The 60948-nt window shown below is 48.4% G+C and overlaps 1 protein-coding gene and 1 non-coding gene across 2 annotated transcripts; both read left to right on the top strand.

Moving 5' to 3' along the window:
- The first annotated feature begins 10818 nt into the window (after window positions 1-10818).
- On the top strand, window positions 10819-10890 carry TRNAT-CGU (transfer RNA threonine (anticodon CGU)). Its single transcript has one exon. It is a non-coding gene; the product is annotated as a tRNA-Thr (tRNA).
- A 4493-nt stretch (window positions 10891-15383) lies between these two features.
- Window positions 15384-51000, top strand: LOC105071594 (uncharacterized). The gene is made up of 7 exons (XM_074341910.1): window positions 15384-15449; window positions 18782-19632; window positions 35025-35125; window positions 36301-38707; window positions 38811-38973; window positions 42912-45919; window positions 49989-51000. The coding sequence occupies exons 1-4, from the start codon at window positions 15384-15386 to the stop codon at window positions 36339-36341; spliced, it is 1059 nt and encodes a 352-aa protein (XP_074198011.1). The 3' UTR covers window positions 36342-38707; window positions 38811-38973; window positions 42912-45919; window positions 49989-51000.
- Window positions 51001-60948: the final 9948 nt, after the last annotated feature.

Here is a 60948-nt window from a genome sequence, read left to right as displayed (position 1 = left end):
GTGTGTGCTCTCTGCACAGGTGGTTCCCCTCCCGCCAGTTTTGGATAACATTTCCTCACCGTCTTTTTATTACAGACAACAACATTGTCCCTATGCCCCCTAGAGGTCACTGTTCCTCCAAAGGTGTTCCATTATTGGATCCGACCAACTCACCCTGGGCCCTCAAATGTAGGGCCTTTTAGTCATCTGGGCCCAGGACAAAGTCTGCCAAAGGGTCAAAAATATCTGGACGCAAAATCACTCAACCAACAGACTTACTCTACTGGCAACACTGTGTGTGGTAAGCTCTGTGCGGCCCTGAGGATTGGTCCCGAAAAGTCAGAAGAGGCTTCTGCCTCTTAGGGGAGGAGGGGAGACAGAGCTGACTTCTGGGTGATGAGAGGTACCAAGAGAAAAGTCCAGAGGGGATGGGAGCAGGGGGCAAGGGGACTGAGGCCAGCTGGACAGCTTCCCTGAGGAATTGCAGGATCTAGTAACTGCATGTTGGGGGAGTCTTGGTGAGAGCACAGCCCTTTCAGGGTACTGTGGATGGGAGAGTGGAGAAGTGGAGCTGGGGAGATGGGGCAGGTGAGGCAGTGAGGAGCCTGGTGGGTCAAGGGTGGGTCTCATCATCCACTGAGCCAATGTTTCATTAGTACCTAATAGATGCTCCATGTAGGGCGAGGTGCTGGGTTTGTGACAGCAAAACTCATGGCACAGAAGCATCTAGAAAGGGAGGGTCTCAAACCTGGCTGCATATTTGAATCACCTGGAGGAATTTTAAATCACATGGCTATAGGGCTCCCACCCAGCAATTTGGATTCAGGTGGTGGTAAGGTGGGACTGGACACTGGGCTTTTTTAATCAAAGTTCCCTAGGTGATTCCAGCGTGTAGCCAGGACTGAGAATCTCTGGTGCATAATCACTTCTGAAATCATCTGAGGAGTCAGGGGAGACTTTGGGCCTGAAGGAGGAAATGGAGAGGGCCAGGTGAGGGAGATTGGGGAGGACACAGATAGAGAGCACGTGCAAAAGCCTTAGAATTAGCAGTGCAGAGGGTGGGGGCAGGGACCGCGTGGCCACCGAAGGCTCTTAAGCCAGGAGAGGGCCTGGTTGCAGCTGAGTGTCAGAGAGCATCAGCGGGCTCAGACAGGGAGCTGGGAGAGGAGGTGAGAGACGAAGGCAGCCTGGACTCAGGTATGTGAGACGGGGAGTTGGAATCACAGGTTTGGGTGGACAGTTGGGCGAGGGAGCCAGGCTTCTCGTGGCCTTGCTGGGAGGGCCCACCCAGCCAGCCCAGCTCCAGAAGATGACAAAACTAAACCCAAAGGTGAAAAAAGCTATTCCTGCAGCCCCCCACTTTCAGACCTGGGACCTTCAAGGGAGCAGGTGTAGCACCACTAACTGTGGGGTTCAGAGACCCGTGGTCTGCCTGGGCCCTTGGTGAGGGGTGAGCCAGGTTCGGTCTGTCCATCTGCCTTTCTGCTTTCTGATCTTTGAGCCCAGGGAAGCAGGATTTGGCAACATTCCTTCTCCAAGTCCGGTCTCCCCATCCCTGGAGCCCAGGTGGGCTCTCCCTGAGCAGAGGGTCTGTGAAGAGGGCGTGGCAGGGGGGGCACTGCAGGAGCAGGAGCACAGAGGTACTCTTGAGCATTCTGCATTGATGAGGGCGGGAGCAGAGGCCTAGGAAGGATGTGAGTCAGCCTGGGTTGGCCAGGCCACACCTTCAAGTGGGTTGATGGGTCAACAGTGCCCAAAGCCCACTGGGGCAAGGCTGTGGGCTCCAGGGCCCAAGAAGTGCTTCCTGGAACTCACCAGGTGGCTGGCTTGGGGCCACAGAACTTCCCCTCCTTCTCCTGGGCTGGCCCTGACTTTCCCTCCAAGCTCTGACTTTGGCATTCAGTTCCAATTTGGGCTCCATGACACTGATGTGGCCTCTGGGTTAAAAAACAAAAAACAAAACAAAACAAAACAAAAAACAAAACTGGAGCTCCTGAAAGGCTCAAACCCGGAGGGCAAAGGCGCTGACGTCTGAGCCCACTTTTTACGTCCTGTTTCATGGCACTGAGCCCAGAGGAGCTGAGACACCCCTCTCTGCTTTGCAGCCCAACTGGCCCCCTCTGTCTCCACTCGGCCTTCCCAGCGTATCCGGTCCAGCAGGCAACCCTAGGCCCAAAGCTTGACTCTTCTGGTCTGTGGCAACCTCAGGCCAGACCCTCAGGGCTTTGGCAGGCAATCGTGGTGGTGGTGGTGGTAGTGTGTGTTGTGGGAGGGATGTTGTGAACATCAACTTGAGGCTGTCAAGGGTGGAAAGAGACTGGGAGAGGATCTAGTCTGACTTGTCCCACTAGAGAGCCCTCAAATGAGTCCTCATCACTCACCCACCTCATCGCTCTCTGCATCCTCCATAGGATCCAGCCCCAGGGCTGAGCACCATTGTCGACACTCAAAGTCACAGTCAGCAACTGACAAGTGTGGTCAGTTGTCTCCAGAGATGGCCATCGTAGACTTATTTCCTCCCTACGTGCAGGCCACGCCCCTACAGGGAGGTGGCATATACTTGCCACCCCCCTCCCCCCACCTTGAACTTGGGCTAGCCCTGTGACTACTTTGATCGATAAATGCATCACTTGTGGCAGAAGTGATGTTCTGGGACCTCTGAGTCCCAGCCTTAAGAGGCCTTAAGGACTCTTCTGCTTTCTTTCTCTCGAAATGCACCTTCTTGGAGGCCTACTGCCACGCAGGAAGCCCAAGCAGTCACACGGAGAACCGAGGTCCCAAGCCAACAGCCCCAACTAAGCTTCCAGCCAGTGCCAGCCCTGTGAGTGAGGCCACGTTGGGCCTTCCAGCCATCCCACACCTCAGCCAACACCAGATGAATTGGAACTGCCTGGTCAACCCACAGAACCATGCAAAAGTAACAAGCTCTTCTTTGAAACCTCTGCGTTTTGAGGTAGCTGGTCACACAGTGATAGATGCATGAAATAGCAGGTCTTCAGCAGTTTTGTCGCTATCAGGCTTTCCCTCAGAAGATCCACCTTTCCCCAGAGGAATCCTCCTAAACAGGACCCATCTTGGGGAATGACTTGGTCCGTCAGTGCTCTGACCTCAACCAGGTGGATCTCTTATGGTCCAGGAGCCCCACAGAGAATCCCAACCATCCACCATAGCAGGATCAAGTTCCGGGGAAGAGAGAGTCCCAAGGGCTTGGGGTGGCTTAGCAGTGGTGCTTGCTAAGGCTCCTGCCTTGTTTTGGGACTTCTGAGGAAGCCTGATTTTATTTAACCCTCCATCCACCTGCAAACCCACCCCGCCCCTTTAAATCACACAGCCACCTGTGAGCATTTTGTTACAAGGGAGTCTGCAAATGGCTGGAGGGGTCAGAAAAAGGTAACTGACTAAACACTGAGAAGGGGAAGAGAGAAAAAAACAGAAGGCACTAACCCTAAGTATGAAAAGCAGTCTTTTCTTAAAATTTATTTGTACTGAAGTACAGTCAGCTACAATGTGTCAACTTCCAGTATATGAAAAGCAATCTTAATGTAAATGTCTACACATGTGACCATACACACTCCAAAAAGTTTTCAAGTTGTGCTGATTTTTTTTCTATTAACAGTAGCCTTAATTTGTGCTGCCAAAGGGACTATGAAACTTGACCAAAGGGACAGTGTCAAGTTGCTACTGCACCTACGGAAAAAGGGTCAAGCAGCATTTCACGCCTGCTCACTTTAGCAGTGACTAATGAAGGTTGTTCAATTTTAATTAATGCAGGGCTGTGGCTAATAGCTAACGAACTCTCCCATTTTGTGGATGAGTTAATTGAGATTAAATGGCCTCTGAGGGGACACTAGGCACGGCCCCTGCCACACTGATCCAACATCACAAGTTTTAATTACTCCATGCAAACAACCACCAGCCCACAAACCTGGAACCAAAAAGTGTATTAGTTGTACGTAACCTCCTGTATCTAGGAACTATTATTGCTATGTAACAAACTACCTTCAAAACTGTACAAGAACCAAAATATACAAACAGCTCATACAGCTTAACACATTAAAAAAAAACACACAATGAAAAAATGGGCAGAAGACCTATATAGACATTTCTCAAAGAAGACATCCAGCTGGCCAACAGGCACATGAAAAGATGCTCAGTATTACTAATTATTAGAGAAATGCAAACCCAGACTACAATGAGGTATCACCTCTCACCATCGGAATGGCCATCATCAAAACGTTTCCAAAAATAAGTGCTGGAGAGGATGCAGAGAAAAGGGAACCTTCCTACACTATTGGTGGGAACGTAAATTGGTGCAGCCACTATGGAAAACAGTATGGAGATTCCTTAAAAACTAAAAATAGTTACCATATGATCCCGTAATCCCACTCCTGGGCATATATCCAGAGAAAACTCTTAATTTGAAAAGATACCTGCACCCAAATGTTCACAGCAGCACTATTTACAATAGCCAAGACACTGGAAGCAAACTAAATGTCCAACAGATGAATGGATAAAGATGTGGTATATATACACAATGGAATATTACTCGGCCATAAAAAGGAATTGAGTAATGCCATTTGCAGCAACATGGATGAACCTAGAGATTATCATAATAGGTGAAGTAATTCAGACAAAGAAAGACATATCATATGATTTCACTTATATGTGCAATCTAAAAAAAAAGATACAAATCTTATTTACAAACCAAAAACAGACTCACAGACATAGAAAACAAACCAAAGGGGAAAGGGTAGAGGAGGGATAAATCAGGAGTTTGGGATTAGCAGATACACACTACTATATATAAAACAGATAAACAACAAGGTCCTTCTGTATAGCCCAGGGAACTATACTCAATTTATTGTAATAACATATAAAGGAAAATAATCTGAAAAAACTGAATCATTATGTATAACTGAATCATTCTGCTGTACACCTGAAACCAACATTGTAAATCAACTACCCTTCAATAAAAAACAAAATTAAAAAAAAAACCTATAACAAGAACAATTAATTTCACCATTTTGCGGGTAGGCTGGCAGCTCCTCTGCTGGGTATGTCTGGATTCACACTTGCGTCTGTCCTCAGCTGCATGGTCAGCTGGGCCGGACAGTCCAAGGTGGTCACATGGACATGCCTGGCAGGTGGTACTGGCTTTTGGCTGGGAGACTCCTCACAACCTCTCATCTTCCAATAGCTGGACTGCCTTCCTTACGTGGTGGTCTCAGGACAGGGTTCTAAGATAGTGAAGGCAGAAGCTGCAAGTTCTCTTGAGACCTAAGCTTTAGAACTTATACATCATCACTTTCGCCACATTCTATTGGTCAAGGCAAGCCAGATGGCCAGCTCATGTCTGAAGAGGGGAAAAAGACTCTGGATGGATGAGAAAAGCAGCAAGGAATTTGTGACTGCGTTTAATCTGTCACATCTCTCCATTGAAAATTACAACCTCCCTCCTACCTCTAGAACTTCCTATCCTTCCCTGCTTTATTTTTCTCCATAGTACTTATCATCATCTGATATACTGTATGTTTTGCTTATTTAAGAAGAGAAACTCCATGAGGGCAGGGGTCTGTGCTTAGTTTACTGCTACAGCCCCAGCACCGAAAACAGTCTGGCACCTAGCAGATGCTCAGTGAGGATTTGCTGAAGGACTGAATGACTCGATACTCTTATTATTGCACCATATGGAGGTGGGTGTAGCTTGATTTTTGTCCTCTAGGAGCTCTGTGTTCTGGAACCAGCTCCCACCTTTTGGTCAAGTTTCAGAGCATCTTTCTCAATGCAAAAGCTCTATATGAAAAATGGTACATATGAGATTAGAGAACAGATCCTGGGTCCCTGTGGGTCTGTCCAGGGTTGGCTGTACCTCATAGCAGAGGAGTCTGAGAGCAAAGGATTCAAGTATTCTCTACTTTCTTAAAGTGGTTTTTTTGGAAGTTTCTTTTTGAGATACCTTATTTTTTGGAGCAGTTTGAGATCCATAGCAAAAGTGAGTGGAAAGAACAAAGTCACCATATTACTCCTCTGACCCTCGACACACAGCTTCTCCTACTGACAACATCCTGCACCAGTGGCACCTCTGTTACAATCCACGAAATGATCCACTTTTAAGGGGATGGGAAATGCTTATCCTGCCATGGTGAGAAAAATGAGGACACCGTGAAATACACAGATGTGAAAACATGAGTCTGACTCTCCTAACTGCATGATATGTATATCCATTACATCAAATTAATCGATTTATTTATTTTTAAGCTTTTTTCTATATGGGGGGGGTGGGAATTAGGTTTATTTATTTATTTTAAAAAATTTTTAATGGAGGTACTAGGAACTGAACCTCATGCATGCTAAGCACATATTCTACCACTGAGCTATACCCTCCCCCTCCAAATTCATTGATTTTAAAAATTTATATGTCAATGGAATAAAGCAAATGGTGTTGGAAAAACTGGACAGCAGCATGTAAATCAATGAAACTAGAACACTTCCTTATACCACACACAGAAGTAAACTCAAAATGGATCAAAGACTTAAACATAAGACAAGATACAATAAACTTCCTAAAAGAAAACATAGGCAAAACTTTATCTCACATACATCTCAGCAATGTTCTCCCAGGGCAGTCTACCCCAGCAATAGAAATAAAAGCAAGAATAAACGAAAGGGACCTAATTAAACTTACAAGCTTTTGCACAGGAGAGGAAACCATAAGCAAAACAAAATGACAACCTATGGAATGGGAGAAAATTTTTGCAAAAGGTGAAGCTGACAGGCTTGATCTCCAGACTATATAAGCAGCTCATATGACTTAATAAGAAAAAACAAACAACCCATTCCAAAAATAGGCAGAAGACCTAAACAAGCAATTCTCCAATGAAGACATACAAATGATCAATAGACACATGAAAAAATGCTCAATCACTAATTATCAGAGAAATGCATCAAAACTACAATGAGGTATCACCTCACACCAGTCAGAATGGCCATCATTCAAAAGTCCACAAACAATAAATGCTGGAGAGGCTGTGGAGAAAAGGGAACACTCCTACACTGCTGGTGGGAATGTAGTTTGGTGTAGCCACTGTGGAAAACAGTATGGAGATTCCTCAAAAGACTAGGAATAGATTTACCATATGATCCAGGAATCCCACTCCTGGGCATATATCCAGAAGGAACCCTACTTCAAAAAGACACCTGCACCCCAATGTTCATAGCAGCACTATTTACAATAGCCAAGACATGGAAACAGCCTAAATGTCCATTGACAGATGACTGGATAAAGATGTGGTATATTTATACAATGGAATACTATTCAGCCATAAAATGACAACATAACGCCATTTGCAGCAACATGGATGTCCCTGGAGAATGTCATTCTAAGTGAAGTAAGCCAGAAAGAGAAAGAAAAATACCATATGAGATCGCTCGTATGTGGAATCTAAAAAAGAAAAGAAAAAGGCAAATGAACATAAATATAAAACAGAAACAGACTCATAGACATAGAATACAAACTTGTGGTTGCCAGTGGGGAGGAGGGTGGGAAGGGACAGACTGGGAGTTCGAAATTTGTAAATACTGACAGGTATATATAGAATAGATAAACAAGAGTATACTGTATATCACAGGGAAATATATACAAGATCTTGTGGTAGCTCACAGTGAAAAAGAATGTGACAGTGAATATATGTATGTTCATGTATAACGGAAAAATTGTGCTCAACACTGGAAATTGACACAACATTGTAAACTGACTATAACTCAATAAAATAAAATTTAAAAAATTTGTGCCACTGGAAAAAAAATTGTCAATTAATTGTAAGTCTCCATCAATTGCAATCAGTTGTCATCTTGATTTCTAATTTGTTAAAATGTGAAAAAACCACGTATCTCAGAATAAACAAATCAGTGTGTTATATACACATGAGAATGCAGGCATTATGTTTCTCTCTGGTGGTAAGACTATGAATGCTCCTTGTTATGCTTTTAAAAACTTTCCTTTCTCTTTGACAAACGGTGCTGGAGAAACTGCATATCCACACAGAAAATAATGAAGTTGGATGCTTATCTTGTGCTATATACAAAAATTAAGTCAGGGAGGAGGGTATAGCTCAGCGGTAGAGTGTGTGCTTAGTGTGCACGAGGTCCTGGGTTCAATCCCCAGTACCTCTGTTAAAAAATAAATAAACCTAATTACCGCCTCCCCCCACCCCAGCAAATAAGTCAAAAGGGACTAAAGACCTAAACATGACGCCTGAACTGATATAACTCTTAGAAGAAAAAACAGGGGGAAAGCTTCAGGATGTTCGATTTGGCAATGATTTCTTGATAAGGACACCAAAAACACAGGCAACAAAGGCAAAAATAGACAACTGGGACTACATCAAACTTAAAACTTCTGCACAGTAAAGGAAACAACCAACAGAGTGAAAAATCAACCTAAGAAATGGGACAAAATATCTGTAAACCATATACGTGATAAGAGGTTAACATCGAGGGTATATAAAGAAATACAACTAAACAAACAAAACCCAAAAAAAACTAATAACCTGATTTTAAAATTAGCAAAAAGAACTTGAGTAGACACTTCCCTAAAGTAGATATACAAATGCCCAAGCATATGAAAATATGCCCAACATCACTAATCAGAGAAATGCAAATCCAACTACAATGAAATTACACACCTTCACACCTATCAGGATGACCACTACGAAAACAGGTATTGGCACTGATGTGGAGAAATCTGAACCCTTGTGCACGGTTGCTGGGACTGTAAAATGGTGTAGCCGCTAATGGAAAACAGTTTGGAGGTGCCTCAAAAAATTAAAAATAAAATTACCATACAATCCAGCATTCCCACTTCTGGGTGTATATCCAAAAGAACTGAACACAAGATATTTAGATATTTGCAACCCCGTGTTCATCGCAACAGCATTCACAATAGCCAAGAGGTGGAAGTAAACAAAATGTCTAATGACAGATGAATGGATAAAGAAACGTATAATGGAATATTGAGCCTTAAAAAAGGAAATCGTGTCATATGTCACAGATGACCCTTGAGGACTTTATGACCCTTGAGGACTTTGTGCTAAGTGAAATAAGCCAGTCACAAAAAGACAAACACTGTATGATTTCACTTATGTAAGGTACCCTGAGTAGTCAAACTCTTAAAAACAGAGAGCAGAATGATGGTTGTCAGGGGCTGCAGGGAGGAACAAAAGGGGAGTTGCTGCTCAGTGGGTATAGGGTTTCACTTTGTACAATGAAAAAGTTCCAGAGATCTGTTACACAACCATGTGTACATAGTTAACGCTCCTGTACATTTAAAAATGGTTGACAGTAAATTTTATAGCTTTCCTGAGTTTCCCCAAATCTCCACAATCTCTCTATATTTTTTAAGCTCTACAAATAAGCAAGGATGACTTTGGCAGTGGAGGTGACAGGGTGACAATGGCATGATTGGTCCGGTTTGCATCCCCTCCCCCGAGGCTGGTGTACAGGAGGGCTGGGCCCTGAGGTGGGGCTGGCAGGTGGCCATGCTGCCCTGCCCTGACTAGTGGGCTCCTCTTCCCACACCAACCCCACTAATCCCTAGGAGAACAGGCCCTGCGGCCACAGGCCAAACAAAGATAGAAGGACCTAATTTCCCCCAACCCCCGGGCTTTTTTTTTAATTTAAAGAAAACACAAAACCTACAGTATCATAATAAACATTCAAATTTCCACGCTCAGCTTTTTGTTTTTTTCATAGAATAGAAACAAAATATTTGCAATAAAGTCCCCTTTAATCCTATCTCCAGTCTCCCCCTCTCGATTTTTCTGATGTTTTTACTTTTACTTACTTTGTGTGTCTTTCCCTTTGCTTTAATAAGTGATATGTATTGTTCTCCATCTTAAAATCACAAGTGATTTTGGGCTCCTTCTATGCTGATAATCCTTTGAATCTGGATCATTCCTTTTAAGAATGATCTAGTGTCCCATGGTATAGACAGACTGTCAGACTCCTCCATTCGGGTCGCCTCCAGTTGGTCACTCTAGCACTGTCCCCAGGGACACCCCTGGGGGTATCTCCTTGTGCGTTCACATCAGCTCCTTCTGGGCAAGGCCATCTTGTCTAAACAGATGTTTACATGGAGTCTCCAGCACGAGGCTCGCTCCAGGGCCTGGAGGGCAAGCGGGTAGTGAGGGCAACTGGGGAAAGTTTTGCATACATAGACCCCTGCGGGGTCAGCGGGGGAAGCTCACCTCCCCTTGCCCCTGAAGCCTGGCCCCCATCCCTCTCGGCTCCTTGCATCTCTCTCTGAGGGCCAGTCCCGTCCATGCCTGCACCGCCCTTCTTGACCTCTCGGCTCCAGGTGGACTCGGCCCCAGCTCCCGCGCTGCCCCCCATATCCTGCACACTGGACTGAAATGACCCAGCCAAGGTCACACGGCGGCGAGCGGAGCGGCCCGACACGCCTCGCTCGCGTGCCGCGGTTTCCGCTCTGGCTGGGTAACAGGCGTCCGTCTTGGTTCCTCTCCCTCTGAGCTCTCCGCCCGCGGCTACCCCTTTCAAATCCCCTGAGGGCCTTTCCGCAGGCACCGTGCCCCTGGGGGCTCCGGAGACGGGGCGGGGCCGGGCTGGCGCGCACCGCGGGTTCGGGTCCTGCCGCAGGTAGGACGGGGGCTCCTGGACTTGGCCCTGTGCGGGCTCCAGCGGCTCCTCGAGCGGGGTCCGGGCGGCCGGGCCGGGAGCGCCGTGCGGCCGGGCCGGGGGCGGGGCCGGAGGCGGGGCACCGCCCCTCCCGCGCCTGCGCCGCCTCCCCTCCACTGAGAGCTTGCACTGCTCTCTCGGCTGTCAGGCGCGGTGGCCAAGTGGTAAGGCGTCGGTCTCGTAAACCGAAGATCGCGGGTTCGAACCCCGTCCGTGCCTGAGGCTTGAGGTTGGGGTCTGGTTGTAGGGGCCTTGGTGTCTCCGTGAGTACCGTCCCTTCCCTCTGAAATACGGTATCTTTTACTTTTCAGATTACGTTTAGGCGCTCTTAGGTCCCACCCCTCCCCCCTCTCCACCCCCTGGCTCCGCGGTGGCCAGCAAGCCGGGGCTCAGAGCATCACTAGGCTGACGAGCTCAGCCCCAGCTATGCGGCGCTTCGCTGGTCACCCCGCGTCTGCTCTCCCCCAGCTCCCCAGGTGAGACTGGTCTGGGATCCCTGTGTTACCGGTGAGGACACTGTGGCCCCTCTGGCATTGGTGTAGCCAGCGGTGGGTAGATTCGGGGGAGAGGTCTGTTCTCAGTGGTTTTGCGTGTCTTGAAGGTGGAAGAACTTTGCAGAAAGGGCATTTGAGCTGAAGCACTGGTTTTTGCTTGAAAGGTGAGTTTTGCACGCGGCACCTGCTGTCTGCCTTCTTGTCTAGGAAGCCAACTGAACCACATCGTTCAGCTGGCGTATGCCTTTTCCTTTCCCACCCCTTGTGAACTGGCCCTTTAAGTCTGGCATCTGCCTGTGTGATCATCTGAATCTGGCCCCTAGCCATTTATGACAGTCCCCAAGTCATATCTAGGATAAACAGCCCAATTTAATCTGACATGAAATTGAGTGCTTTCACTCCTGATATGCTCCAGTCTATTTGTCCCTTTCTTCCATTGTAACACTCAGGACTCAAAATACAACTCCAGATGTAGTCTCATTAATAGAACTTCACCTCCCGCATTCTACATCCCCTACTTCTGTTAATGTGACCAAAAAACACATTACCTTTCTGCAGGCCCCATTGCACGTTGACCATGTGGAGCGTCACGTGGATTGAATGTCAGCAGAGTCTTCTTTGGGGAAATGTCTAGAGTTATCAGAAGACAGGATGTGGGGCTCAGGCAGCCATGAAATATACTGATCTTTTCTCTTAAGATTCCAATAAATGGAAGACATGCCCTTGGCTTTTGAAGGGAACGCTGAGCTAGGGTATCAGTGTCATCATGGAATTGTCACTAAATGCAAACTGATTTTTCGGACATTCAGATTCCGGGCATTCAGGGGTAGGAAAGGGAAAGGTCCTGAATGACTGAGTATTGTCTTGAAGCTTGTCCCTCAATTTGGATTCCTGATGAGAAGGAACTCTAAGGCTGGACACTGGGTTTCCTGCTGTTGCTGGAGCAGAGAATTCCACCCAGCAGAGGGAGGTGGATGAGCCAAGCAAAAGTCAATAAAAGGGGGTCAAGGTACAGAGGAAATCAACATATAGCTGTTGGGGGAAACATGGGCCCTCAGAGGTGAAAAGCCAGAGGTGAGGGCCAGGATTGGGGGTCAGGTTTGGTCCCAGGTCAATGTTGGCGAGAGGACATGGAAGTGTAGGCAGTACAGATAGACTGGAGTGTATTAGGTACCAGGGTGAGAGTGGGAGCTGAGAAGTCTAGCAATTACCTGGAAGGCCCACAGGTATCTACACTCACCTCTGTGGGGCTGGAGGTACATCACAGGCTTGAAGGGGGAGGGCAGAGGCAGAAGGAGACACCTGTGTTGAGTTAGTTGCATGACCTGTATTAAATCACTTACATACCGCAGACTGCAACTTCCTTAGTTGCAAAATTCAAGTGTTGACAGGGGTGTTTCCCAAATGACTCGTGGCCTGAAATTCTGTTTCTACCTTAGAAGCAAGGGGGCCTCGAGCTGCCCCGCCTCTCTCTCTCATGGCTGCCAAGGTGGTGAATCATCATAGCCCCTTTCACAGTGGGGCCTGGTCATGGCCCCCTCATAATGACACTGTATGTCCCTGGCTCCCCCATCCAGAGTGACCATCAGTCCTCCCCGATGGGCAGGACCAGAGCTGCAAAGACCCTACCCCCTGCTAGTTTCCTCTTGCTCCGACTGCCCCACAGCAGCTCCCCCCAGAGTGTCGAACAAACTCGGGGCCTCTGGTACTGCAGTTGGAGAGCCACGTAGGCAGGCATGGCCATTTGTGGGCAGCAGAAACCTCCAGGATATTTTTAAAAATATAAACTACTTTAGGTCAGGCCGCTTCCTTCCTGTGAGAGAATATTATTTCACTTAAAAGCAGAATTTGGCAAGTATATAAATTTTGCCTCATGCTGTCAGTTTTAGTCCCATATTCCAGCCTGGAGATGTATATTTTTAAATCTTCTATTTCACAATAAAACACAGATTCAGAAACCACACAACTCAAGTGAATATCTTAATGAGTTATTAGAAGAACACCGCCCAGGTCAGAGAATTTTGCCAAACACCCAGAAACCACTTTCTCATGCCCCTTCCCAATCATAACCCCCCACGGCCAGGAGCAGCCATACCTCTGACTTTTAATCATTTCCTTGCATTTTTATTTGTCACATAATTGTGCATCTTTACATCTTTATACCCTAGAGTTTAACTTGGCCCATTTAAAAAATGTATATATCTTGTAAGCTTCCCCCCCCCCCCCATTCACTAGGATTCTCTTTCTTCCCTTTCATTGCCTTGCAGTGTGTCTGTTGAGGAACCTGGCCCACCTGACCTGTAAAGTTTCCTGTAGTCTAGACTTTACTGACTTCAGAGTCGTACAGTTCAAGTTTCTCTGTTCTCGGTAGTCCCTGCAAATTAACAGCTAGATCCAGACACTGGATCACAGTCAGCTTCCATCCCTTTGGCAAGACTTAGGTATCACCTCCTCTGAGACACCTGTGATTCCCCCAGGTAACTCAGCTTGTTGTCTGGGACCTCTCTGTGTGTCTCACACCTTAGCTGGGAGGCCCCTCAGAGCTGGGACAGCTTCTCATTTGTGTCTGTGTTTCTAGCATCTGGTACAGAGACAGAGCCCTGGCCCAAGAGAGGACCCTACCTGAAGTGCTGCGGAGGTCTTCTCGGAGGAGGTGACGTCGTGGCTGGGCTCTGGAGCACCAGAGCACCATAAGATCTTGGCTCTTTCTGCCCTCATTCAAAAATCCTTGACATTCAAATATCATGATCTAGGTTGCAGCTAAACAGGCAGGTACTTTTTTCTACCCCACCCTACCCAACCAACACCTTGCACATAAAATGGAATTTCAAATATAGAAACAAATATTCTCTGTCAATGGTTTATTAGCAAACACTAAAGGTCCAACCACATCCTTCAGGACAGAAGTTATCAGTTTGGAATGAGGGACTGATAAAAATGATAGCAACCATCCAGCCCTCTCCTTTTATAGCCAGAGACAGGCAAAGAGAAGGGCAGTGATTTGTTCCAACTCATCCAGAAAGCTCTACCTGTATCACATAGGTTAAGCTCTTCCGCAGGATGAGCACAAGTCTGTTTGGAAAAGTCATCTTCGACTAGAATCTGACATGTACCCAGGAGGTGGCCCAATTCTGCCAGTCTATGGGCCAGGCAGGTACTTCACTTGTCTAATTTTCACCCCTCATCAACAGAAAAAGCACATAGTGAACAAATTCACTAGGCTTGGCTCCAATCACTAGGCTGTGGAGACAGAGGAGGGACATAGACACTCCTTGTCAACCATTGGATTCTCCAGGAGACAGACCCCTAGTTCTTCTGAACCAACGGTGCTGCTACCATTTTCCAGGCATTTACCCTGCCCATTGAAGGCTTTCCGAGAACCCTGAGGGAGCAGGCTGGGACTCTGAGCCAGCAGGGCTCCCGTGTCCTGACTTTCTAGGAGCTGCCCGCCATCCTCTCAGCCTCATTCCCCGGGTCACATTCAGAGGGCACAGCAGAGTGTCAGACCATCTGCTTCTTCTTCATCCCACCACCCCCCTATCAGGCAGGAAAACTGAACACAGCTCAAGCACTGCCTTGGCATTGCTGAAACATAATTACACCAGAACAGAAGCAACACCTTTCTGGGGAATTTATCCCTCTGCTGCTTCCTGCAACCAAGGGTTGTATCTTGTCTCCTCAAGAGAAGAGAAACTGGGTGGGGGAGTGGGTATAGCTCAGTGGGAAGATGTGTGCCTAGCATGCATGATCATCCTGGGTTCAATCCCCAGTGCCTCCATTAAAATAAATACGTAAGTAAATAAACCCAACTCCCTCCCTCCCTAAAAAAGGAGAATAAATAAATAAGAGAAGAGAAGCTGGGAGAAATTGCAGAGAACTCATCCTAGAGAACTGATGAGAGTTTGCACAGGAGTGAGGAACTGAAATAAATGGTCTTGATCTCTTTTTGCTGTAAAGACTTTACCCCCAAGCCTGAGCTCTGGGGCTCTCCCTCATTCTAAGCCATCTGAGCCAAGAGAAACAAAATTGCCACCTGAGCAAAATCTGCTGAGAAAATCAGCCCTGTGAATTCCATAGTTACATACAAAGTACTTTAAGTTATCTGCCCCTCTTGTCTATGTTCACCAGAATCCCTGTGTCTTCTGTCCAAGTTCTTTCTGACTGATGGCAGGAAACTGAAAAGAACCAGCACAATCGTGACGGTGGAAGTGGCATCCGATGGGTGGGATGGTCCAGAGGAGGAAGTTGAATGGAAAGAGTTTGGTACATTTGGAGCGACCTCAGGTAAATCATTTCATTGCCCCCAGCCCAGTGTCTGTATCTGTAAAATCAGGTGTTCTCGTTCCTGAGAACTCCATAGCACTTTATGCCTTGCTAGATTGATGGCACGTGTTCATTATCAGCAGAGAATCAATACTGTAAGGTGGTGGTGATATTAAATACCTTGCATGGTCTGAGCATTGGCGGCCACAGTGAATGCAGGAGACTTTGGGGGTGAAATCCAAGGGTGTTGAAGGGAGTGCCTCTGTGTGGGTGGCTCAGCCCTAGGGGTTCCTGGGGAGGGTTTGGGGCAGTCAAGCCCATGCACTAATGGTAAAACCTGGCTCTCAGGGCAGTGTATGCAGGACTGAAAGGCATTCAGCGCACAGTTACTAAGAGTGCACTATGTGCACTGGGATGCAGTAATGTTTTATGAAAGAGACAAAATTCCTACCCCTGTGGAGCTTACATTCGGGGAGCTGGAGGCAAAGATCAGGAGCTGGGAAACAACATACTCAAATGAGTAAAAGCTGTGGCATATCTGAGGGGATGAGGACTATGGAAGGGAAAAAACTGGGCTGGCGATAAGAAGAGATGGGGAAGTGGGCTGCAGTTTAAAATAGGGTTGCCTGGGAAGGCCTAGAGAAGAATCTAGAATGAGGGGAACCAGAGAACAAGGTCAGTGTCTCCAGCTCTATGGGATTTTGTCCCCAAGGCAGATTGACCCCTCCCAGCCATGGGGATGGATATGTGGGGCAGGGAGGCCGGGACATAAGATTGTCCTTGTTACACCTCATCCCCACCCCCACCTCTGGGGCTCTGAGGTCAGCTTGCTAAGGAGCCTGACTCCTGCAGGTCACTGGTGGGTCGGGGGAAAAGGGCAGAAACCACAGGGCAGACATGGAGAGGTGGACTACATTGTGGGAAGGGCAGGCATGGGAGGATCACCCAGGAGACTGGGCCTTTCTGATATTTACTCGGAGTGGGCTGGTAGGAAGTGCACTAGACCAGGGTGGAGAGCGGCTGTTCTCAACTTGCACTTACTGGCCCAGTGAGACCGGCAAGTAATTTCACCTGTAAAACGTGGGCAATATTTATACCAATGACCTAGGGTCACTGTGAGAGGATAAGAAGAAGGTCTTAGCACAGGGTCTTGGCACCGAGAAATTTCTCAGTGAGAGCTACCGCTTTTATCATCATTGTCATCATGGCATGTTCTGTAAGGCAGGATTTGTCAAATTGCAGGAGGTAACCCATGAGTGAATCATGAAATAAATTTAACAGCTTGCAAGCAGCATTCTTTTTTTTCATGGAACAGAATAGGATTAACATTCAATATATTTGAACGTACAAGAATTTTTTTCCTCAAACATTTTATATACATATATAGATATATTTCCTACCACAGGGCATGACTGAAAGTTTGACACCGTTCTAAGGCAGTATTTCTCTAAAGGTGGTCGTAAGGAGCGTTTTCCTAATGAGTAATTCACAGGCCACTGTCACCATTTTTGCTGTATCAGAACACCATTTGTGCTATTATTTACTAAATACTAGCCTTTGATTTAGTTCATTTTAACTTCATCATAACAATGTTCATGAAATTTATATTTAAAAATGTATATTACATATTTTCACACTATTTAGAAAAATACTTTCATTTAAAAATTTTTGGGTTTTTTTTTTTTTTTTTTTTTTTTTTTTGGTGGGGAGGTAATTTTGTTTGTTTTTTAATAGAGGTACTGGGGATTGAACCCAGGACCTCGAGCATGCTAACCATGTGCTCTACCACTGAACTACACCCTCCTCCCAATATTACATATTTTTAACCTAAAACCGTCTCACATATGAGCCCCACACTTTGGGAACACGGGTGGTAAGGAGCATCTTTGTGAAAGCATTTTCTGAAAGCTGGGAGCCAGCAGAACTGTGAGATGAGAGTCCCAGCTCTCTCAGGGTCCCGTTCTGCCTGTGGAGGCAGGCTTCTCACTGCCCAGTTTTGTGAATTCGTGTGGTTGATGTTCCCACAGTGGTCACCCCAAGAAGCAAAGGACAGGCCCCAGCTGCTTGTGGACTGGCTTGGGACCTTTCCTGGGATATAACCCCCAGTGCAGGAGGCCAGGGCCCTGGTGTATCTGTCTTTTCTCTTGTGAGCTGTGTCCTGATGCTGCACCAAGTTTGCAGAATTTCCATTCTTGTCCAGCTTTGATTCCATTGATGGGATTAGGTGCCCCCCACGGCCATGTCCTTTGATGTGGTCAGAGGGTAGCAGGGAGATTTCAAGCTCAGGAGGCAAATCTTAATCTTCTGCGGTCTTCTCTGGGATCAGCGCTGGGGTAAACCCATTACATCCCTGCCCTTTCATCCCCCCAGGACATCGGCTCCTCCAGGCTCCTCAAGTCTCAGCGATCCAAAAGGTCTGTCAGATTTAGAAAGAGCAATAAAAGGGGAAGAGAAAGCAGAGCGCAAACCCCAGACCCCCTCCAGCACTGGCAGCATCACCAGCAATGTCAGGGCATCTTCCTTTTTCTTCCCTTCTAATCCTGGGCTCCCACAAAATGGGGATTATAGAGGCATGGAGCCAGCGGCCAGCTCTGCCCCAGCACTGGGCAGCTCTGCCCCAGCACTGGGCACCTCTGCCGGTGCCTGGCCGCAGTCTGCCCTCCATCCCTCCAGGAGCGGCTCTATCCTGGGAGCGCCTGCTCCTGCACATCTGTCTATCCTGCCTTGGGATCTTCATATGGGGACGTGGGGGAAGTTGGCAAATGGAGCAGATAAACCACTCAGCCCCCATCTCAGTGAGGTTTTAAGGCATGATTTGGATTGGTGACGCCATGAAAGAGAAGACAGCATAAGCCAACATCTGTGCCGGACCACAAGCAGGTATACCTCATTTAAATTAAATCTGACTCCAAGACTCCATCTGAAGAGAGGCAGGGGAACCCAATCTCAGTGATTATTTGGGTTTACCCATCACCCTCTCTTCCGTAGCCCCTGGAGTCCTGGCCATACTGAGGGTGGAAATCTTGGCAGAGGACTATGGTTGCTCCAGATTGGTCTCAGCTGAGGCACGCGGTTACTCCCCCATGTCCTGGCGCCTCTAGAGAGAGAACGGGGCAGCAGATCTCCACCAGAGGGGATTCCACTGACCTCTGACCCCTCTCCAATCTTGGGAAAGCTCTCCCTCGGCCTCGAAGCCTTTCTGTGCCATCCTTCCTCCAACCCCCCTAAAGGAACTTGGATTTTCAGAGGTGGTAAGCAGGCAACGGAAGCGGGAGTGGAAAACACAGAATTAACATATCAAAAAGCATGCTGCTGGATACTGCGCTTGGCGCTTAACATTTATTATCTCGTAGGTTTTGTCAACAAAGCGCCGAAAGCAGAGCCTGGCGGGCCTCAGGGTCGGTGTGGGTAGGTTGAGGCGGGCGGCAGGAGCGCTCCGCCGGGCCGGGGAAACGGCCCGGGAGCACAGCGGCCGGCAGGGGGCTCTCCGCGCCGGCCTTCGAGGGAGGAAGCGCTGGCAGCGGCTCGGACCGGTCAGAGGAGGAAAAGGGAAAATTACTGGAGCTCGGGGGCGGGAAGGGCTGCGTGACTGGGAGAAAGGCACTCGAGACTGTCGAGTCGGCAGTCCGCGGCCAGACTCGATCCCCAGGGCGGCTCGGACCGCCCGGGAGACGGGCGCCTCGGCCGCCCTCACCCCGCCCGCGTGTCCTTCCGCGGGTGCCGCAGGCTGGAGCGGGCTCCGCGGCCCGGGGCGGGGGCGGCGCCGCCGAGGGGCGGGCGGAGGGCGGGTTGGGGCGGGGCGCGTCCGCTCGGCCCCGGGAGGCGGTGCGGGCGGGCGCTGGTCGCGTCCGCCCGCCCGGAGCCGCGGGGCGCGCAGCCTTCCTGATGTGTCACCAGCACGTGGAGCCAGCTCGGGCCGCGCGGCGAGCAGGCGTTACTCCCCCAACTTTCGAGGGGTCTCGCCGCTCCGTTGTTCTTCCCGCGGCCCCGGGCTTTCGCTCCTTGGGGAGGGGGCGGCGACGGCCCCCAGGTCCAGCGAGGCCCCGACCCCCGGCCCGACGCGCCCGGAACGTCGGGGCGCGGGGTCAGGCTGGCGGCTGCTGTCCCCTACCCCCGGCGGCGGCGTGGGCTCGGCGGTGCGGGACAGCGCGGCCTGCAGTACGAGCGGCCCGGCCCGCCATACGCCCGGCGGATCTGAGCGCAGGTAACTCAGGCGGCGCGGAGCTGGGCCTCGCGGGATGGTGGCGAAGTTTCTCGGCGTGTTAACTCTTGCGCTCGGCCGGAGGTGGAGGATGAGGGGAGGGCTAGGTCCCCGCACATCCCCCACCCCGGCATCGTCCCTCCGCCTGCGCCCCGGCGGCCCGGGGGTGGCCTGGACGCCGCTGCGCGCAAGGCGTCATGTAACCCTTCGAGGGCTGGTCTCGGAGACCATAGGTCGAGGTCGGGCGAGCTGGGTGCCGCCTTTGGGGGACGCCAATTGGGAGAAACCCAGAACCTCGGCCGCGCAGAGCGTGTGGGAAGTGGGCGGCCGGATCCAGCCGGAGAGAGCCCGTCGAGGGGTGCAGCCCGAATCCGAGATGCGCGGGAGCTGAGGGCTGGGTCTTTGCGGGCGAGATGAGGGTGTCGGTTCAACTGGCCTACAAAGTCCCAGTCCTCGGCTCCCAGGACCGACTCCTCCTCGCCCCAGGCCGGCGCGAGCTCAGCGCCCAGGTTGGGCAGGGACCCCGGCCGGGCGGCACCTCGCGGGTCCGCACTGGAGATGGGCTGGCTAGGCGCGCTCGCCGCGGGCTCTGTGCGGAGGTTCAAGGGATCCCTGCGCTTGGCTGGAGCAATTGGAATGCGCTAGGTAATTCGAGTTAGTCCCTGCGTGCGGTTCGTGTCCTCCGAGTGGAGCCGGATCCCCGCCGCGGCCCACCTGGAGGGAGGGGAGAGAAGGCATCCCCCTCCCTAACCGACCGAGCTTCTGCGCCTACCAGGGCCCGCCCCGCTGCGCTTTCCGGAGCCGCAACCTTGAGCTTAGGGGTGGTGAGGACCGCCCGAGGTCTAGAGTTCCCCCTGGGAATACGGGACGGGAAGTGGAGGTTTTGCCCCGTCCCCGCGCCCCACCACCATTTCTTTAAAGATGGATCTTTGTGGGTGTGTTCCTAATGGCTAGTCTTTTGTTCCCTGACATATGCAACATAATGCCGACGCGACCCGAGTCTTGGAGTTTTATGGTGAGATTCCCTTCTTAAACCCTTTATTCAATAACTTTGCTTCTACTTTCCTCCCGCAAAAGAAAAACCCCACCACCCCTGAAACCTTGGGTTTGCCTGGTGTTGGAACTTTGTTTGTTTTTGTTTGTATTGTGTTTTGGCTGTCTTGGGGCTGGGGGCCTTGGGAAAACATTTGGGAACACACAGTGAAGTGACCTGAACCGTGAGAAGGGCCAGTTTGACAAAATAGGGCACTTCGGGCCCCCTTCTTCCTGCCTTTGGGAAAACTGGAGAAGTTTCTAGAAGGGGGGAGGGAGAGGGAGAAACCAGCCCAGCCAGGTTGGCCCACCTCTCTTGGAGTTGTGGAAGGCTTTTCCGACTTCTGTGGGCCAGTGTAGAGGAGACCTTTGCAGGGATCCTATCACACCTGTGGCCGTGTTCTCCTTGCGGTTAGGGGTCCCCAACAGAGGGGAGCCGAGTGTGAGTGTGCAGGGTCACTGAGGCAGGGTTGGGCCTGTGAGCCCAGGAGTGGGCTGGGCACAGCCCTGAACTGCAGTTGGCTGGCATTTTACCCGCGTGAGCTTTGTCCTGCGGGCTCTACCCAGTGGACCGTGCAGATGCCGGAATTGGGGGAGAAAAGAGTTTCATTGACTGTGCATCTGAATGTACAGATCTTGATGAATTCTCAGTTTGGAGGCAAAATCTGAGTGGACTGGTGGGAGCCTTAACTTGAGGCTGCCTTAATGAACGAAAATGCTCTGAACGAAAATGCTCTGTTAGGGGTACTGGATCAGGTTGGGAAAACAAAACTCTCCCTTTGAATGCATGCCTCTCCCGGTCTTGGGGATCAGTGTCTTAAAGTAAATGAAGTGGAAATCTCCAGAATATTGCGTGGTCATAAACACCCGTAGGACTGGTCTGGAGCAATGAGATGCTCAAAGCAGGCAGAGTTTAGCTTCTGGAGGAGACAGGCACAGGGATGAGGGGCATAAATCACTGGGAACAGGGTGTAAGGAGCCCGGCAGAGCTCCGGACCTCCCCTGGCCTGGCCCTGGTGGCCGGTGGTTTCCTCTCAGGCTGTGCCCCGTTCTCTGTGGCTGCCCAGGGGTTTAGGAGTTTTTAGGAAATGCCTTGGCACTTCTTTCTTTGGGGGGAAGTGAGTGATTAGGCTTTTCCTTCTTGGGATTTTTTTCCTTTGCAAGATGTAATTGAATCAGCTATGCTGGGGGCTGACCTGGCCTCCAGCAGCCGATTTGTGCTGTGATTTAAGTCGTGGTATTTAGGAATCGTGTTTTAGTTGAAAGCTTTTTGATTTCGCTGCCCCTTTTGAATTCTCATAGTTTCCTGAAGCACGTGCCGCCTCCTCCTCCACCTTTACCCCAGTCCATCCCTCTAAGCGGGGTACCTTGCAACTTCGTGGGGGAAGTGGCTTAAATGGCAGACTTGTTTGCCCTGGAGCCTTCTTCAGGAAGCAGCTAAATGCATGGTGGGAAGCTGGCGGGAGGCTAGGATTTTAGCCAGACCCCCAGGGAGACCCACGGAAGACTCCTAAAATCAGCTGGTGCTGCCTACTGGGAGGAAACTTACATTCCCTCAACTCTTAAGTAAATTGCAACCTGGTGAATAATTAACCTCGCCCATTTAGCTTTTTTTTTTTTTTAAAGAAAAATAATATCCCAACCTGTGAAAGATTAGAGATCAATTTTTGTCCAGCTGGAGGAAGACTGGATTGATGAAGGAGTATTGGGAGAAGCCGACCCTCTCACCTCCACCCCCAAGTCCTAGCAACTCTGGACATTCTGATCTTAGAAATCCCTCCAGGGTTTCTCTGGTGGCTGTTGAGGGGGGCGGTCTCTGAGCTGCCTCCCCAGGTTTCCTTCAATCCCTCTGCCCAAAGCCAGGGATTGTCTGAACCCTCAGGAACGGTCAGGACTCTGCCCTCCACTTTCTGTAGCGACAGCTTGGCTCTCATTTCCGCACTGAGTTGATTCTGCTGCCCCGCCGGTTTGCAGCTCTCTGCACGGGATGGTAAATATTTGGCCTGTCTGTCCTTTTACACAAAAGAACAGCGCTCCTAATCTGGCAAGTCCATAGAAGAATTGTCTCAGAAGCAAGGAGTCCTTTTGGGGTCTATGAAGGGTTTTTCTCAAAGCGGCCCAGTGTGAGGGCCATGAAGGCAGATGTTGGGTCCAGATGGACTCCAGTTTAACTACCATTTGCCAGCTAGGTGGCCTTTGGCAAGTAACGTCTCTGCCTGTTTCTTCCCTGGTGGACGAGGGTTCTGAGACCTCCCTTGTAATGCTGCAGTGAGACTTAAAAATGCAGGCCCAGGGCCTGGCACACATCAGTAGACCTGTAACTGCTGGTCATTGTCTCCTCGACCCTCTTATTTTGAATAAGCACATGGCCTTGGGCAAGTTTCTTAACCCACTGGGAACAGCAGCTTTGTAATCGTAAGGCAGGATGATGTTTGGGAACCTGGTCCCCTGTCCAAGTCTCAGGCCTCTCGGTTTTTACCATCCACCAACCACATGCCAGGGACCGGACCTGGCTGGGGTTACAACTGTGGGTAAGACCCTGGCCACTTCAATTTGTACACCAGCTCTGTACGCAATTGAGGGGTATTATGAGTCCTCTGGTTGTTGCCGAGGCTGTGACTCTGAGGGGAAAGGCTCCCCCAGGGTCTCACAGCTGCCTCTGGTGCCACAGGAGTGGGACGCCTGGGTGCAGTAGGGCCTCCCGGTTGGAACCAGCCATCATGAGCTGTGGAACAGGAGGTGGATGGGTCTGGATTAGCCACGTTCCTTAAAGGAACCCTGGGTGCGCAGAAGTGGCCACCTCGCACATCTGCTCAGCCATGCATCCAACCTGGAAGGACTTTCCAGACTCCATGGTTCAGGAAAGGCAGATTGCCACAGCTGCTCTTGGCCCACTCACAGACCCAGCAGGTCAGCCAAACACACTCCAGTGGGACCAGTCAAGCAGGGTACAAAATCGAAGGGCTGGGGGAGGGGGAAGGAAATCATATGATATTCCAAAAAGTGCTGCAGAGTAATCACCATGGGGAATAAAAATCAGTTTCTTCAGACTTCCTTATACTTTTTTTATGGCTTAGTGAGGTTTCTTTTTGAATTTCAAACTGGTGGTGGAGATGGACCCTAATCTCTTCATTGCTTTAAAGCCTGCAGCCTCCATAGCCCTCACTGGCCCTGGGCAGGGTTTACAGGTGACTTCTCACCCACTGCTCGGCTCTCTCCCGCCCCTCTCTGGCAAGGTCTGGGGAATTTTGAAATTGCCCTGTAGCCAGACCCCTGGTGTTTGCTGCCCAGGAGAACTGGGGAAGGAGGTGCTATGTGGAAAGAACCATCATCTGATTTTAATCTCAGCTCTGCCACTCTGGGCCTGACAGCCCCCTTCTCTGTCAAGTAGGGGACTGGCCCGAATACAGTGTACACCCCTTGTAGCCTCCACAGTCTTCTAAGGTCCTGAGCCAGGAGGCTCAGAGGCAGGCACCCAGTTGGAACATGGGGCTGTGGTCTGGAGGAGCAGGGGAAAGATTCAGAGGTGTGCAGCTGGGAAATTTGGATCAGTGCATGAAGCTTTCTGGTTCATTCTTATGAAATGTGCTTCCTCTCACTGGATTTCTGCCCTGGGGTGCATGGGGTTCAAGGGAAAAGCTGGCTTCTCCATCTTGGTGCCTGAAGCTTAAATTCTAGTCTTCCCATTCTCATTCTCCAGATCTGCTGGAAGGTAGACCTCCTCCCCACCTTCTGAAAACCAGTAAATTGCATTGCTGCTAATGTGTTCATCACATCACCCAGCTTTCCAGGAGGCTGAAGGCAGGCGTTGGGGAAAGGGTGTTAGCTTTGCAGGCTCTCCCGTGGACTAGCTGGGTGACTTTGGACCAGTGACATGCCTTGCCGAGACTCAGTTTCCCCACCTGTGGTGCTGCATGCCCACTCTGCAGTACGATGTGAGGATCACATGAAGATGCTTGTGTGAAACCCAGGGCGCGTGGTGGTGGTGGTGGGGAGTACATGGTAGAAAACTTTGGAAGAAAAGCAAGTCCTTGCTGTATATGAGGGTGGGGTTCCTGTTTCTTCAGGGAGATACACCTGGTACATTGAGAGAGGTAGGGGGGCAAAGTCACTGATTCTTCCAGGAGTGGGTTCATCTGATCACTTACTAGTGAGAGTCGGGATAACGTTCTCTTGAATCCCTTCCTCTGGAGCTTACTGCTGTGAGCTTAAGAACATGGGGGGAAAAAGTTTAAAAAAAAATGTGTCTTTGCTCTTGGAACTAATAGGGCGATGAAACAGATACTTGGAACCAGCACTTGCATATAAGCAAAATGTTGGTCTCCAGCTGCCTGGCTGGACCACTGTATATCTGGGAAAAGTTAACCAGACCACTTAGTCCCAGCTGGTTAGTGTGGAGGGTTCTCCCTCCCCCGGCCTGTGTCTCTCTTCCCCTGCCCCTGCCTCTCCTCCTCCTGTCTAGTGATACCAGGCATTTATTGTTGCCCAGGTCTGGGTGCACACGCTAACCTTGGCCAAATCGCTGAATGTAAAAACATCTGGCAAAATATCACATTTCGACAATGGGCCTTTTTTCTGTAGAGCCGGGGATAGAGGGGGCAGTGTCAGGATGTTGGAAAACCACTTAAGCATTGACAGTGGAAGGGGGCAGGGTCCAGGGTCCTGAATTTGAATGTCAGGCGTGGGGATAGAGCAGGGGGGCCACTCCCTAAAATAGAAGTAGGCCTCCGAACCACATCCCTCTTGTTTCCAGAACCCGAGTTGGGGAGGGGGCTGCAGCCAGCTTACCTTGGCACCCTCCCTTTGGTCCTTTGGTGGATTCTGTTGTAATTAGACAAGTTGTGACAAATACCCATTGCCCTTTGGGCCGGGGAGCAGTGAGCAGTCCTGCCTGGAAACCCAGCCCCATTCGCTTGGGAGCCATAATTAAGCAAAAGAACAGTTCACGGGCCCTTGATTCAATAAAGACCCTTTTATGATGTTGGTTTTTCCCAGAAAAATAATACCACTTTGCCCTGTTTATTGCATTTAGATGTGTAATCATATTAGGGCTAAGCAGCCCGGGGGACCCAAGTTACGTAGTTGGGGTTTTCACCAAAGGCTGTTTACCCGGTCTTTAGAGAAAAGCAGTGCCTTTACGGAAAAGGAAAAAAAAGACAAGGAACATTTTGGGGGATTTTCTCTCCGCATTTCAAAGACATTTTCTTCCGTCAGGGTGACAAGCGACCCAGGAAGAAAACCAGAAAGTGAAACTAACTCGACTGGCGGTGTCAGTGCCGGCCCTGGAGACCACAAAGGGGTGTGCCCAGCGCGGCCCCTCCCTTGTCGCTAACCGTATCTGTCAGTCACGCGTGGCACGTGCCCGGCGGAGGGCTGGAGGAAGTGCCAGAGAGGATGCGTGTGTCCAGGAGTCGTGGTGTCTTAGCACGTCTCCACTGCCATGGCAGGGCTGCAGGCGCCGGTGTTTGCAGGTGGCTGTCTGCCTCCCAGGCCCCTCCCTGTGAGGGTAGTCAGCCCTGACTAAATATAGTCCTGAAGGTCAAGGCGGCTTTTGGTTTGTTAGAAGCGTTTGCCTGGCCCCGCCCACGCACTGGCCCCGCCCACGCACTGGCCGCTCCACCTTCCATATATTTGCATACAGAGAGCACTCATCAGCAGTCCCCCTCTCCACTCAACCATCCCCTCTTACCTTCTTACCCAGACCTTGTGTCAGGCAGGCTCAGAACGGTTTCCCAATCGCCCAATCGCCGAGTAAAATCCCTCCTAGGAATCTGCCCGGTGCTGGGGTTAGGTAGGGATCACCAGGGTGTCCAGAATCTCTTTCTCAATTTGCAGTTTAGAAATCACAGGCGGTGAGGAAATTTCTGGGAGTCACTCGTAGGCGTGTTCTATTAAGAAATAGAAGGGTATAACATTTCAGAATGCTAAAACCGTGTTGCATTAAAAAGAGGGGAAATCCATTTAATTCCAGGATATCTAATGGGAGTTGTTGCTGAACTGTCTTTTCTGATATTATCCTTTAATGCATACAAACTGGTCTGTCTGTTTATGGATAATGCATATGAAAATACTCTTTCAGTGTCATGACTATCAAGGTTTGCAGTGTGTGTGTGTGTGTGTGTGTGTGTGTGTGTGTGTGTGTTTAACCTTATACTTTAGATATCCTGAATATTTTACACTTTCTGAAAGAAGTGCTCTTAAGTTTATATATAAATATATAAATATCCCCCCCAAGTAAGTATAATTAGAACATCTGAAACCAGATTATCCAATTACTACACTTTTCTAATTAGCTGTTAGGAATTTGCAATGAGATAGAATTCTTTTAGATTTCCAATGAAACTGGCCACAGGGAGGTCCCGAGGAAGTACACCAGGGTTAAAAATCATGGGTTTTCGGTTTTTACTACCACCCACTCACCTGCTACCTCCAAAACACCTAGTGTGCCTGCCCATCAGGCAGCAAAAGTGACCAGAAAAGAGTTTTATTTTCCTTGTCCTGAGTAAATGGGGTCGGAGAAATTGTTTATGTTAGCTTCTCTCTGCTCCTGGCAGTGGAGCAGGCACCTGAAGGTGGGGTTCCAATACTACTTTTCTACAGTAGCAGTGTTAGTTTTCAGCAATAATGTCAGTAGCTGTTCTTTGGAGAAAAAATTCTGGGGCTCTGCATTCACTCAGTTGGTGTTTTCTGTGTGCCTTGGGTGTGCTTTCTGTGAAGGTGGTGGGGGTTGGGGGTGTACAGGGGTGGGGACCTCCAACCAGGACCAGGGAGTGACGCCGGGACTCAGCATTTGCACTTTGTAGCAGCTCCCGGTGTCGGCCCACAAGCCTTTATCCAAAATTCTGAACTCCAGAAAACTCTGAAAACCAAAAGTTGTGTTTATAGCTAGTTTCGTGGGAAATCCTGACCTGAGCTGACTTGAGACTATTAGAGTGTATTTTTCTGAGGGAGTGTGGATCTTCATGGCTTTCGCTGCTGAGACGATAATATGTGTGAGTATGGGTGCTGCCCTGCTGCTCTGGTTACCGTGTTACCTTCCTACCACCTGAACAGTTCTCAAGCATGTGGGGCCTGAAGGTTTGGGGTGAGAGCTTGCAGCCCTGGCATAGGAGCAGCAGCTTCACAAAGACAGCAGGTGCCACGGCCTCGGAGCCCTTCCCTCCCCAGGCCTTGAGCTCCATGAAGGCTCAGCAGGTTTTGCTCACTGTCGGATCCTCCGTGCCCTGCTGGGTTCCTGGTGCAGACTACGTGCTGGGTGAATACTGGTCAGAAGCAGAGGGTCAGCCAGCTTTGTTCTTGAAGGCCGAGTAGTCCATATTTTAGGTGTTGAGGGCCATGGGGTCTCTGTTGCAACTCGTGCTCTTCTGTCGTAGCGTGAAGGCAGCCATGGATATGTGTAAATGAATGAATGCCCATGTTTTGATAAAACTGCATAAACAGGTGTCGGGCCAGGTCTGGCCTGTGGGCGCACAGTTGGCTGACCCCCATGAGAAGGGTAAATGCCTCCTTAATCATAGACCCTTCCCTACCCCGTTAGCCCTGCTGTTTGCGTGCATGGCTGCTGCTTTTCCTCCCCCAATGGAGCCTCATGTAAAGAGATAAAGGCACCCACCCTTGGAACTGGCCCCTCTGATGTTCTGGAAACGTGGCTGAAAGGAAGGCGCTTTGGACTGGCCTCCCTCGCAGGAGTGGGTGTTTGTGTGGACAAATGCGTTCAGGCTCCGGTCCAGCCTTGCCGAGGGGCACTCGCGCCTCCACCCACTGATGAGTTTTTTGGGGGCTGAGCCAACCCTGAGGCATGCTGGCCCTCAGCCTTGGGCCAGGCAGGGAGTTCGCAGGGCACAGGGAGTTTGCGGGGCATGGGGGGAGCTGAGGGTGTGAGAGTGAGTGTTTAGGAGCCGAGGTGTTCTTAGTAAAGATTTCTGGCACTTAGTACAGATTTCTGGCAGAGAGATGGGGGAACGTAAACCCAGGGGCTCTGATGCATGAGTCTCAGGCCTCTTGGCTGTGTTCATCCCAGCCCTGGAACAGCTAGCAGGGTGGATGGGGCCTGTGAGTCTGAGAAGGCTTTCCACTGCAGTGGGAGCTCAAACCCAGCCGAGCCCTCTGGCTCCCACTCCCATGGTGGGCTGGCCTGGACAGGATGGCTGGCTGGCTGGCTGGTTGGCTGGAGGGCAGCACCTTGCAGAGCCCATGCCCCTAAGCTGAGTGCTGGGAGCCACCAGCATCCCCCCGCCCGGCCCCTCCAGGCCCCCCAGCCAGCCCCTGCTGTAGGCTCTTGTCCCTAGCTGTACCCAGGTGCTTTGCTGTTGGCGGAGTGTGTGTGGGGCACCCCCAGAACATCCTAGAACTGCTGCCCTCTGCCCGACCACCTTCTTTCCTAGTCTGGGTGGGATTGGCACAGAATTTTCTTAACTTCATGTTTTATTTAAAAATTTTTTTCTTGTTTTAAAATTTGCATATATGTACTATTCATTGTTTCTAAGAACAGTTTAGAGCTTTAGCTTTTTTTAAACATTTTTTTATTGAGTTATAGTCATTTTACAATGTTATGTCAATTTCCAGTGTAGAGCACAATTTTTCAGTTATACATGAACATACATATATTCATTGTCACAATTTTTTTTCACTGTCAGCTACCACAAGATCTTGTATATATTTCCCTGTGATATACAGTGTAATCTTGTTTATCTATTCTGCATATGCCTGTCAGTATCTACAAATTTTGAAATCCTAGTCTGTCCCTTCCCAGCCCCCACCCCCTTGGCAACTACAAGTTTGTATTCTATGTCTATGAGTCTGTTTCTGTGTTGTATTTATGTTCATTCTTTTTTTTTTTTTTTAAGATTCCACATATAAATGATCTCATATGGTATTTTTCTTTCTCTTTCTGGCTTACTTCACTTAGAATGACATTCTCCAGGGACATCCATGTTGCTGCAAATGGCATTATGTTGTCGGGTTTTTATGGCTGAGTAGTATTCCATTGTATAAATATACCACATCTTTTTTATCCAGTCATCTGTTGATGGACATTTAGGTTGTTTCCATGTCTTGGCTACTGTAAATAGTGCTGTTATGAACATTGGGGGTGCATGTGTCTTTTTGAATTATATTTTTCTCCAGGTATATGCCCAGGAGTGGGGTTGAAGGATCATATGGTAAGTCTATTTTTAAAGAAACCTCCATACTGTCCTCCATAGTGGCTATACCAATTTACATTCCCACCAACAGAGTAGGAGGGTTCTTTTTTTCTCCACACCTTCTCTAGCATTTATTGTCTGTAGACTTTTTAATGATGGCCATTCTGGCTGGTGTGAGGTGATATCTTATTGTAGTTTTGATTTGCATTTCTTTAATAATTAGTGATGTTGAGCATCTTTTCATGTGCTTTTTGGCCATCTGTCTGTCTTTGGAGAGATGTCTGTTTAGGTCTTCTGCCCATTTTTTGATTGGGTTGCTTGTTTTTTTGATATTAATGTGTATGAGCTCATAGTTTTCTTTCTAACGCAAACTCCAAACAAGGGCTGGTATCTCTGGTTGGCCTTTCTTTTCCTTCCATCATGGTTTTGTGGGCTGCTGGCTATTTTAGGGACTCTGAGTTCAGAGCGGAGCCTCCTTGCTCTGCAGCTCCCGTGGAAGCCTTGATAGCTTTTCAGACCCCAGCATGAGATGGCAGTCCCTCGGTCATCACCGTGGGTTCCACAGAGGCCAGGCATGGAACGAGGGCTCAGGGAGACCCTAGGCATTGAACTGGGGGTGCTGGTGTGTTTGGTGACGGTTAGTTCTGTGTCAGAGTCAAGCCTAGGTGGGTCCCCGTCGCTGTCCTAGCACAGAATGGAGGGTCCTCCATTGTGCCTCTGCCTGGCGCAGCCCCCTGACCTCACTTCATCACTGAGCCCCGGGCCAGGCACTGCCTGTAGTACCATGGTGCTCAAGTGGCTCAGAACAGAGTTTCTCAAAGTTGGGCATCCCGAGAACCACACAAGGAGCCTGTTGGCAATGCAGACTCCAGGGCCCCTCAGCTGACCTCGGGCCCTGGAGTCAGCACCATTAATAAGTGTACGTGATTGTGAGGCTGGCGGTTCCAGGACTGTGCTGCCGGTGGGCTAACGGGGAAAGCAGCATGACGAGTGTGGAGTCGGGGAGCAGGGCGAACAAAGGGGCTCTGGCCCAGGGCAGGGCTGGGGTCAGGAAAGGTCACCCAGAAGAGGTGAGCTGAGTCTTGAAGAGCAAAGCAGGGCGTGGTAATGATCTTGAACCTTAATTGAGTGCTTGGTGCCAGGCTTGGTTCTAAGCCTTTTATGGGAATGGACCCATTTAATCCTTACAGCAACCCTATGAAATAGGTGGTTACCTTGCTCTTGGAGCGCAGAGAGGGCTCAAGGAACTTGCCCAACGTTCTTGGCTCGTAAGCAGTGAGCTGGGTCTCAACCTCCTGCTCCATTTCACCGCACTGGGGCCAGGGCGCCACGGGCAACAAGACCAGCTCATGCAGAGGCTGTGCAGACCGAGGGCTGGGGCTTCCTAGTAGATGAAGCAGGATGCCGCCATGTCTCACGGTTCAGGTGGCTTGAATCTAGTGTGTGGGGACAGCTTAGGTTTCGCTGGCAGAGAATTTGGCCGTGATCTTGGTTAGGGCAGAAAGTTCCAGTGAGGTGACAGCTGCTCTACCACAGCTCTGAGAGGGTGGAGGCTGTAGCCGGGCCGCGGGGATTCTGGGTCCACGTGCTCCCAGTATGAACGAGGCAGGACCCTGGGGTGTGGGGAGAAGGCGCAGCGTTAGTGCTCAGGGAGTAGTGAGGCCTGCGCCATGACACCCACCCCAGCTGCTCTTCTGAGCGGAAAGAATTCTCCACTCCCAGAGAGCCAGCACCTGCTCTTGGGGTCTGTAGGCAAGGGGGAAGCTGCTTGGAGAGGGGAAGACACTTTTGTTGGAAGCCAGCCAAGCTCTGTGTGCTGCTTTCCTTCAGTCCTCACATTGTCTTGCAAAGGAGGTTGCTTATTCCTATTTACTGACGTGACAGCTGAGGCCCAGAGAAGCAAAGTAACTTAGACACCATCACACAGCAAGTAGGCAGATAGTGGCGCTACGTTTGTCTTCCGTGGGATGCACGTTTTACCACAGTGGGGTCCCTGGAGTTCTGAGAGGCCACGTGTCCTGCACACCCAATGGGACCGGTGACCAGGCTCCCGAGGAGTGGGTGCAGTGCCAGGCTGGGTGGGGCAGGCTCCCAGCAGCCAGCAGGGCAGATTCCAGCTGAGCTGGGGCACTGGGTGGCATTCCGAGCCCCGCGTCTGTGGGAGTGGCCTGCTGGGACCTTCCTAGTCAGGGGTCCTCCCATAAAGGAGGCCCCTAAACCACCCACGCTCTGATTCCGGAGCCCGTTTCGTCCTCCTATAAGAGAAAAAAATCGGCCAGCAGCCCCGTTCCTTCTTCCTTGTCATGCACTTCTTGGCCATCCCCTCACCCCACCCCCAGTTTCTTCCAGCAGAGCGGTCAGCCCATTGACTTGAACCTGAGCACCGTCGGGACATGCTAGAGCCTGCATTCATCTTTGCACCCCGGGCTGCTTGTGGGCGGGGGTGGGGGGCCTCGCTGCTCCTGTGTCACGTCAGGCCTGCAACCGTCACCCGGCCTCTCAGGAGCTCAGTGTCTGCAAGATGGGCTCACGGCCCACGTGTGAGGACAAGGGCCAGCTGGCCCTCCCCCGGGTCTTCCTGCACCGCCCCGTTCCTGGGGCTGCCCTCGTCCACTTGGAATCCTGCCAGGGTTCTAGCCCACAGCTCTCTGCGGGCAGAAGGCCCTGGGTTCCCAGTTGGCTCTGGGTGGAGCACAGGCTGGTCTTGTCTGGGTGTGCCTCAGCGGCAGGGGGTGGGGGGCAGGCAGTGAAGACAGCTGCTGTCCAGGCTGAGCACTGGAGAGAATGGTGCTGCTGTGGAGAACCCCCCACCACCACAGAGCTTCCTGGGGTCTATGCGGGGTGGGCAGGGTCAGTGGGGGCCATCATCCCCACCTCTGCTTACCTGGGCCCTCTGGCCGATGACTTACCCACCTGGAGAGTGTTCAAGGACAGCAAGAAAAATGAGGGACTTTCAGGGGCAGCTGTGTTTTCTGACTCAGTCATAATGCCCCTAAAAATCCTTATTGTTCTTGCAGTGTGCATCTGGAGCGGCGCCGAGCCACCCCTCATCCACCCGGCCACTCCGGCATGGTTCTGGGCTGCCTGGTCACCTGGGGTTCTATTGGGGGGTGTCCCCTCCATCCTCCTGAAATGAGAGTGAAGGGGGACTTGCTGATTATTCAGAAATTTTGTTGATCAATGCATTGATTTGTATGTACTTCTGTAATTTTCTTTTTTGGTGGAAGACTGGGGAGGGCCAGGCTCTGAGACATTCCTGCGTGGATGGGAGCCCAGAAGACAGGACAGGGTCTCCCCGGTTTGTGTGCATGGAAGGTTCCCAAGAACGCAGCTGCACGTGTATGGCCCAGGGTAGGGTGGCTTCGGGGCCAGTTGTGTCCAGGGTGGCAGTGCTGGGCTGGCCGGGATGCCTTGCCTTTCCTGAGAAGCCGGACCTGCTTAGGGGTATTGGGTTTTAGAACAGGAGCCTTATTCCAGGCTCTGAGACCCGGTGAGCTGGTCATTTTGCAAACCCCTCCTGCAGTGGATTTGAGGTCGTTCCTCCGACTGTGACCCTAGAGCCTGGTTTCTCTCGGCCAGATGTTGTCTGCCCATCTCACCTCCTTAGCTCCTGGGTCTCCACCCTGCTCAGCTGGTGCCCCCTGTCCCCCCGGCTGAGCCAAGGTTATTCTGGGTGGAGGTGGGGCTCCTGGGGGCTTGTCAAGCAGCAGACATACCCCTCTTAATGCAAGAACACCATTCCACAAGAATGTCACCAGATCCCACAGCAACAGGATCTTCCCTCTGGCTGAGGATTGGGCAGGTGGCCTGTCGGTGGGTGGGTGGGTGGATGGATGGGGAGGTGAGCAAGCAGCAATCAGGACTCTGCACCTGTGTTCCACCCCGGGTCTCATCAGCCTCCTGGATCAGCAGGGGAAATTCACTCTCGAGGTATTTCTAAGATTCCCTCCCAGGTGCTGACTCAAAAGCTCTTATCATCCAAGATGATGGCCATTTGTGGGATCCTGACCACCACGATCCTCCTTCCTGGCTAATCCAAGCCCCCTGCTCCTGCGATCAGAGATGGTTTTAAGGTGCTGAGTTTGCTCTGGAGCCTCAGCGTTCTTCTGCCCAGGGGAAGGGACAGCTCCAAGGTAAAGTTACTACGCAATGGAGGCGGGGGAAGTGCTGTTTATCCCTTCTTGGTGAGAGGTGGGCAGGGCTCTTGTGAGATGAGATTCTCACAACCCACAGTGGACACAGGTGATGGAACACATTCTGTCCTCCCTCATAGCTGAGCATTTGCTAACTTCCAATCAGCTGTCCCTCCCAGAGGCCCCTGTGCCCTGCCCGTCATTCCCCAAGAACCACATTGTTCCCGAGTGTGTTCCTCATTCTTTACCCCAGACATTTGCCCAAAAAAAAAAAAAAAAAAAAAATCCATTTAAGAAAAAGATAGTGCATAGAAAGTAAAACTGATTACTATTTTTTCCCTCTTCATTTCAAAAACATTTCAAAAGCATTTCAAAAACACAGAAGGATGAAAAAGGCTTATAGATGTCCACACTTAGAGATAAAGTCTGCTAATGAAATAGAGCCTTCCAGCATTTTTTTCTCTTTGCATGAACACACCCTCACCCAGTTAGCAGGATTGGGGCTTCTAAAAGGGGTGAGGCTCGTAACCCATTTGAGTAATGGCCCTGGGCCCTCGGAAGCCAGAAGGTCTCTATTTTCTTTTTTGCCAAATGGGCTGGGCCTTGGGCTGAAGCTCGCCTCCAGCCAGGAAGCTAATTGGAGGGTGTCGCACTGGGTCTCTCTACAGCACTGGGTCTCTCTACACCGAGACTGATGAAGTTGCTGGGGAGGATGCTAGAAATGTGGGCTCTGTCCTGACTGATTTCTGAGCAGACTCCTGCACTGCTTCTTGACTCTGGTCACATGCAAGAATCCCTTAGTGTTAGAAAAAATTTCACTGCCTACCCTCACCCGAGACCAGTTGGATCTGAATTGCTGGGTGTTGGGAGGGACCCAGGCCTTGGCATCTTTGTTTTTCTTAGGTTCCTCAGGTGATTCTGTCAAGCTGCCAGAGGACGACCAGGCTCCATGCCCATAGGTTGGAGGTGGAAGAGATTTCCTCTAGCTCTGCTGTCAGAGTCTGACAGAGGACATGTGCAGCTGGCAGACTTTCCCTTCCATTATTTTCCCTTCTGCTCAGAGTCACCTTTGATCCTCATTTTACAGATGGAGGACCGAGGCTCAGGAGATCAGGAGACTTAACCAGAGGACACATAGCTCGGATGCAACAGAGCTAGGATTTAGATCTGCAGCTTCTGCCTCCCAAGGCCAGTGCTCTTTAAGTAAAATTGTTGTTTATAATTAGCATATGTAGTTATAACAAGATGTGGTCATCACAGTGTCCCAAGGTTGGGGGTGCCTCTGTCTCGTGGAGGAGGTATCTGCTCCCCAGGGAGGCTGGGTGATCGTCCCTGAGTCTTCCCAATGCTCAGTGTGTACGTGGCCAGCTTGGACCCACAGCCTGCCATGCTGCCAAGGATCCCAGCTCTGGGCAAAGCAGGGTTTAGCCCCGTTTTCAGAACAGGCAGGAGGCATGGCCCAGGTCCCACAGCGGGTGGTGCCCTGGGCTCCCTAGTCCCTGCTCCTCGCCTGGACGGAGGTGTCTGGGAAGCAGCACAGCCGGTGAGGGGCTTGCTTCTCCAGGCCCTGCTCTGAGCGGGGCGGCCCTCAGGGTCAGGACCCCTGCTGGGGGTTCTGCAGGCTCCTGAAAGCTGTCCTCGGCCCTCCCTCTCTCCTACGGAGCTGGACTCCCGGAGCCTCGCCGGAGGGCTGCCCGGGCAGGCGGCCAGCAGAGAACTAGCGGGCAGGCGCACTGTTGGATCCAGGAAGTGGTCACTGTTCCTGGGCCGGTCTGGGGGCTGGAGGGCCAGCCTGCCTCGGACGTAACAGCGGGGATGGGAGCTGCGAACACCACTCTCCCAGGGCCCGGTGGCTCTGGGCCCAGCCCACGGCCATCCTTTGGCAGGGAGGGCCCCAGCCTTGCCGTGCCTTCCCTTGCTGGGCCCTGGCTCTTTCTCAGCGGGCTCTCGCCCTGCTCCCCACCATCTCTCTGCAGCAGCGACATCCGTTTAAGCTGCATCCCAGAAGACAGGATGGCTGGGCAGGCAGATACAGCCAGCACCTTGGTGGGAAGTGGGGCAGGGACCCTCAGCTCAGGCTTCTTTTGCCCACATTCTAGGAGATCTGGGCTGGGAGGTGGCCCCGAGCTGCCAAGAGCAGACAGGCTGAGGCCAGAGCTTGGAGCTCCTGGAGGTGGCAGGAGTTTGTCCAGCAGCCTGATCAGCGACAGCCACTTCACGGGGGCCGTGGGTAATGCCCCCTCCCCTCCAAACCTGCAGCCTTATTTATTTAATGGATGTAGTGCTGCCCTGTAGGAGTAGGTCTACTTTTAGGCCTATTCTGAACAGATACAAAGCTGTGGCTCCCTTCCCTCCCATTCCAGGAGGACCCTTCACCAGAGAACTCAGGAAGTACCTGGCATGAGAATGTGCGAGCGCCACCGCACCGCCCAGGACGTGAGTGTGGGTCTCCAGGTGCTGGATGTTGTTCTGTCCGTCATCTCTACAAAGATGACCTTCCCTTCAGCTTCCTCTCTGGCCAGACCCTGTGGGGATGGTGGTTCTGGACTGAGAAGCTGCCCTCCTTGCCCCTGTGCCCTGTCTGGTCTGGCCCCCCGAGGCCCGGAGCCCAGGGAGGCATCCTTTCCCTCCTTGGGGTACATCCTACAAGTTAGGGTGCTGTCAGCTCCAAGGTGTTCCCACTGGGCCTGGGCCAGAGCCCCTCCCTCCCCCGCCAGCCTCCTCTGGGTGCAGACTGACGGCTCCACACAGGCAGGCAGGGCCTTCTGTTGGCCTTGGCTGGTGGGGAGGAGACTCACTCTCACCTTCTGTTTAGACTCTTGTATCTAATTAACATGCAGAGCCTATGACATTGCAGAACAGCAGCCTTGGGTCTTGAGTGAGCCTGGGGCCTGGCCACTGTAGTGCTGTCTGTCTGAAGGTAGGAGTGGGTGACAGCAGCACCCCCCCTGGTTATTTGTGGAGAGATATGATGACCATCTGTTGGCTCTCCCAATCAGCGTCCGCAGCCCCTTTCTTCTTTTTCTTTCAGGGGATCACCTCTTCTGTACCCCTGGGGTTCAGATAGGGCCAACTGCATCCCCTGGCTTTAGAGGCAGGCATGTGTCCCAAGCTGGACACTGCAACTCCCCCTTGGGACTTTTGCAGCAGCTGTGGGAGAAGAGGCATTCACTTTTCAGGGTGGGAGTTGCCAGGTTGATGGTGGCCATTCCTGTTCTCCAATGGAAGACAGAGCCAACAAAGAGGAGTCAAGAAGTGGAGAAAGTGTGCTGTCCAGACATCAGTAAGCCATGCCTGAAACTAACTGTACCTCTGGACTAACCTGATTCTATAAGCCAATATCCACCCCCCCCCCCAAAAAAAAACTATCCTGAGTTGGGTTTCTGTCATAGAAGGTGTCCGAATAAAGCAATGTTCCTGTTCGGTATCATTTAAAAAAATCAACTTTGAGGTACACTTTACGTGCAGTAAAATCCACCCATTCTGAGTATCCAACTCATAAGTTGTTTCAAACGTGTACACCCTTGTAACTACCACCACAGACAAGAGATAGAATATTTCTCATTCCCCTTTATGGTCAGTTCTGCAGCCCCATATGACCACAGACTTACCTTTGTTCTAGGGATTCATTTCGCATTTTCTGGAATTTCATGTAACTATTACATTAATGTAAACGCTTTTATGTCTGGCTTCCTTTACTCAGCATGTTTTTGAGATTCAGTCCTGTTGTTGCGTGCATTAATAGTTCATTCCTTTTTATTACTGAATGGAATCTTATTGTATGGACGTTCCACAGCTTGTCCATTTATCAGATGATGGACTTTGGGTTGTTTCCAGGTTTTGGCTGTCACAAAGCTGTCTTGTGTAGGAATATGTTTCGATTCTTGTGCCTAAACATCTCATTTTGCAGGTGAGGAAACTGAGGTTCAGAGAGGTGGAATGACTTGTCCCCGGTCCCATAGCCGATGGATCCTGTGGCTGGTGCAGGGACCATAGGTAACAGCAGTTACGTGGCTGGAGGAACAGGGCGTGGTGTTTGGGTGTCCCTTCGTAAAGAGCCCCTGGGACTGCGTGGGGAGGGACTGTTGGGATGAGCTGCAGCCGAGGGCCTCACCTTTTTTACCCCTGGACCAATATCGTGTGTTTCTCCTCTGTGGACTCCACAGTTTGAAAGATGATGTTTACTAAACAGTCTGCGTTTATTCCATGCAAGTGGCAGCCAGCATCCACTTCCCCAAATGTATTTCTCTAACACGTAAAGACATCTAGAACTGCCTGTCTGAGCTAACAGTCACTTCATATGAGCATGCTTGGAGGAAGACATGGAGTTGAAATCTCTCCAGCCAAAGCTAGAGACTTTTTTTTCTCTTTTTTTTTTTGCCTTGGGGCCAACAAATCATGCACCCATCCTAGAATTCTGGAAGATGTCAAGTTGGGAGTCCCCAGTTTAGTCCTGCCTCTCTCATCTCACAGATGCTTCAGCCAGGTCTCTTTCTTGGTCCTCTCTCTGTTCAGGTCAGGTCCCTGGAGGTCAAGGAGAGCCTTGTCCCAGTGCTCATATCGTGGGTCCATGTGGGTCATTTCCCTTGGGACTTACAGTCACCCCCTGGATCCAACTCTGCTGAACCCAGATGCACCTCTGGGCACCCCGGAGGTGTTCAAGTATCAGTGCTTAATCCCTTGCCAAAGGTTCTGTTTTCTAGGGACATGTGCAATCTGGCTCCTGGGTCTGTACTCCATGGCCTCAGTGAATGTCGAACAAGAGGAGAGGTACATTACAGGTCATGGCCGTGGGGTTGGGGACTGGATAGGGGACAAGGATGCTGCCAAATTCATCAGACTATTCCCCTTTCTCTCCCCATCTACTCACTAGGTCTGATCAGCCAAATCCTCTCTGACGTCAGAGACCCTGGCCTCCCCCACTAACCTCTGTCCAGGACGAAAGGATCCAGACTCCTTATCCTCCACTTGCTAGATGTGTGATGCTGGCAAGTTACTCAGCCTCTCTGAGCCAGCTTCCCATCTGTATGATGAGGGTAAGAATGGTCTCACCACCCAGGCTGGTTGGGATGACAGTTGGTTTTGTGCCTGGTACAGAGTGGGGGAGGGCATTGTTGAGGCTACCTGTCCAATTACAGACCTGCTGTTTTTTGGGAAACACCCCTCCTCCACTCTCAGTCCCTACTGGGCAAATTGGGCTTTTCCCCTATCCAACCCCATCCCCACACCTGCCACCAGACCCAGGCCAATCAGCACATCTCAGTATCGACCACAAGTATTGGCTCAGGCCTGGGCAAGAGACCTAAGCTGGACTGGTCCCTGTAACTGTGCCCTGAAGTTTCTGGAATAAGGAAAGTGGTACTTGCTCTTTTGCTGAGATCCTTAGCCTGGAGCTACCAGAGGCCATTTTTACTGTTTGGCCATTTGACAATGAAGTCAGTGCAGTGAAGTCTGAAGAAAGCAAAGCCAAGAGATGGAGCGGGACACAGACTCCTGAGGATGCCCTTACAGCTCCCGGATCCAGCCATGCCAGCAGCTAGTTAACCCCTGGGATTTTTAGAAATTAATACATAAAATTTTCTACAACTCAGTAATAAAAAACCAAACAATCAAAAAATGGGCAGAAGACCTAAACAGACATTTGTCCAAAGAAGACATCCAGATGGCCAACAGGCACATGAAAAGATGCTCAATATCACTAATTATGCAAAACTACAATGAGGTATCACTTCACACCAGTCAGAATGGCCATCATTTAAAAGCCCACAAATAATAAATGCTGGAGAGGCTGTGGAGAAAGGGGAGCCCTTCTACATGTTGGTGGGAAGATAATTTGGTGCAACTGCTGTGGAAAACAGTACAGAGTTTCCTTAAAAAACTAAAAACAGAGTTACCATATGATCCAGCAAACCCATTCCTGGTCACACATGCACTCTAGTGTTCACGGCAACACTGTTTACAATCGCCAAGACATGGAAACAATCTAAATGTCCATCAATAGATGAGTGGATAAAGAAGATGTGGGGGGGGGGGGTGTGTGTGTGTAAAAAATATTACTCAGCCATAAAAAGGAATGAAATAATGCCATTTGCAGCTACGTGGATGGACCTAGAGATTACCATATTAAGTGAAGTCAGGCAGACAAAGACAAATATCATATGATATCACTTATATGTGGAATCTAAAAAGAAAATGATACATATCTTATTTACAAACCAAAAATAAGACTCATAGACACAGAAAACAAACTATGGTTACCAAAAGGGAAAGGGTTGGGGAGGGATAAATTAGGAGTTTGGAATTCACAAGTGCACACTACTATATATATATATATAAAATAAACAACAAGGTCCTACTGTAGAGCCCAGGGAACTATATTCAATTTCTCGTAATAACATATAATGGAAAATAATCTGAACATGTATGTATGTATATGTATAACTAAATCACTATGCTGTACACCTGAAACTTAACACAATGTTGTAAATCAACTATATTTTAACTAAAATAATTTTTTTCCTTGTTATTTGTTTAAGTCAGTTCAAGTTGAGTTTCTGTTACTTAAAACTGAAATGATCTTGACTAATATCACAGCTTCCCTACAAATGATCCCTGCTGTTATTGTAATTGATGTTATTATTATAAACACATTCCCAGGAGGATGCAGCCTTGGGGATGTGTAGTTCAGGTTCCCCCAGGGACCACTGCTACTCTCCACACATTATATATCCTGCATAGCAGCTCCTTCAGGGCAGGGATTCATTTTTGCTGCCGACATATCCCAGGTGCCTGGTGTCTGCTGCAGGTTAGGTGATTCATGGACATCCACTGAATGAACAAATGAAGTTGGCCCATTGCTGTCTCATCCCCAGGCCCAATTCACATGTTGCCCTCTCTGCTTGTCCTTGGCTGACATCTGAGCCCCCTGGGGTGTCTGCCAGGAGTCTGTCTTGGCAAACTGATCTCCTGTTTTCACAGTTTCACTTTCTAGGGCCTCATTCATCCCTTATCTGTTCATATATCCAGTTTAGAAAATCTTTAAAGTGTCCATTATGGACAACTATTTTAAACCACTCACAAAAATTAACTCAAAATGGATCAAAGACTTAAATGTAAGCCCGGAAACCATAAAACTCTTAAAAGAAATCAAAGCAAGAAAGCTCCTTGGCACGGGGTCTTGGCAATGATTTTTTGGATATAACACCTAAAGCACAAGCAACAAGAAAAAAAATAAACCAGTGGGATGACAGCAAACTAAAAATCTGCACAGCAAAAGAAACAACAAAATGAAAAGATAATCTATGGGAAAAATATTTGCAAACCATACATTTCATAAGGGGTTAACATTCCAAAATATATAAAGAACTCCTACAATTCAGCAAAATATTAATGATAAGAAAACAGGTAAAGGACCTGAATAAATGTTTTCCAAAGAAGATAACACGTGTGGCCAACAGGTACGTGAAAACATGCTCAACATCACTAATCATCAGGGAGCTGAAGATAAAAAACCACAATGAGACATCACCTCACACCTGTTAGAATGACTATCGTCAGAAAGATGAGAGATAACAAATGCTGGTGAAGATGTGGAGAAAGGGGAACCCTTGTGCACTGCTGGTGTGATTGTAAATTGGTGCAGCCACTGTGGAAAACAGTATGGAGAATTCTCAAAAAATTAAAGCTAGAACTACTGTATCACCCAGCAATTCCACTTCTGGGAATACATCTGAAGGAAATGAAAACCCTGTGTCAAAGAGATCTCTACCTCCATGTTCATAACAGCCCTATTTATAATAGCTAAGACATGTGAAAAACCTAGGTGTCCATTGACAGATGAATTGATAAAGATGTGGTGCGCGCACACGTACATAATACAATGGAATATTATTCAGCCATGAAAAGGAGGAAATATATTTGTGACAACATGGGTAGACCTTGAGGGCAATATGCTAGGTGAAATACGTCAAAAAGAAAGATGCTCACTTATATGTGGAATCTAAAACAAAAAAACAAAAACCAACCTCAAAAAAAGATCAGATTTGTGGTTATCAGAGATGTGGAGCCAAGGAAAGGGGGATTGAATGCAGTCACTCAAAATGTACAAACTTCCAGTTATAAGACAAGTAAGAACTAGAGATGTAATATACAACATAATGACTGTAGCTAACACTGCTGTATGGTATATTTGAAAGTTGTTAAGAAAGTAGATCCTTAACACAATACTGTAAAACAGCTATACTACCCCCCCCCCCAAAAGTAGATACTTAGAGTCACAAGGAAGAATGTTTCTCTTTATCGTACCAACATAAAATGACAGATACCGACCAAACTTATTGTGGTTATCACTCCACAGTACGTGTAAGTCAAGTCATTATGTTGTACACCCTAGACTCATGCAGTGCTGTATGTCAGTTGTATCTCAAGGAAACTGGGTGTGGCAGGGGAAGCGTCCCTCCTTCCAGGTACCAGGGAGAGATGCAAAAATGAATAATGGTGGGGAGGGTATATAGCTCAAGTGGTAAGAGCACATGTTTAGCATGCATGGAGTTCTGGGTTCAACCCCCAGCTCCTCCTCTAAAAATATATAAACCGAACCCCCCTCCCAAAAAAAAAAAGCCTGCATGAAATTTTTTTAAAAAAATGAGTAATGCCTGCCTTCAGGGAGCTTCTGTTCCAGTGGGGATGCATGCTGACAGTTTTGGTACAAGTTGGTTATTTGAGGTATTTGGGTAATTTCCTGGTGCTCTGCAGACCGGATAATGAAACCACTCCAAAGTGGTTTTAAACTAAGTTGGAACTAACTGGTTTAGTTATTTAGTTACAGTCAAAGAAAAGTTGGCACCTTCCCTCCCATCTCCTCTGCCAGTTCACACCCTACCTGGGTCAGCCCTCAGTTTCTTACATTGTTCCTGTTACTGACATTCACATCCTCTTCTGCCCCACAATCAAGTCTTTATTGCTTTGTCCACAGGTTGACTCAAAAGATGAAAAGCCGTGGAACTGCATTTACAGGACTATAATTGTTATTTACCCTTTACTGTGAGCATCTCCTTTTGGCTGAAGCTAATTGGATTGGGGTTTGTGTTTGGTCCTGTTTCATTGAATTGGATGAGATGTATCAGGCCCCTGGGACGGAGCTCCCCCGACCGCTTTTGTGGGCCTGTGACCCACACAGTCACGCAGGGCCTGTATGCAGAAGGGCCCTGTGCTTGGTGGATGCTTGGCTGTTGCTGTCTTGAAATTCAAAACAGTTTTTGAATAAGTGTCCCATAATTATGTGGCCAGCCCTGAGCTCACTGCCTTGCTGATAGAGGCCTGAGTGATCTGAGAAACTCTCGTTGGGCAGCTTTCCCTGGGAGGAAAGGCGGAGTCCTTAGGCAGGTCCTGAGGTAGCCACAAAAAATTAAAGTGATAGGCCATGGACCTGAATGTTGGCTTGTGAATGTTCCCCCTGCTGTGATGTCAGGCTGGGCTTCTCCAAGTTTCCATCCTACAAAGGGGCTGAAAGATTGGTGAACCTTGGTCTCTGCAAAGGAGGTAGGATTATTCTGATGAGAGCGTCAGTGCTGAATGACCTGCCCAAGGTCCCACTGCTTATAAATGGCAGGTCCTAGATTCAAGTCCATGGTCCTGATTCCCAGACCCCAACCCTCTCTGTTCCACCACACTGCCTCCAGACCAATGCCACGTGTGATGCAGCAGACCTGGGTTTGCATTTTAGATCTGTTCCCAGTTTGCTGTGTGTCCTTTCATGAGGGACTTACCCTTTCTGAACTACTTACCCCAGCATCTGAGAGTAGATAAACTTTAAACGTCCCTTTCCAACAGAATCACTATGAAACTAAAGAAAATAGTTAAATTTTATCTATAGATAGATTCCAGCTAACAAAAGCAGAAGGAATGAAATAGGACACCATTTTGCAGTCCCTAACAAATTAGTTGCATGAATGATGGCTAACATCACAAAAGAGAATCAGATACCATGTACCTCCTGATACATCTCAACACCACCAATGACAAAGTCTTGCCAATAAAAAAAAAAATCAAACTTGAATCTGATCAAATCTCTGCTTCCAACTAACAATTTACAGGACAGAGAATAGAAGAACACGTCCAACTACACCACAGGGCGGCGATCAGGAAAGTCCAGATGGAGCAAAATGTCACAAGACAACTAGTTTCTTCCAATGAATAAAAACAAAACACTAAGCTCAAAGAGACTCAAAAGACATACCGACCAACTGTAAGATGGAAACCTTATTTGGATCAAAATTTAAACAAATTGTAAAAGGGCAATCATGTGACAATTGGAAATTTGTACACTGGCTGTTCGATAATATTAGGAATTACTAATTTGGGGGGTGCAATCATGGTTTAGTTAGTTTCTTTGTAAGGAAGGGTCCTCTGAGAGAGACACACTGACATGTTTATTGATGCAATGATGTCAAGCCTGAGCTCTGCTTCAAAGTAACAGGAGGATGAGGGACGGGAGTGGGGAGGCAGGTCTGGATGAGGCAGGGTGGGCCATGGGTTGATGACGGTCACAGCGGAGTGACAGGGATGTGGGGGGTTGTTATATTATCATCTCTGGTTTTGTGTAGAATTTTCAGTTTTTAAAAAGTCCCTCAAGCCCATGGGAGGGGTCAGTGGTGGCCTGGGCTGAGGGTGAGGGATCAGGGGAAGGATGGCCATGCCTTCTCAGAGCAGGGCAGAGGGCTGATTAAGGGACATCAGGACCTGACCCTCCCTGCTCCCCTCCCATGGCCAGTCTGAGTCCCGGAATATCGCAGTCACTCGTGCGCAGGCTCAGATCTAAAGGGTGGCTTTCTTGGTGTTCAGATGAGCTCACAGAGCCGGACACTGTCATTGTAGAACTCTGGCCCTAGCCCACAGTCCCAGCTCTGTCCTCCCCTGGGGACACTAGCTTCATATTCCAGGTGCACTGTTGGCCACATCAGGCCACCTGGCTCCCAGCACGGGCAGGAGAAGGTGCAGCAGATGAGGGGAGCTGTGGGGTTTTCCCAGATGTACTTTCTGTGATGGTGTTGGTACTGGTGGTGTGGCCAGGCCAAGACCTGAGGACCAGAGGCTCTCAGGCCCACCACCCAGGAGCGCTCCCCCATGGAAGTTAGTACCTACCACCTTGCTGCCCAGTTTGCTGTGTGACCTGGACGAGACGCTTTCCCTCCCTGTGCCTTTGGGTTCCCCATCCAACAGGAGGCTGCTCAGTGTTTCTCAGTGGGCTGATTTTGACCTTCGGAATGGACAATTCTTCCTAGTTAGCCTTTCTGGGCCCCTGGCCCTTAAATGCCCACAGCTGTCCCTGTGCCTAAGGCAATCAGAAAATGTCCCACATGTTTCCAACCAACCCCAGGTTGCAAACTACTGTGGGTCTCTAAGGACCTTGCCAAGACTGTAGTTCTGTGCACCTGTGTTTCTGGAGAATTGAGGACAAATTGAGGAAGGGAAGGGCAGAAACTGTTAACATGGTTCGTAGTCTTGCAGGGAGATGATACTTGGGTGGGTCTTGAAATACAACTAGGAGTTTGCAAGTTGAGGAAGTCCCAGAGGCTGGGTGAAGGGAGCTGAGAACATTCTAGGTGAAAGGGTCAGCCTTTGCTCAGCACAGAGGGATGAGGGGGCAGGGGGCGTTTGGAGAAGTGCAGAAGTTCCTGGTGGCCCCAGCATTGGCCGATGCTGGAAAACCATCCAACGGAGATGGGACATCAACTTGTGGACAACAGGGAACCAGCAAGGATTTTCAAATGGGGCGGAAGCAGGTTTTTCCACCCTGGTCCCTCTGTACAGAGAAACAACGAGACGCCTATGTAACAATCAAGAGAATGCTCCTCGCTTCCGAGGAAGAACTCATGGGTCAAAGCTGCAGAGAATGCAATTCCACAGCTGGGATTGCTTGTCCTGGTGGCACCCAGGTGGCAGAGAGATTTGGAGCCAACAAGCTCAAGCTTCTCAGATCATGTAAGAGGCGAGGGGGCTGGGGGTAAATGTGTATACGTGAGTACGTTGAGTGTGCAAGTGAGCCTGAGCCTGAGTGTGGACGGGTGTGAGGGTGAACGAGTGCTCACCTAACAAGGTCATGGCGGGCGCACGCGGAGCAAATGCTGACCTGGCCCTTGTCCTCACGGAGCATATGATCTAGTGGAGCCAGTGGAGGAGAGAGAAATAAACAAGACAGCAAAACCGCATTCCAGCAATTAGACTGTGACCCGGGGCCCCCAGCCTGCCCCAGCCACAGGGCGGACACAGGACCCCAGGGCAGCTGATCAGAATCTCCTCCTCTCTGACTCTTGGGCAGAGTGACACAGAGGGCAGAGTGACACAGAGGGCAGGCCTCCTGCCCCACATTCTGGCTCTGAGTCCATGCCTGCCCCCAGTCCACTTGGCCCTCTGGAGCTGTCTCGGTTCTTAGCCCTGTTTCCCAGCCTTCCCGTCGATTTCTGAAGCACATGTGGGTGTGTCTCTCTGTGTGTGGGTTTGGTTTTGGCTTTGACATGAGCACAGCCAGAGCCAGAATGCTGGGAGAAGAGATGAGGTCTCAGGGAAGGCCCCCTCCAGCAACACTCACAGAAAGGGCGCCCCCACTAGGCACACCACACACGGGTACCCCAGGGTGTTCACCCAGGGGCCCGCCAGCGGCCCAGCCCTGGCCAGCCTCACGGGGAGGAAATGCCAGCCGCGTTCCTTTAAGCCTCTTTCCGCCTCCCCGGGGACTGTCCGCCGCCCCGGTGCTTCCTCTGAGGCCATGTCAGTGGTGCAGGCCTGGGCCGCCCCGGGGCGGGCCTCCAGTGGGGGCCTGTGACTCAGGGCTCAGTCAGGCCGAGGCAGGATGTCAGCCCATTCACAGGGCCGCGAGGAATCTCACTCTTCTATTTATAGGCAGCACAAGGGCTGGCCCAGCCTGGAGGGAGGAAGTGGCCGCTGCAGGCGAGTCAGGGGAATGGGAGCAGCCATCCCAGAACCAGGGTGAAGCCAGGCCTTGCCGCCCACTCCGCCTGCCCGGAGGTTTCCAGACTGGGACTCAACTGGACCATCTCTCCAGAATCATCAGCGCTGGGAAATAAGCCAAATAGCCCACATGACCCAAAAACTGAGCAGCAGGAGGCTGTGGACACTGGCCGGGGGAAGCTTGGCTTGTCACGGGCCTGGAAGGGTGGGCAGAGGTCGGGTGAAGGCGGTGCCCGGGGGCCTGGCGTCCCAAAGTTTGGACCCAGAGAACTCACCCTCCTCTTCCCAACTTGCTTCCTCTGCCAAAGACCCCTGTTTCTACCTATCATCTTGCTCCACGGTCAGGATGGCTCCTTGTTCTTAGGAAGCTAGGATTTGATACCCTCCTACGTGCTGAGCCCTGTCACACATACTCCCTTGTTCAGTCTCACAAAGCCTTGGGGCGTAGGTCTCAATAAGCCCATTTAACAGAAGACAAAACTGACGGTCGGTGGGGTGGAGGTACTTGCCTGGCTTTGTGCGAGTGCACACGTGTACTGAGTGTACAAAATGTGTCAAATGGGAGCGACGGTGCCTGGTCATGGGGTGCCGAGAGGCATGAGGGAGCTCGCACGGGCTGCTGCTATTTGCTGCCCCCTCTTTACAGAGTACCCTCCACATGGTTCCTTTACTGTCCTCAGCAGAGCTTGTATCTCTGAGCCTGTCCTTCTGGTGGGAACCAGTTTCTGGAACAGGAGATCCTTCCAACTGAGCTTACGGGGGCTGCTTCAGAGGAAACCGGACATGGGCCGCAGTGGGTACTGCAAATCTGCCCTCTCCCTGGGAGAACACGCTAGGAGCCGTCACCCCTTCCTTTGTATTCTCTGGGCCCCCTGCCCCATCCTGGGTTGCTGGCTGTCCTCAGTGACCGCACGCACGCTGTACTCTGAGGATGCTTGAAGCAGCTGTGAGGGCTTTGTTGAAGGCCTCAGACCCTTGTCACAAAGCCAGGCAGGATGGGAGGAAGGGAGGGGTTGGGTAGAGGGTATTGGGGTCAACAGGAGGTGGATTCTCCCTGCTTTGACCCCAAGGGGGGCCCTCCTGGCCATGCTTCTATCCTGTACCTCCTCAACCAGAGTTCTCACCCTTCCTTTCACCCCATGTTCATCTCCTCAGCTGATCGGTGACCTCAGGGCCTTTCTGTGTCTTGCAAACTTTGCAGCCTCTGACAGTCTCTTCTTCCAAGCAGGACAATGAGTGCCCATAGATGGGGGGAGCAAGGATGGGGGCGGTGTGGGGAGGGTTGGTTCTGAGTCGTGGAAAGAAGGGTCCCCAGGGGTGAAGATCTAGGGGAAGAAAAGGAGGTTAACCTTCTAGAATGTGGAAGACGCTCTGGCTGCTTGAAGGGCTGAGGCTGGAGTCCAGGATTTGGGGGGAAGTGAGGGAGGTTGGATGGGTGGGCAGATTTCTAGGGCCTGGGGTCAGGCTAAGCTTTCTTCTGAACACAAAACTGAAGGCTGTCAAGGATTCCAGGCAAGATGCCATTTAGAAAGCTCCCTCTGGCCATGGGGGTTGAAGGGGTTGAAGCAGACAGGCTGGTGGCGGCAGGGGGGCCAGTGAGACACCAGCACAGCCTTCCTGGTGAGAGATGGGATTGGAGGAACTTGGGAGGGGAGGAGGGGGGAGCTGGGAGAGAGCCACCACTGGCCTCGACTCCCTCCCCAAGGCCCCCCAGCACTGACGAGGGTTGGGGTTACCTGAGTGCAGAGGAGAGGAGCCCCTGATGAGCCCCAGAGACCCCGTCAGCTGCGCCAGCTGGATGGGTACAGAGATGACATCATTTTCATGTACTTAACACAAGGTAAACAGGGGTGGAAAAACCCAAGTACTCATTATCTAAGTCGGTAGCCGGCTGCTAGCTCCTTAACAACCCGTTTCCTGGGATTCAGCCTTTCTCCTGCAGAACGAAGCTGGAGCCAGAGGCTTCCCCTCCCCGGGTGCAAGGAGTGTGACCTGGCCCCTGGGCCTGGGGCCCCTTCCTTTGAGTCATTTCCTACGTGTTCATGGAGCCCGGTTTGCTGGGGGCCCGGCCCCAGGCTAGCCATTTGAGCGCTGTGAGAGTCAGAGTGCACATGGGTGAGGGGTTGAGTCTAGCGACCAGCTGGGCCTGAGAGCCCAGGAGTAGAGGGTGGAGGTGGGGAGACTGACAGGGAGCTGTCACAAGCATAAGCTGGATGAATCTGAAGGCACCTTGGAGATCATCCATGCCGACCCTGAGGCTACTGATGGGCAAACTGAGGCCAAGAGTCAAGTAACACAGCTAGAATTAGAAACTGGGAGGGAAGTAGGGGCGGGACCGAAACCCAGGTGTTCTGATGTGAGCGGTTCTTTCTGATAAATTCACTGAGAAACTGGCTGACTCAAGAAAGGAAAGGAACAAAGATTCAAAGAAAGGGGGAAAAAAAAAAGCAAGCAATGCAGGCGGTCTCCTCCTACCCGCCCCCACCCAGGCACACGCTCATGTAGGTTCTCCAGGGGGTCAAAGACAGAAAAAGGCCTTCCTGTTGGCTGGGTTCCAAGTGCTTCCCCTTCGTCCCCAGAATCCACCCCACGGCCCAGGTCTGGGGCAGGAGGGAAGCTTCCTCCTTGTGGAGACAGACCGCAGCGGCCAGGCAGCCTCAGGGGAACCGCCCCTCCCACCCTCGATGGGAAGCCCCAGTGAGCAGAGAGCCTTTCAAAGAGCCCAGCAAGTCTCTTCTGGCCACTCACACTCCGGGGGCTACGGGCCCTTGCAAAGCAACCCCCACCGGCCCCCGCCAAAAAAAATAAAATCTCGTAGATTTTGTTCTCTGCCTTAAACAGCAGCAACCACAAGCAGCAGTACCCCCTTTTCTCTGATGTCAGTTGAATGAAACATCTGGAGAAGAGCTGGAGAACCAGCCCTGCCACTTTAGACAGATCCTCAGCTCCCTTTGGACCTCAGTTTCCCCATTTGTATTGACCCCAAGTGTTGCCAAGGTTCACTACCCTGTGAGTTTGAATGACCACTTAATATGAATGCCCAAAGCCTGCTAACTCTTACCCCAAATTCTATTCCCAACAGTGCTAATCCCTCAAGTCTTTTTGAGAGCCCCCAAGAAGACGACCAGCCTGCCCTCTTGGGTGATGTGGTTGGCTTAATAATGCCACACACACACCCCGACCCCCGGCAAAAGTCCATGTCCTAATCTCAAGAACTTGGGAGTTACTTATCACAGCAAAAGAGAATTTGCAGATGTGATTCAATTAAGGATCCTGAGATGGGAGATTATCTTGTATTATTCAAGTGGGAAAGTCAGAGTCTAAGAAGATGATGCAATGACAGAAGCAGAGGAGAGAAGGCAGAGGTCAGGATGATTTAGGGAAGGGGCCATAAGCCAAGGCATGCGAACAGACTCTAGAAGCTGGAAATGGCAAGCAAATGGATTCTCTCCTAGAGCCTCCGGAAGGAACACAGCCAATCTAAGTGTCCATTGATGGATGCATGGATAAAGAATTGTGGCTTCTACATATAATGGAATATTAATCAGCCATAAAAAAGAAGGAAATCCTGCCATCTGTGACAACAAGGATGGACTTTGAGGGCATTATTCTAACTGAGATAAGTCAGAGAAAGACAAACATTCTATGATCTCATTTATATTTGGAATCTAAAATTTAAAAAAAACCCAAATAAACAAAAAACGAAACTCAGAAAAAGAGATCAGATTTGTAGTTCAGAGGTGAGGGGTGGGGAATTGGATGAAGATGGTCAACAGGTACCAACTTCCAGTTACGATAAGTAAGTACTGGGGGTGTAATATACAAAGTGATGACTGTAGTTACCACTGCTGTATGGTCTGTTTGAAAGTGAAGAGAGTAAATTTTGAGTTCTCATCACAAGGAAAAAAACCATTTTTCTTTTCTGGTTTTTTTTTTTTTGTCTATATGAGATGATGACTATTAACCAAATTTACTGTGATTATTGTAATCATTTCACAATATATGCAAGTCAAGTCATTATGTTGTGTTGTACACCTTAAGCCTACACAGTGGTGTATGTTAATTATATCTCAATAAAACTGGAAGGAAATAGAGCAAGGCATAAATATTCATCCTGTTTGGATAAATGGGGGAAAAAGAAGCAAATAAAAATGATCTCTAATTCTATTACATAGACATTATAATCTACTACTCTACTGCTGAACTTTTGGTGTTTATCTGATATCTGGATCAGATCCATTATCATTACTGGAATATTATTCATTTATTTAACACCACCACAATCATGTCCTACATACTACTCCAACACAGGCTTTTTTCTTGCTCAGCAAAAGGGCGATGAACTGCTTTCTGTCTCCACAGATACACATCTATGTCATTATTTTTCCTGGTTATGTGGTATTTGCCAATGTGAATGTGCTATATTGTTATTAAGTCTATTGTTGGACAATTATACTGTTGCTAGTTTTTCAAAAATATAAACAATGCTGCCTTGTAAATCCTTCTTGGCCCACTTACTCAGCTATCTTGAGAGGATAAATTCCTAGAGGTGAAGTTGCTGGGTCAGAGGGTGTACACATACTGAAGGCTTCTTGTACATATTTGTGGTCTGCTCTTAATTCCAGACCCATTTTTTTCATGCTTTGGATTGGTCACCCACTTCAGCATTAGCTCAAGGACAAAGAAATTTAGGTAGAGAATCTGCTACTTGTAATTCTCTGGGCTACTTCTTTCTATTAATATGTATGACTGAAAAAACAAAATGACTGTAGTTCACATTTTCACAGCATCAAGCATTTCTCACCCTAATAGTCCAGTGCGATTGGCTCTTTTTGGGAGTCCTGGGAATTGGGTTCAATGCTGTTTTTTCCCCCCTCCAGAGACAAGTTCCTAGATTAAGCTGAAGATAGTGTAATTTCTCTGAACCTCAGTTTACACATCTGTAAAGTGGAGCTACTAACCATACTTTGCAGGATTTTCTCCTGTGGGTGAAAGGAATTCAGCTTGTTGTCTGACTCACAGGGAAGCCTCAGCACTTTAGTGTGGCCCCACCCCTCGGGGCCAGGTGGTGTGTGATCGGGACTCCTGGCCTGCGTGTTGGCACTGGACACTTGGTTTTTCCTGGACCCTGATCCCAGAAATGCTTACCCACATTCCCAGTCACCCAAGACTAATCGTCTCCCTCAAGAACAACCCCCGGATTTGCCTCACCTGAAAAAGTCCTTGAGCTCTCAGAAGGACAAGCAAACAAGAGAACAGAACATTAGAGAAAATTGCCTGTCTAAAATAGACAATTTTCATTTCATTCTTCCTTCTGTGTTCTACTTTCTCTCTCTCCTTGCTGGCCCTTTTTCTACATCAGCCAGGCATGAGGGTGATATTATTCTTATAACTTCTTGAGATGGATTACATAATAATCTAGTCTGGAGACTTAAAAAGAAACGCGACCGCTTGGTAAATAGACTGAAGTCTTTGCAATGGTTTGAAGCGCCAAAGCCAAGGTCAGTCCCTGCCTCCCAACCCTCTGTGGCCGAACCTGTTGAGAGCTGCACAGCCCAACTTCCCAGGTGATCAGGATCATCTGGGATGCTTATGAAAATGCAGATTCCTGGGCTCCAGGCCAAACCTGAATCACATTCTCCAGGGGAGAGACTTGTATGTTTACAAATGTACATTGTACATTTACCAAGTGGCTACGGGTAGTTCTTAACATCAGAAAAATATGTCAACACTGTTACAGATGGAAAAAACTTCAGTAATTTTCAACCTTGGTTGCCAGTTATGGTCTCCTGGGGACCTTTAAAAGCCCAACTTTCAGTTAAATCAGAATCTTGATCTCCTTGACCCATGTGCCAGGGCCAGTGGGAAGACCCATGACTACATGTGGACCAAGAACCCAGGGTTCTAGCACTGGCTCTGGCACTAACTCATTGAGTAGCACCTCTAGACCCCAACTTCCACACATGCAAAATGAGGGACATGGACTAGCCCACTGGGAACATGCTTTCTGTCATGTGTGTCAGTCTGATTGATTGGAAGTGGCTGCCTGGGTTTCAATATTGAGAAGGATTCCGTGGTGGGAATGGGGCTAAATAGGAGAGAGTGCCTTAGTTGATTAGTGATGTCTGCCGTGGGTGCAGATGAGACGGTATTGGCTTGGGTAGCAAGGGTTTGCTATCTCTGGACTAGATCATCTTTAAGGTCCCCTCTGAGCCTCAATGACATAATATTAATGATAATGGCAACAGATTTATTGTGATGAATAACAGATAATCTATGCAAATAATGTGTTGCAACATATAAAGTGCTGTACAGATGTTAGTTATTATAATAATAATTATTTTAGTTCTAGAATGCCATTTCTTTGATGCTTTTTAAGGCAGAGCCATGAGCAGCAAGTGGCCTGCCTGAGTTGGGGTGAGATTGACCAAATGTGCTACTGGGAATCACATGGGATTATAGGAATGGATAATTGAAATTATTAGGGGTTTCAAAGCTAGAACCCTTTTTTTTCCCAGCCTAACTAGGGACTGAAATGGTAGAGGTGATAAATGGGGTTTTGGATTCCAGAGAACATCTCTGCCCCAACAAGGGCCTATTGGACATGTAGTTTTTCTACTCTCAGGCAGGATTATAATTAAGGACACCATCCACCCCATCCATCCATCCATCCATCCACCCGTCCATCCATCCACCCATCTCTCCATCCATCACTCTATTCATCCACCTGTGTATCCATCCAATTATGTATCTAGGTTTATTAAGCAATTACAATGTACTAGGCATATTCTAGGTTCTGGGATACAGTTGGGGACTGCTATGTTGTACAGCTCCAGGGGGCAGCATGCATGTAGACATTCACATAGGTATCACATATAGATATTTGCATAGCTCCTCTGGACACAGAGGTGAACAAGACAGGCTAGGTCTTTGCTGGTACAGATCTTTCGTTCTAGAAAGGGGACAGATGATAAACAAGCAAACAAAATGCATGAACAAGATCATTTCACATAGTGATAAGTTCTAAGAAGAAACCAAAACAGGGTAATGGGCCAGGCAGTGGCAGGTTGGGGGCAGGGTGCCTAATTTGAACAGGGTGGCCAGGAAAGGTGATATTTGAATAAAGGCCTGAATGACAAGAACCAGCTTGCCATGAAAAATTCTAAGCCAAGAGCATATCAGGCAGAGGGAACAGCAGGTGTAAAGGTCCTGAGGCAGGAATAAGCCCAGGAACCAAAAGAATGACAGTATGGCTACAGCCTGCTGTGTGAAGGGGAGAGTGGTAAGAGATGAATGCCTTTTGGGGTAAAGCAGCTGGGTAAATGGTTAATGCATTTACTGAGATGGAGAAACAGATGATGGGAAGTGAATCAAAAGATCTATTTTGGCCATATTACCCTAGAGGTGCATATTAGCCATTTGAGTGAAGATACTGGGTAGGCAATTTGATTGAGAACTCAGAGGTCAGGGTGGAGACATGAATTCAGGATTTGTGGTAGACATGGGATGGGGATTGCTTGTCTAAAATCCATATCCTTTTTCACGATAACTACCCTGATTTATGTTCTGGTAGCCATGCCTCCCATGTGCTTAGGGGGAGTAACTCTGCCCCTGTACTAGGAGTGGTACACAAAGCTTAAGTCTAAGCAACAATACATCCCATCCTCTGGCCGTGTAGCTGGTCTGGGGTGGGCATGGGACCCTATTTGAGGCAATGAAACTGAAGAAGACAACTGTTAGGGTTTTCTGGCTCTTTCAACAGCACTGTGGAAGAACCCTCCTCTCTCTCCCTGAACAGGAAGAATCTAGAAGTCTTTGGCAGCCATCCTGCAACAGAGAGAGGGGACCAGGGTGACGGTAAGATGGACACATTGGAAAGCAGAGCAGAGGACATGAGTTTTTTTAAAAAGTTAAAGTTCTTACATTTAGTGGCTGAAGCCTAACCTCTGCCTCAGAGTTTTGTGAGAAAAGAAATCCACCCCATCATCTACACCAGATTGGGCTGAACACAACCTGATGACTAACGGCCACAACACTAGAGGCCATGTCCTTGGAAGAGAGTGTAGATGAACCGGGTCATGGGTGGACCCAAGGAAGGCTACTGAAAGTCCTCCAGAGAGTGGGGGGGCTGACCCCTGAAGCAGCAGTTCTGGAAGTTTCCCTGTGTTGAGTCTGGATCTCTCCTACAGGAGAGGAAGTGAACGTAGTGGAAAAAAACACAGTGCCAGGGAAGCTGGATTTGAACAGCCTCCGCCACTGGCCAGCTGTGTGAGTTCTGGCGAGATGTTAAGAGTTCTCACTTAACCTCTCAGAGCCTCGGTTCTCTCTCTGTGAAAACAAGGTCATCATACCCACATCAGAGGGTGGTGTGATGGTTACTGGTGGGAGGCATGTGCCGGGCTCTGCACGTGAAGCTTTCTGCTCTCCCCTTTGCTTTCTCCTTGGTGGTATAAGCTGCTCTCTCTCAAAGCATCATGAGGAAATAATAAAGCTGAGTCGCTTTATTATAAAATTGAAAAATGTAAGGGCCCCCTCAAATGACTCTGTGTCCCGAGAAGCTGTTGATCGCCAGACACATTGGTTCCTTCTCTCTGTGCACCTATCACATCTTCCCCGGAAAACAGATGCTCTACTTAGGGGAGAAAGGAGCGTCAGCTCAGGTCTGGTGGCTGTTCTGTGATGACTCACGTGGGACAGGAAGGAAAGGCTGTTTCTAACAGGGGACACCCTGCTGGGACGATGGCCCATCCTGAGAGGTCCCTGGGGTGTGGTCCCAAAGATGGGAAACACACAGAGCTTTTCTGGAACTGGAATGTAACTACTGGAGGCTGAGCCAGTCCCAGGAATCTAGGACGCTGCTTATGGAGGGGTTAACCTCCCAGCCTGTCACCCTGCATCCTATCTCCTGGGAAAACATTTCTCAGCTGGGTCCAAGTTCCATCTCTGCTACATCATAGCTCTGTGATCTGGGCATGTTATTTTATGCCCCGTACCTCTGTTCTTTCATCTATAAAACATAACACTGGGAGAGTCATGTTCATTCTGGGTGTGCTCATCTATTGCTGGCAGGAATGCAAAATGGTGTCCCTACTCCAGGAGGGAATCTGGGAGTATCTAGTAAAATTACACAGACATTTACCCTTGGACGCAGCAATCCCACTTCTAGGCACCTATCCCCAAACCACAACAGCAAAAGTACAAAAGATACATGCACAAAGCTACTGCAGCGTGATGTGTGGTAGTAAAAGGCTGGAAACAACAAAATGTCCATCAGTTGGGGACCAGTTGAATAAACTGTGGTCCATCCATGCAATGGAGTTCGAAGCGGCTACTAAAAGGAGTGAGGGCTATTCTGAGACACTGCTTTGGGGTGAGCTTCCAGATAACAATATTAAGTGAAAAAAGTAAGGTGGAGAAAAGTGTGTTTAGTACACAGCCATTTATTTAAGAAAGGAGGGAGAACACATGCCTACATGTGCACACATACAGAGTTTTTCAAATCGGGACAATAACCAAAATATTTTTTGAATGGTTATCCATAAGGAGAGATGGAAGGGAAAAGAAAGAATCTAGATTTTTCTGAAAGTGGTTCATAATACCACTTTACTTTTGTGTATGTATGAAGTCTTCCATGACACAATATATATTTTGTCAGCATTTGTTCCTTTGACTTCACACTGACCAATGGACCCCACGGCACGGCAAAGCGCCAGCACCAACCTAAGGCCTTACCCTGGACTTTCATGCGAGGGGCAGAAGCCTTTTCTTGGTTCAATGACTGAATGTTTGGCATCTATTTGTTCTGCAGCTTAGCCTACCCTGACTAATACATAATCTACCATTGATCTTCGAGGGTCTGGTTTTGCCTTTCCCTCCTGGCTTGAATTCACCTCACAGAGGACCAATCCTTCTTTCACAATATGTTCTCAAGGGATGGAAGCCATGGGCCTGGACCCTGCCTTCTCCTTGGCCCCAGGCCCACAAAGGAGTTAGAAATATATTGGCAACACTACATTTTTTCCTGTTCACCTGTTTGATAAGCTAGGGACATTTGCTTTGGCAGAGTGGTTTCGATTCTTCTTTCAAATATAGAGTTCTGATGTTTAAGTCTTACAGTGACACCAACATTGTAAGCAGATAAAAGAAAACTCTGGTTAAAACTGAGTAGTGAGTAGTTCAGAGCCCTAAGGTATCAGCTCCCTTTGCAGCAGAGCCTACCAGTTGTCCACATCATCATCATTACCCCCTTCCTTCTTTGTTCATAGAAACTATTTTTAGCTGAGCATACTGCTGCCTAGAAAAAGACTGTTCAAAGTCTCCCTTGCAGCTATATATAGTCATGTGACTACACCCTGGCCAGTCAGAAATAAATGGAAATGTTGTATTTGACTTCTGATCTTATTAAGATGAAGGGGGAATTTCCTCCCCTATCCCCTACCTCCATTCCATTACCTGGAACAGATGCAATGGCTGGAGCTCGAGCAGCCATTTTTGACTAAGAGGGCAAGGGCCACATCCCAGAAACGGCACAGCAGAGAACTGCAGGGAGCCTATATCCCTGATAACCTGTGATACTACCACTACCACACCAGCTCTGGGCTAGCTACTTCTGAACTTCATAAAAGAAGTAAAAATATGGGAGAATAAACTTTTATCTTATTTAAGCCATTGTTATTTTATGATTAAAAAAAATAGTCTCTTCAACAGTGGTACTGGGAAAACTGGACAGCTAATGTAAAAGAATAAAATTAAAACATTCTCTAATACCATATACAAAAATAAATTCAAAATGGATTAAAGACCTAAATGTAAGACAGGATACTATAAAACTCCTGGAGGAAAACATAGGCAGAACACTCTGTGACATAAATCACAGCAATATTTTTTTTTCAGTCTGTCTCCTAGAGTAGTGGAAATAAAAGCAAAAATAAACAAATGGGACCTAATTAAACTTAAAAGCTTTTGCACAGCAAAGGAAACCATAAACAAAATGAAAAGACAACTTCCGGAATGGAAGAAAATATTTGCAAACGATGTGACCAACAAAGGCTTAATTTCCAAAATATACAAACAGCTCATACAGCTTAATATCAAAAAAATTTAAGAAGACCAATCAAAAAATGGGAAGAAGACCTAAACAGACATTTCTCCAAAGAAGACATACAGATGGTCATTAGGGACATGAAAAGATGGTCAACATGGCTAATTATTAGAGAAATGCAAATCAAAACTACAATGATGTATCATCTCACACCAGTCAGAATGGCCATCATCAAAAAGTCTACAGATAATAAATGCTGGAGAGGGTGTGGAGAAAAAGGAACCCTCCTACACTGTTGGTGGGAATGTAAATTGGTGCAGCCACTATGGAGGACACTATGGCGGTTTCTTTAAAAACTAAAAATAGATTTACCATATAATCCAGCAATCCCATTCCTGGGCACATATCCAGAGAAAACTATAATTCGAAAAGACACATGCACCCCAATGTTGGTAGCAGCACTATTTTCAATAGCCAAGACATGAAAACAACCTAAATGTCCATTGACAGATGAATGGATAAAGAAGAAGATGTGGTATATATATATATACACACACACACACATACATATACTTATATATACACATACACAATGAGTATTACTTAGCCATAAAAGGGAATGAAATAATGCCATTTGCAGCAACATGGATGGACTTAGAGATTATCATACAAAGTGAAGTAAGTCAGATAGAAAAAGACAAATATGTGATATTACTTATATGTGGAATCTAATTTTTTAAAAAAGGTACAAATTAATGTATTTACAAACCAGAAACAGAGACATAGAAAACAAACTATGGTTACCAAAGGAGAAAGCTGGTGGTAGGGATAAATTAGAAGTTTGGGATTAGCAGATATACACTACTATATATAAAATAGATAACAAGAACCTACTGTATAGCCCAGGGAACTATATTAGTATCTTGTAATAAATAACCTATAATGGAAAAGAATATGAAAATATATATATATATATATATCACTTTGCTGTACACCTGAAACTAACACAACCTTGTAAATCAACTATACTTCAAAAATTTTTCTTTAAAATTTTCCTCACATAAATCAAGCTTAGTCTCAGGTATTTTACTATTTATTATTTACTAGTCTCAGGTATTTCATTTTGTTGCTATTTTAAAAGAAGCCTTTTCTTTCTGAGATATATATAAATATTCCATCCCCCTTAGGAAAAAGAAAAGACACATACTTAAGCTATGACCTGAAATCTCATATCTAGATACCTATCCTATAGAAATAAAAGCACCAATATCTCAAGGCACAGGTACAAAGCTATTTATTATAGCAATGCTTACAATGATAAAGACTAAATATAACTTTATGTTTATAATAGGGGATGACTGGGTGAAGTATGGAAGATCCACAGTATGGAATAATATGTAGCTATGTAAAAGCTGAATTAGATATGCACCTACTGACCTTAAAAAATACAGTGATGGTATTTATGTGAGTAAAGCAAGTTTCAACAAAAATGTATCTAATGTAACCTCAGTTTTATTAAAACCAAAGATAAAATTGCTAAATGTATATGTTTGTATAAGTGTGGAGAAAGATAAAGAAGAATCTACAGCAGACCAGGAATATTAATCATCTGGGGCAGGATGTACATATAGGGAGAAAATTGAAATACATGTAAACAATTAGCATACAAAACAGAGCAAGATAAATAGAGCAAAAATGTTCTAAAGTCCTTGCATTGTCCCAGAAGTGTGTACAAGTGCCAATTAACATTCGATTTTGATAAACCAAGAGTGTGTGTTGGTTATCTTTAGCATAACCTTTAAAATAATCGTAAAAGAATTTATAACTTCTGAGCTAATAGGGGGATGAATAATAAAATTCTCAATCAATCTGAAAGAGGTCAATGAAGGGGAGGTCAAAAAAAAAAAAGGATGAAGGAGGGTATAGCTCAAGTGGTAGAGCGCATGCTTAGCATACACAAGGTCCTGGGTTCAATCCCCAGTACCTCCTCTAAAAGTAAATAAATAAGTAAACCTATCTCTCCCACCAAATAAAAAAATAAATAAATAAAAGCTTTATTTAAAAAAAAAAAAAAAGCAAGGAACAGGAGAAACAAATAGAAAACACTTAGTGAGATGGCAGCTTAAAACCAAATGTATCAAAAATATAAATATAGTAAATGCTTCGATTATTGTTAGATTAGATTTAAAAATAAACACTATCTTTTGTTTACAAGAAGTATATTCAATACACAAAGATACAGCAAGGTTGAAAGTAAAAATATGGGGGAAAGTTCTACCGTGAAACACTGAGCAAAAGCAAGCTGGTGTTGCTATATGAGTATGTTTCAAAGTAGACTCTAAGGTTAAAAACTTACTAGAGATAAATGGGAACATTTCATAACTATAAACGGTTTAATTCACCAAAAAGATATAAAAATTCCAAGTTTGTATTTACCTAACAATACTGCCTTAGGTGTATGGAAACAAAAACTAAAGGTATAAGGAGAAACAGAAAATTCCATAGAGTGGAAAATTTTAAAACAAAACACAACTCCGAGTTAATGGTTTTTTAGAAATCCAGATAAAGATCTGAATAATTCAATCAGTAAAACTGACTTAATGGAAATATAAGCACTGCATCTAATGATTACAGAAAACATAATCTTTTTAAGTATATGCCAAATATTTACAGAATTATCCACATGTTGGCCATAAAGCAAACTTCAGGAACTTTGAAAAGGCTGAAATTGTACCGAGAATATTTGTTCTATGATCACAATGCAGTTAAACTGAAATCAATATCAAAAAGATAACCAGAAAATCCTAATATGTTTGGAAATTAAGAAATATATTCCTAACCAACCCATGAATTAAAAAAATCATAATGGAAATTTTAAAATACTTGGAACTAAATAATACAAAAACATTACATACCAAAAATTGTGGGATGCACTTAAAGGCATGCTTAGAGGGAAACTGAGAACTCGAAATGCATCTATTAGAAGAGACTGAAGAAACAA

Source organism: Camelus bactrianus, chromosome 16 (genome assembly GCF_048773025.1).
Source record: "Camelus bactrianus isolate YW-2024 breed Bactrian camel chromosome 16, ASM4877302v1, whole genome shotgun sequence".
Classification (NCBI taxonomy): Eukaryota; Metazoa; Chordata; class Mammalia; order Artiodactyla; family Camelidae; genus Camelus; species Camelus bactrianus.
The sequence above is the reverse complement of the archived record's forward strand: the minus strand, read 5'-3'. Positions and strand labels throughout refer to the sequence as shown.

What these genes read in the sequence shown, in the direction of transcription:
- LOC105071594 (XM_074341910.1), top strand. Translation starts at nt 15,384, where the DNA reads ATGGGTGGGATGGTCCAGAGGAGGAAGTTGAATGGAAAGAGTTTGGTA. An exon ending in TACATTTGGAGCGACCTCAG is followed by an intron (nt 15,450 to 18,781) that starts GTAAATCATTTC and finishes ATTATCTCGTAG; the next exon opens with GTTTTGTCAACAAAGCGCCG. An exon ending in CCCGGCGGATCTGAGCGCAG is followed by an intron (nt 19,633 to 35,024) that starts GTAACTCAGGCG and finishes CTCATTTTACAG; the next exon opens with ATGGAGGACCGAGGCTCAGG.